A 67,309-nucleotide genomic window follows, 5' to 3' on the forward strand; every position below is an offset into this window, starting at 1 on the left:
CCGAGTCAGTGAGCGTGAGAGGGATCCCGAATGAGTGAGGGTGACAGGGAGCCCGAGTGAGTCAGTGTGAGAGGGATCCTGAGTGATAGTGGGTGAGAGCGAGATCACAATGAGGGAGGGAGGGAGGCAGCCTGAGTGACAGTAGTCGTGAGGGAGCCTGAGAGAGGGAGGGTGAGTGGAAGCATAGGTGAGTGAGTGTGAGAGTGAGTCCGAGTGTGTGAGGATGAGGGGGAACCCCCGTGAGTGAGGGTGAGAGGGAAGTGAGTGTGCAAAGGCGAGAGGGACCTGAGTGAGGGAGGGTGTCAGGGAGTCTAGGTGAGTGAAGATGAGGGGGAGCCTGAGTGAGGGAGGGTGAGAGCGAGGTCACAGGGAGAGTGAGGGAGGGTGAGAGCGAGGTCACAGGGAAGGAGGGTGAGATCGAAGTACAATGAGGGAGGGTGACAGGGAGCCTCAGTAAGACAGGTGGCTATGGAGACTGAGTGAGGGAGAGTGAGAGGGATCTCGAGTGAGTTAGGATGCCAGGGAGCCGAAATGTGTCAGGGTGACAGGGAGCCTGAGTGATGTAGGGAGAGAGCGAGATCACAATGAGGGAGGAGAGGGAGCCCAAGTGAGTCAGTGTGAGAGGGAGCCTGAGTGACAGAGGGTGAGAGCGAGATCACAATGAGGGAGGGTGGGAGGCAGCCTGAGTGACAGTAGTCGTGAGGGAGACTGAGAGAGTGAGGGTGAAAGGGAGCATAGGTGAGTAAGTGTGAGACGGAGCCCGAAGGAGTGAGGGTGAGGGAGCTCAAAGGAGTGAGGGTGAGGGAACCCGAGTGAGTGACGGTGAGATGGAGCCTGAGTGAGGGCGAGAGGGACCTGAGTGCAGAAGGGTATGAAGGAGCCTGTGTGAGGGAAGGTTTGAGGGAGACCCAAAGAGGGAGGCTTATAGGGAGGCCAAGTGAGGTAGAGTGATAGGGATCCCTAGTGAGTGAGTGTGACAGGGAGCTTGACTGATGGACGGTGAGAGCTAGGGCACAATGAGGGAGGGTGGCATGGAGCTTGAGTGATAGCATTTCTGAGGGAGCCTGAGTAAGGGAGTGTGTGAAGGAGCCCCAGTGATGCTGAGAGGGAGACGAGTGAGTGAGGGTGAGCGGGATTCCGAGTGAGTGAGAGCGAGATCACAATGAGGGAGGGAGGGAGGCAGCCTCAGTGACAGTAGTTGTGAGGGAGCCTGAGAGAGGGAGGGTGAGTGGTAGCATAGGTGAGTGAGTGTGAGAGTGAACCCGAGTGAGTGAGTGTGAGAGTGAACCCGAGTGAGTGAGGGTGAGAAGGAGCTTGAGTGAGAGAGGATTAGAGGGAGTCTAGGTGAGTGAAGGAGAGGGGGAGCCTGAGTGAGGGAGGGTAAGAGCGAGGTCACAGGAGAGGAGGGTGAGAGCGAGGTACAATGAGGGAGGGTGACAGGGAGCCGGAGTGAGTCAGGTGGCCAGGGAGACTGAGTGAGGGAGAGTGAGAGGGATCTCGAGTGAGTTAGGATGTCAGGGAGCCGAAATGAGTCAGGGTGACAGGGAGTCTGAGTGAGGGAGTGTGAAAGGGAGCCTGAGTGAGGGAGGGTATGAGGGAGCCTGAGTGAGGGAAGGTGTGAGGGAGATCCAGTGAGGGAGGCTTAAAGGGATCCCAAGTGAGGGAGAGTGAGAGGGATCTCGAGTGAGTGAGGGTGACAGCCCGAATGAGTCAGGGTGAGAAAGCAACTGAGTGAGGGAAGGAGAGAGGGAGCTGAGTGAGGGAGGGTTAGAGGGAGCCGCAGTGAGGGAGGGTGAGCGGGAGCCGCAGTGAGGGAGGGTGAGAGAGAGCCTGAGTGAGAGACGTTGCCAGGGAGCTTGAAATAGGGAGAGTATGAGGGAGCCTGAGTGAGGAACTGTGTGAGGGAGCCTGAATGAGGGAAGGTGAGAGGGCCCCTGAGTAATGGAGGGTGAGAGCAAGGTCACAATGAGGGAGAGTGAGAGGGAAGCTAAGTGAGACGGGTTGCCAGGGAGACGGAGTGAGGGCGGGAGAGAGGGAGTCTGAGTGAGGGAGAGAAGGATTCCCACTTAGGGAGTGTGAGAGGGAGACTGAGTAAAGGAGGGTATGAGGGAGCCCCAGTGAGGGAGGATGAGAGGGAGCCCGAGTGAGTGAGTGTGACAGGGAACCCGAATAAGTCACGGTGAGAGGGAGGTTCACAATGAGGTAGGGTGAAAGGTAGCCTGAGTGAGAGAGGTTCACAGGGAGACTGAGTGAGAGTGGTTCCCAGGGAAACTGAGTGAGGGAGGGAGAGAGGGAGCCTGAGTGAGGGAGAGAGGGAAGCTGAGGGAGGGAAGGTTAGAGAGACCTGAGTGAGGGAGGGTTACAGGGAGTCTAGGTGAGTGAATGTGAGGGGGAGCCTGAGTGAGGGTGAGAGCGAGGTCACAGTAAAGGAGGGTGAGAGCGAGATCACAATGAGGGAGGGAGGGAGGCAGCCTGAGTGACAGTAGTTGTGAGGGAGCCTGAGAGAGGGAGGGTGAGTGGTAGCATAGGTGAGTGAGGGTGAGAGGGAACCCGAGTAAGTGACGGTGAGAAGGAGTCTGAGTGAGAGATGGTGAGAGTGAGGTCACAATGAGGGAGTGTGGGAGAGATCCTGAGTGACAGAAGCTGTGAGGGAGCCTGAGAGAGGGAGGATGTGAGGGAGCCCAGGTGAGTGAGTGTGAGACGATGCCTGAGTGAGTGAGGGTGATAGGGAGCCCTAGTGAGAGAGGGTGAGAGCAATGTCACAATGAGGAAGGGTGGGAGGGAGCCTGAGTGACAGAAGTTGTGAGGGAGCCTGAGAGAGGGAAGGTGTAAGGGAGCATAGGTGAGTGAGGGTGAGGGGGAGCCAAAGTGACGGAGGGTGACAGGGAGCCCCAGGGAGGGAGGGTGAGATGGAACTCAAGTGAGTGAGGGTGAGAGGGACCTGAGTGAGGGAGGGTTACAGGCAGTCTAGGTGAGTGAGGTGAGGGGGAGCCTGAGTGAGGGAGGGTGAGAGTGAGGTCACAGGGAAGGAGGGTGAGAGCGAGGTACAATGAGGGAGGGTGACAGGGAGCCTCAGTGAGACAGGTGGCCAGGGAGACTGAGTGAGGGAGAGTGAGAGGGATCTCGAGTGAGTTAGAATGCCAGGGAGCCGAAATGAGTCAGGGTGACAGGGAGTCTGAGTGAGGGAGTGTGAAAGGGAGCCTGAGTGAGGGAGGGTATGAGGGAGCCTGAGTGAGGGAAGGTGTGAGGGAGATCCAGTGAGGGAGGCTTAAAGGGATCCCAAGTGAGGTAGAGTGATAGTGATCCGGTGTGAGTGAGGGTGACAGGGAGCCTGACTGATGGACGGTGAGAGCTAGGGCGCAATGAGGGAGGGTGGGATGGAGCTTCAGTGAGAGAGTTTCTGAGGGAGCCTGGGTGAGGGAGGGTGTGAGGGAGCCCCAGTGAGGCTGAGAGGGAGCCGAGTGAGTGAGGGTGAGCGGGATCCCGAGTGAGTGAGAGCGAGATCACAATGACGGAGGGAAGGAGGCAGCCTGAGTGACAGAAGTTGTGAGGGAGCCTGAGAGAGGGAGGGTGAGTGAGTGTGAGAGTGAGTCCGAGTACGTGAGGGTGAGAGGGAACCCCAGGGAGTGAGGGTGAGAGGGAGCCTGAGTGATGGAGGGTGAGAGCGAGGTCACAATGAGGGAGGGTGAGAGCTAGATCAAAAAGAGGGAGGGTGAAAGGTAGCCTGACTGAGAGAGGTTGCCAGGGAGACTGAGTGAGAGTGGTTGCCAGGGAAACTGAGTGAGGAAGGGAGACAGGGAGCCTGAGTGAGGGAGGGTATGAGGGAGCCTGAGTGAGGGAGCGTGTGAGGGAGTCCCAGTGAGGGTGAGAGGGAGCCGAGTCAGTGAGCGTGAAAGGGATCCCGAATGAGTGAGGGTGACAGGGAGCCCGAGTGAGTCAGTGTGAGAGACAGCCTGAGTGATAGAGGGTGAGAGCGAGATCACAATGAGGGAGGGTGGGAGGCAGCCTGAGTGACAATAGTCGTGAGGGAGCCTGAGAGAGGGAGGGTGAGTGGTAGCATAGGTGAGTGAGTGTGAGAGTGAGTCCGAGTGTAAGGGTGAGAGGGAACCCCAGTGAGTGAGGGTGAGAGGGAACTGAGTGTGCAAAGGCGAGAGGGATCTGAGTGAGGGAGGGTGTCAGGGAGTCTAGGTGAGTGAAAGTGAAGGGGAGCCTGAGTGAGGGAGGGTGAGAGCGAGATCACAATGAGGGAGGGAAGGAGGGAGGCAGCCTGAGTGACAGTAGTTGTGAGGGAGCCTGAGAGAGGGAGGGAGAGTGGTAGCATAGGTGAGTGAGTGTGAGAGGGAACCCGAGTGAGTGAGGGTGAGAGGAAACCCGAGTGAGTGAGGGTGAGAGGGACCTGAGTGAGGGAGGGTTCCAGGGAGTCTAGGTGAGTGAAGGTGAGGGGGAGCCTGAGTGAGGGAGGGTGTGAGGGAGCCCCAGTGAGGGTGAGAGGCAGCCGAGTCAGTGAGCTTGAGAGGGATCCCGAATGAGTGAGGGTGACACAGAGCCCGAGTGAGTCAGTGTGTGTGGGAGGCTGAGTGATGGATGGGGAGAGCGAGATCACAACGAGGGAGGGAGGGAGGCTGCCTGAGTGACAGTAGTTGTGAGGGAGCCTGAGAGAGGGCGGGTGAGTGGTAGCATAGGTGAGTGAGTGTGAGAGTGAGCCCGAGTGAGGGTGAAAGGGAACCCGAGTGAGTGAGGTTGAGAAGGAGTCTGAGTGAGAGATGGTGAGAGTGAGGTCACAATGAGGGAGTGTGGGAGAGATCCTGAGTGACAGAAGCTGTGAGGGAGCCTGAGAGAGGGAGGATGTGAGGGAGTCCAGGTGAGTGAGTGTGAGACGATGCCTGAGTGAGTGAGGGTGATAGGGAGCGCTAGTGAGAGAGGGTGAGAGCGATGTCACAATGAGGGAGGGTGGGAGAGAGCCTGAGTGACAGAAGTTGTGAGGGAGCCTGAGAGAGGGAAGGTGTAAGGGAGCATAGGTGAGTGAGGGTGAGGGGGAGCCAAAGTGACGGAGGGTGACAGGGAGCCCCAGGGAGGGAGGGTGAGATGGAACTCAAGTGAGTGAGGGTGAGAGGGACCTGAGTGAGGGAGAGTTAAAGGAAGTCTAGGTGAGTGAAGGTGAGGGGGAGCCTGAGTGAGGGAGAGTGAGACCGAGGTCACAGGGAAGGTGGGTGAGAGCGAGGTACAATGAGGGAGGGTGACAGGGAGCCTCAGTGAGACAGGTGGCCAGGGAGACTGAGTGAGGGAGAGTGAGGGGGATCTCGAGTGAGTTAGAATGCCAGGGAGCCGAAATGAGTCAGGGTGACAGGGAGTCTGAGTGAGGGAGTGTGAAAGGGAGCCTGAGTGAGGGAGGCTTAAATGGATCCCGAGTGAGTGAGGGAGACAGAGAGCCCGAATGAGTCAGGGTGAGAAAGCAACTGAGTGAGGGAAGGTGAGAGAGAGCTGAGTGAGAGAGGGTTAGAGGGAGCCTAGGTGAGTGAGGGTGAGCGGGAGCGGCAGTGAGGGAGGGAGAGAGCGAGGTCAAAATGACTGAGGGTGAGAGGGAGCCTGAGTGAGAGAGGTTGCCAGGGAGCTTGAAATAGGGAGTGCCTGAATGAGGGAAGGTGAGAGGGCCTCTGAGTGATGGAGGGTGAGAACAAGGTCACAATGAGGGAGAGTGAGAGGGAAGCTAAGTGAGACGGGTTGCCAGGGAGCCGGAGTGAGGGCGGGAGAGAGGGAGTCTGAGTGAGGGAGAGAGGGATTCCCACTTAGGGAGTGTGAGAGGGAGACTGAGTAAAGGAGGGTATGAGGGAGCCCCAGTGAGGGAGGGTGAGAGGGAGCCCGAGTGATGGAGGATGAGAGCGAGGTCACAATGAGGGAGGGTGAAAGGTAGCCTGAGTGAGAGAGGTTTCCAGGGAGACTGAGTGAGAGTGGTTCCCAGGGAAACTAAGTGAGGGAGGAAGAGAGGGAGCCTGAGTGAGGGAGAGAGGGAAACTGAGGGAGGGAAGGTTAGAGAGACCTGAGTGAGGGAGGGTTACAGGGAGTCTAGGTGAGTGAATGTGAGGGGGAGCCTGACTGAGGGTGAGAGCGAGGTCACAGTGAAGGAGGGTGAGAGCGAGGTCACAATGAAGTGGGGGTGACAGGGAGCCTGAATGAGACAGGTTGCCTGGGAGACTGAGTGAGGGAGGGAGAGAGGGAGCCTGAGGGAGGGAGAGAGGGAATCTGAGTGAGGGAGAGTAAAAGGGAGCCTGAGTGAGGGAGGGTATGAGGGAGCCTGAGTGAGGGAAGGTGTGAGGGAGACCCAATGAGGGAGTCTTATAGGGAGTCCAAGTGAGGGAGAGTGACATGGATCTCGAGTGGGTGAGGGTGATAGGGAGCCTGAGTGATGGAGGATGAGAGCTAGGGCACATTGAGGGAGGGTGGGATGGAGCTTGAGTGAGAGAGGTTCTGAGGGAGCCGGTGTGAGGGAGCCCCAGTGAGGCTGAGAGGGAGCCGAGTCAGTGAGCGTGAGAGGGATCCCGAATGAGTGAGGGTGACAGGGAGCCAGAGTGAGTCAGTGTGAGAGGGAGCCTGAGTGATAGAGGGTGAGAGCGAGATCACCATGAGGGAGGGTGGGAGGCAGCCTGAGTGACAGTAGTCGTGAGGGAGCCTGAGAGACTGAGGCTGAGAGGGAGCAAGGTGAGTGAGTATGAGAGGGAGCCCGAAGGCGTGAGGGTGAGGGAACCCCAGTGAGTGACGGTGAGATGGAGCCTGAGAGAGGGCGAGAGGGACCTGAGTGAGGGAGGGTATGAAAGAGCCTGAGTGAGGGAAGGTTTGAGGGAGACCCAATGAGGGAGGCTTATAGGGAGCCCAAGTGAGGTAGAGTGATAATGATCCCGAGTGAGTGAGGGTGAGCGGGATCCCGAGTGAGTGAGAGACAGATCACAATGACGGAGGGAAGGAGGCAGCCTGAGTGACAGTAGTTGTGAGGGAGCCTGAGAGAGGGAGTGTGAGTGAGTGTGAGAGTGATTCCGAGTGCGTGAGGGTGAGAGGGAACCCCAGTGAGTGAGGGTGAGAGGGAACCCCAGTGAGTGAGGGTGAGAGGGAACCCCAGTGAGTGAGGGTGAGAGGGAACCCGAATGAGTCAGGGTGAGAGGGAGCCTGAGTGATGGAGAGTGAGAGCGAGGTCAAAATGAGGGAGGGTGAGAGCGTGGTCACAAAGAGGGAGGGTGAAAGGTAGCCTGAGTGAGACAGGTTGCCAGGGAGACTGAGTGAGAGTGGTTACCAGGGAAACTGAGTGAGGAAGGGAGAGAGGGAACCTGAGTGAGTGAGAGACGGAGTCTGAGTGAGGGAGTGTGAAAGGGAGCCTGAGTGAGGGAGGCTATGAGGGAGCCTGAGTGAGGGAAAGTGTGAGGGAACCCAAGTGAGGGAGAGTGATAGGGATCCCGAGTGAGTGAGGGTGACAGGGAGCCTGAGTGATGGAGGATGAGAGCTAGGGCACAATGAGGGAGGGTGGGATGGAGACTGAGTGAGACATGTTCTGAGGGAGCCTGAGTGTGGGAGGGTGTGAGGGAGCCCCAGTGAGTGTGAGAGGAAGCCGAGTGAGTGAGGGTGAGAGGAATCCCGAGTGCCTGAGGGTGACAGGGAGCCCGAGTGAGTCAGTGTGTGTGGGAGCCTGAATGATGGAGGGTGAGAGCGAGATCACAATGAGGCAGGGAGGGAGGCAGCCTGAGTGACAGTAGTCGTGAGGGAGCCTGAGAGAGGGAGGGTGAGTGAGTGTGAGAGTGAGTCCGAGTGTGTGAGGGTGAGAGGGAACCCCAGTGAGGGAGGGTGAGAGGGAAGTGAGTGTGCAAAGGCGAGAGGGACCTGAGTGAGGGAGGGTGTCAGGGAGTCTAGGTGAGTGAAGGTGAAGGGGAGCCTGAGTGAGGGAGGGTGAGAGCGAGGTCACAGGGAGAGTGAGGGAGGGTGAGAGCGAGGTCACAGGGAAGGAGGGTGAGATCGAAGTACGGGAAGGAGGGTGAGATCGAAGTACAATGAGGGAGGGTGACAGGGAGCCTCAGTAAGACAGGTGGCTATGGAGACTGAGTGAGGGAGAGTGAGAGGGATCTCGAGTGAGTTAGGATGCCAGGGAGCCGAAATGTGTCAGGGTGACAGGGAGCCTGAGTGATGTAGGGAGAGAGCGAGATCACAATGAGGGAGGAGAGGGAGCCCAAGTGAGTCAGTGTGAGAGGGAGCCTGAGTGACAGAGGGTGAGAGCGAGATCACAATGAGGGAGGGTGGGAGGCAGCCTGAGTGACAGTAGTCGTGAGGGAGACTGAGAGAGTGAGGGTGAAAGGGAGCATAGGTGAGTAAGTGTGAGACGGAGCCCGAAGGAGTGAGGGTGAGGGAGCTCAAAGGAGTGAGGGTGAGGGAACCCGAGTGAGTGACGGTGAGATGGAGCCTGAGTGAGGGCGAGAGGGACCTGAGTGCAGAAGGGTATGAAGGAGCCTGTGTGAGGGAAGGTTTGAGGGAGACCCAAAGAGGGAGGCTTATAGGGAGGCCAAGTGAGGTAGAGTGATAGGGATCCCTAGTGAGTGAGTGTGACAGGGAGCTTGACTGATGGACGGTGAGAGCTAGGGCACAATGAGGGAGGGTGGCATGGAGCTTGAGTGATAGCATTTCTGAGGGAGCCTGAGTAAGGGAGTGTGTGAAGGAGCCCCAGTGATGCTGAGAGGGAGACGAGTGAGTGAGGGTGAGCGGGATTCCGAGTGAGTGAGAGCGAGATCACAATGAGGGAGGGAGGGAGGCAGCCTCAGTGACAGTAGTTGTGAGGGAGCCTGAGAGAGGGAGGGTGAGTGGTAGCATAGGTGAGTGAGTGTGAGAGTGAACCCGAGTGAGTGAGTGTGAGAGTGAACCCGAGTGAGTGAGGGTGAGAAGGAGCTTGAGTGAGAGAGGATTAGAGGGAGTCTAGGTGAGTGAAGGAGAGGGGGAGCCTGAGTGAGGGAGGGTAAGAGCGAGGTCACAGGAGAGGAGGGTGAGAGCGAGGTACAATGAGGGAGGGTGACAGGGAGCCGGAGTGAGTCAGGTGGCCAGGGAGACTGAGTGAGGGAGAGTGAGAGGGATCTCGAGTGAGTTAGGATGTCAGGGAGCCGAAATGAGTCAGGGTGACAGGGAGTCTGAGTGAGGGAGTGTGAAAGGGAGCCTGAGTGAGGGAGGGTATGAGGGAGCCTGAGTGAGGGAAGGTGTGAGGGAGATCCAGTGAGGGAGGCTTAAAGGGATCCCAAGTGAGGGAGAGTGAGAGGGATCTCGAGTGAGTGAGGGTGACAGCCCGAATGAGTCAGGGTGAGAAAGCAACTGAGTGAGGGAAGGAGAGAGGGAGCTGAGTGAGGGAGGGTTAGAGGGAGCCTAGGTGAGTGAGGGTGAGCGGGAGCCGCAGTGAGGGAGGGTGAGAGAGAGCCTGAGTGAGAGACGTTGCCAGGGAGCTTGAAATAGGGAGTGTATGAGGGAGCCTGAGTGAGGAACTGTGTGAGGGAGCCTGAATGAGGGAAGGTGAGAGGGCCCCTGAGTAATGGAGGGTGAGAGCAAGGTCACAATGAGGGAGAGTGAGAGGGAAGCTAAGTGAGACGGGTTGCCAGGGAGACGGAGTGAGGGCGGGAGAGAGGGAGTCTGAGTGAGGGAGAGAAGGATTCCCACTTAGGGAGTGTGAGAGGGAGACTGAGTAAAGGAGGGTATGAGGGAGCCCCAGTGAGGGAGGGTGAGAGGGAGCCCGAGTGAGTGAGTGTGACAGGGAACCCGAATAAGTCACGGTGAGAGGGAGGTTCACAATGAGGTAGGGTGAAAGGTAGCCTGAGTGAGAGAGGTTCACAGGGAGACTGAGTGAGAGTGGTTCCCAGGGAAACTGAGTGAGGGAGGGAGAGAGGGAGCCTGAGTGAGGGAGAGAGGGAAGCTGAGGGAGGGAAGGTTAGAGAGACCTGAGTGAGGGAGGGTTACAGGGAGTCTAGGTGAGTGAATGTGAGGGGGAGCCTGAGTGAGGCAGGGTGAGAGCGAGGTCACAGTAAAGGAGGGTGAGAGCGAGATCACAATGAGGGAGGGAGGGAGGCAGCCTGAGTGACAGTAGTTGTGAGGGAGCCTGAGAGAGGGAGGGTGAGTGGTAGCATAGGTGAGTGAGGGTGAGAGGGAACCCGAGTAAGTGACGGTGAGAAGGAGTCTGAGTGAGAGATGGTGAGAGTGAGGTCACAATGAGGGAGTGTGGGAGAGATCCTGAGTGACAGAAGCTGTGAGGGAGCCTGAGAGAGGGAGGATGTGAGGGAGCCCAGGTGAGTGAGTGTGAGACGATGCCTGAGTGAGTGAGGGTGATAGGGAGCCCTAGTGAGAGAGGGTGAGAGCAATGTCACAATGAGGAAGGGTGGGAGGGAGCCTGAGTGACAGAAGTTGTGAGGGAGCCTGAGAGAGGGAAGGTGTAAGGGAGCATAGGTGAGTGAGGGTGAGGGGGAGCCAAAGTGACGGAGGGTGACAGGGAGCCCCAGGGAGGGAGGGTGAGATGGAACTCAAGTGAGTGAGGGTGAGAGGGACCTGAGTGAGAGAGGGTTACAGGCAGTCTAGGTGAGTGAGGTGAGGGGGAGCCTGAGTGAGGGAGGGTGAGAGTGAGGTCACAGGGAAGGAGGGTGAGAGCGAGGTACAATGAGGGAGGGTGACAGGGAGCCTCAGTGAGACAGGTGGCCAGGGAGACTGAGTGAGGGAGAGTGAGAGGGATCTCGAGTGAGTCAGAATGCCAGGGAGCCGAAATGAGTCAGGGTGACAGGGAGTCTGAGTGAGGGAGTGTGAAAGGGAGCCTGAGTGACGGAGGGTATGAGGGAGCCTGAGTGAGGCAAGGTCCAGTGAGGGAGGCTTAAATGGATCCCGAGTGAGTGAGGGAGACAGAGAGCCCGAATGAGTCAGGGTGGGAAGCAACTGAGTGAGGGAAGGTGAGAGAGAGCTGAGTGAGAGAGGGTTAGAGGGAGCCTAGGTGAGTGAGGGTGAGCGGGAGCCGCAGTGAGGGAGGGAGAGAGCGAGGTCAAAATGACTGAGGGTGAGAGGGAGCCTGAGTGAGAGAGGTTGCCAGGGAGCTTGAAATAGGGAGTGTATGAGGGAGACTGAGTGAGAAACTGTGTGAGGGAGCCTGAATGAGGGAAGGTGAGAGGGCCTCTGAGTGATGGAGGGTGAGAGCAAGGTCACAATGAGGGAGAGTGAGAGGGAAGCTAAGTGAGACGGGTTGCCAGGGAGACGGAGTGAGGGCGGGAGAGAGGGAGTCTGAGTGAGGGACAGAGGGATTCCCACTTAGGGAGTGTGAGAGGGAGACTGAGTAAAGGAGGGTATGAGGGAGCCCCAGTGAGGGAGGATGAGAGGGAGCCCGAGTGAGTGAGTGTGACAGGGAACCCGAATAAGTCACGGTGAGAGGGAGGTTCACAATGAGGTAGGGTGAAAGGTAGCCTGAGTGAGAGAGGTTCACAGGGAGACTGAGTGAGAGTGGTTCCCAGGGAAACTGAGTGAGGGAGGGAGAGAGGGAGCCTGAGTGAGGGAGAGAGGGAAGCTGAGGGAGGGAAGGTTAGAGAGACCTGAGTGAGGGAGGGTTACAGGGAGTCTAGGTGAGTGAATGTGAGGGGGAGCCTGAGTGAGGCAGGGTGAGAGCGAGGTCACAGTAAAGGAGGGTGAGAGCGAGATCACAATGAGGGAGGGAGGGAGGCAGCCTGAGTGACAGTAGTTGTGAGGGAGCCTGAGAGAGGGAGGGTGAGTGGTAGCATAGGTGAGTGAGGGTGAGAGGGAACCCGAGTAAGTGACGGTGAGAAGGAGTCTGAGTGAGAGATGGTGAGAGTGAGGTCACAATGAGGGAGTGTGGGAGAGATCCTGAGTGACAGAAGCTGTGAGGGAGCCTGAGAGAGGGAGGATGTGAGGGAGCCCAGGTGAGTGAGTGTGAGACGATGCCTGAGTGAGTGAGGGTGATAGGGAGCCCTAGTGAGAGAGGGTGAGAGCAATGTCACAATGAGGAAGGGTGGGAGGGAGCCTGAGTGACAGAAGTTGTGAGGGAGCCTGAGAGAGGGAAGGTGTAAGGGAGCATAGGTGAGTGAGGGTGAGGGGGAGCCAAAGTGACGGAGGGTGACAGGGAGCCCCAGGGAGGGAGGGTGAGATGGAACTCAAGTGAGTGAGGGTGAGAGGGACCTGAGTGAGGGAGGGTTACAGGCAGTCTAGGTGAGTGAGGTGAGGGGGAGCCTGAGTGAGGGAGGGTGAGAGTGAGGTCACAGGGAAGGAGGGTGAGAGCGAGGTACAATGAGGGAGGGTGACAGGGAGCCTCAGTGAGACAGGTGGCCAGGGAGACTGAGTGAGGGAGAGTGAGAGGGATCTCGAGTGAGTTAGAATGCCAGGGAGCCGAAATGAGTCAGGGTGACAGGGAGTCTGAGTGAGGGAGTGTGAAAGGGAGCCTGAGTGAGGGAGGGTATGAGGGAGCCTGAGTGAGGGAAGGTGTGAGGGAGATCCAGTGAGGGAGGCTTAAAGGGATCCCAAGTGAGGTAGAGTGATAGTGATCCGGTGTGAGTGAGGGTGACAGGGAGCCTGACTGATGGACGGTGAGAGCTAGGGCGCAATGAGGGAGGGTGGGATGGAGCTTCAGTGAGAGAGTTTCTGAGGGAGCCTGGGTGAGGGAGGGTGTGAGGGAGCCCCAGTGAGGCTGAGAGGGAGCCGAGTGAGTGAGGGTGAGCGGGATCCCGAGTGAGTGAGAGCGAGATCACAATGACGGAGGGAAGGAGGCAGCCTGAGTGACAGAAGTTGTGAGGGAGCCTGAGAGAGGGAGGGTGAGTGAGTGTGAGAGTGAGTCCGAGTACGTGAGGGTGAGAGGGAACCCCAGGGAGTGAGGGTGAGAGGGAGCCTGAGTGATGGAGGGTGAGAGCGAGGTCACAATGAGGGAGGGTGAGAGCTAGATCAAAAAGAGGGAGGGTGAAAGGTAGCCTGACTGAGAGAGGTTGCCAGGGAGACTGAGTGAGAGTGGTTGCCAGGGAAACTGAGTGAGGAAGGGAGACAGGGAGCCTGAGTGAGGGAGGGTATGAGGGAGCCTGAGTGAGGGAGCGTGTGAGGGAGTCCCAGTGAGGGTGAGAGGGAGCCGAGTCAGTGAGCGTGAAAGGGATCCCGAATGAGTGAGGGTGACAGGGAGCCCGAGTGAGTCAGTGTGAGAGACAGCCTGAGTGATAGAGGGTGAGAGCGAGATCACAATGAGGGAGGGTGGGAGGCAGCCTGAGTGACAATAGTCGTGAGGGAGCCTGAGAGAGGGAGGGTGAGTGGTAGCATAGGTGAGTGAGTGTGAGAGTGAGTCCGAGTGTAAGGGTGAGAGGGAACCCCAGTGAGTGAGGGTGAGAGGGAACTGAGTGTGCAAAGGCGAGAGGGATCTGAGTGAGGGAGGGTGTCAGGGAGTCTAGGTGAGTGAAAGTGAAGGGGAGCCTGAGTGAGGGAGGGTGAGAGCGAGATCACAATGAGGGAGGGAAGGAGGGAGGCAGCCTGAGTGACAGTAGTTGTGAGGGAGCCTGAGAGAGGGAGGGAGAGTGGTAGCATAGGTGAGTGAGTGTGAGAGGGAACCCGAGTGAGTGAGGGTGAGAGGAAACCCGAGTGAGTGAGGGTGAGAGGGACCTGAGTGAGGGAGGGTTCCAGGGAGTCTAGGTGAGTGAAGGTGAGGGGGAGCCTGAGTGAGGGAGGGTGTGAGGGAGCCCCAGTGAGGGTGAGAGGCAGCCGAGTCAGTGAGCTTGAGAGGGATCCCGAATGAGTGAGGGTGACACAGAGCCCGAGTGAGTCAGTGTGTGTGGGAGGCTGAGTGATGGATGGGGAGAGCGAGATCACAACGAGGGAGGGAGGGAGGCTGCCTGAGTGACAGTAGTTGTGAGGGAGCCTGAGAGAGGGCGGGTGAGTGGTAGCATAGGTGAGTGAGTGTGAGAGTGAGCCCGAGTGAGGGTGAAAGGGAACCCGAGTGAGTGAGGTTGAGAAGGAGTCTGAGTGAGAGATGGTGAGAGTGAGGTCACAATGAGGGAGTGTGGGAGAGATCCTGAGTGACAGAAGCTGTGAGGGAGCCTGAGAGAGGGAGGATGTGAGGGAGTCCAGGTGAGTGAGTGTGAGACGATGCCTGAGTGAGTGAGGGTGATAGGGAGCGCTAGTGAGAGAGGGTGAGAGCGATGTCACAATGAGGGAGGGTGGGAGAGAGCCTGAGTGACAGAAGTTGTGAGGGAGCCTGAGAGAGGGAAGGTGTAAGGGAGCATAGGTGAGTGAGGGTGAGGGGGAGCCAAAGTGACGGAGGGTGACAGGGAGCCCCAGGGAGGGAGGGTGAGATGGAACTCAAGTGAGTGAGGGTGAGAGGGACCTGAGTGAGGGAGAGTTAAAGGAAGTCTAGGTGAGTGAAGGTGAGGGGGAGCCTGAGTGAGGGAGAGTGAGACCGAGGTCACAGGGAAGGTGGGTGAGAGCGAGGTACAATGAGGGAGGGTGACAGGGAGCCTCAGTGAGACAGGTGGCCAGGGAGACTGAGTGAGGGAGAGTGAGGGGGATCTCGAGTGAGTTAGAATGCCAGGGAGCCGAAATGAGTCAGGGTGACAGGGAGTCTGAGTGAGGGAGTGTGAAAGGGAGCCTGAGTGAGGGAGGCTTAAATGGATCCCGAGTGAGTGAGGGAGACAGAGAGCCCGAATGAGTCAGGGTGAGAAAGCAACTGAGTGAGGGAAGGTGAGAGAGAGCTGAGTGAGAGAGGGTTAGAGGGAGCCTAGGTGAGTGAGGGTGAGCGGGAGCGGCAGTGAGGGAGGGAGAGAGCGAGGTCAAAATGACTGAGGGTGAGAGGGAGCCTGAGTGAGAGAGGTTGCCAGGGAGCTTGAAATAGGGAGTGCCTGAATGAGGGAAGGTGAGAGGGCCTCTGAGTGATGGAGGGTGAGAACAAGGTCACAATGAGGGAGAGTGAGAGGGAAGCTAAGTGAGACGGGTTGCCAGGGAGCCGGAGTGAGGGCGGGAGAGAGGGAGTCTGAGTGAGGGAGAGAGGGATTCCCACTTAGGGAGTGTGAGAGGGAGACTGAGTAAAGGAGGGTATGAGGGAGCCCCAGTGAGGGAGGGTGAGAGGGAGCCCGAGTGATGGAGGATGAGAGCGAGGTCACAATGAGGGAGGGTGAAAGGTAGCCTGAGTGAGAGAGGTTTCCAGGGAGACTGAGTGAGAGTGGTTCCCAGGGAAACTAAGTGAGGGAGGAAGAGAGGGAGCCTGAGTGAGGGAGAGAGGGAAACTGAGGGAGGGAAGGTTAGAGAGACCTGAGTGAGGGAGGGTTACAGGGAGTCTAGGTGAGTGAATGTGAGGGGGAGCCTGACTGAGGGTGAGAGCGAGGTCACAGTGAAGGAGGGTGAGAGCGAGGTCACAATGAAGTGGGGGTGACAGGGAGCCTGAATGAGACAGGTTGCCTGGGAGACTGAGTGAGGGAGGGAGAGAGGGAGCCTGAGGGAGGGAGAGAGGGAATCTGAGTGAGGGAGAGTAAAAGGGAGCCTGAGTGAGGGAGGGTATGAGGGAGCCTGAGTGAGGGAAGGTGTGAGGGAGACCCAATGAGGGAGTCTTATAGGGAGTCCAAGTGAGGGAGAGTGACATGGATCTCGAGTGGGTGAGGGTGATAGGGAGCCTGAGTGATGGAGGATGAGAGCTAGGGCACATTGAGGGAGGGTGGGATGGAGCTTGAGTGAGAGAGGTTCTGAGGGAGCCGGTGTGAGGGAGCCCCAGTGAGGCTGAGAGGGAGCCGAGTCAGTGAGCGTGAGAGGGATCCCGAATGAGTGAGGGTGACAGGGAGCCAGAGTGAGTCAGTGTGAGAGGGAGCCTGAGTGATAGAGGGTGAGAGCGAGATCACCATGAGGGAGGGTGGGAGGCAGCCTGAGTGACAGTAGTCGTGAGGGAGCCTGAGAGACTGAGGCTGAGAGGGAGCAAGGTGAGTGAGTATGAGAGGGAGCCCGAAGGCGTGAGGGTGAGGGAACCCCAGTGAGTGACGGTGAGATGGAGCCTGAGAGAGGGCGAGAGGGACCTGAGTGAGGGAGGGTATGAAAGAGCCTGAGTGAGGGAAGGTTTGAGGGAGACCCAATGAGGGAGGCTTATAGGGAGCCCAAGTGAGGTAGAGTGATAATGATCCCGAGTGAGTGAGGGTGAGCGGGATCCCGAGTGAGTGAGAGACAGATCACAATGACGGAGGGAAGGAGGCAGCCTGAGTGACAGTAGTTGTGAGGGAGCCTGAGAGAGGGAGTGTGAGTGAGTGTGAGAGTGATTCCGAGTGCGTGAGGGTGAGAGGGAACCCCAGTGAGTGAGGGTGAGAGGGAACCCCAGTGAGTGAGGGTGAGAGGGAACCCCAGTGAGTGAGGGTGAGAGGGAACCCGAATGAGTCAGGGTGAGAGGGAGCCTGAGTGATGGAGAGTGAGAGCGAGGTCAAAATGAGGGAGGGTGAGAGCGTGGTCACAAAGAGGGAGGGTGAAAGGTAGCCTGAGTGAGACAGGTTGCCAGGGAGACTGAGTGAGAGTGGTTACCAGGGAAACTGAGTGAGGAAGGGAGAGAGGGAACCTGAGTGAGTGAGAGACGGAGTCTGAGTGAGGGAGTGTGAAAGGGAGCCTGAGTGAGGGAGGCTATGAGGGAGCCTGAGTGAGGGAAAGTGTGAGGGAACCCAAGTGAGGGAGAGTGATAGGGATCCCGAGTGAGTGAGGGTGACAGGGAGCCTGAGTGATGGAGGATGAGAGCTAGGGCACAATGAGGGAGGGTGGGATGGAGACTGAGTGAGACATGTTCTGAGGGAGCCTGAGTGTGGGAGGGTGTGAGGGAGCCCCAGTGAGTGTGAGAGGAAGCCGAGTGAGTGCGGGTGAGAGGAATCCCGAGTGCCTGAGGGTGACAGGGAGCCCGAGTGAGTCAGTGTGTGTGGGAGCCTGAATGATGGAGGGTGAGAGCGAGATCACAATGAGGCAGGGAGGGAGGCAGCCTGAGTGACAGTAGTCGTGAGGGAGCCTGAGAGAGGGAGGGTGAGTGAGTGTGAGAGTGAGTCCGAGTGTGTGAGGGTGAGAGGGAACCCCAGTGAGGGAGGGTGAGAGGGAAGTGAGTGTGCAAAGGCGAGAGGGACCTGAGTGAGGGAGGGTGTCAGGGAGTCTAGGTGAGTGAAGGTGAAGGGGAGCCTGAGTGAGGGAGGGTGAGAGCGAGGTCACAGGGAGAGTGAGGGAGGGTGAGAGCGAGGTCACAGGGAAGGAGGGTGAGATCGAAGTACGGGAAGGAGGGTGAGATCGAAGTACAATGAGGGAGGGTGACAGGGAGCCTCAGTAAGACAGGTGGCTATGGAGACTGAGTGAGGGAGAGTGAGAGGGATCTCGAGTGAGTTAGGATGCCAGGGAGCCGAAATGTGTCAGGGTGACAGGGAGCCTGAGTGATGTAGGGAGAGAGCGAGATCACAATGAGGGAGGAGAGGGAGCCCAAGTGAGTCAGTGTGAGAGGGAGCCTGAGTGACAGAGAGTGAGAGCGAGATCACAATGAGGGAGGGTGGGAGGCAGCCTGAGTGACAGTAGTCGTGAGGGAGACTGAGAGAGTGAGGGTGAAAGGGAGCATAGGTGAGTAAGTGTGAGACGGAGCCCGAAGGAGTGAGGGTGAGGGAGCTCAAAGGAGTGAGGGTGAGGGAACCCGAGTGAGTGACGGTGAGATGGAGCCTGAGTGAGGGCGAGAGGGACCTGAGTGCAGAAGGGTATGAAGGAGCCTGTGTGAGGGAAGGTTTGAGGGAGACCCAAAGAGGGAGGCTTATAGGGAGGCCAAGTGAGGTAGAGTGATAGGGATCCCTAGTGAGTGAGTGTGACAGGGAGCTTGACTGATGGACGGTGAGAGCTAGGGCACAATGAGGGAGGGTGGCATGGAGCTTGAGTGATAGCATTTCTGAGGGAGCCTGAGTAAGGGAGTGTGTGAAGGAGCCCCAGTGATGCTGAGAGGGAGACGAGTGAGTGAGGGTGAGCGGGATTCCGAGTGAGTGAGAGCGAGATCACAATGAGGGAGGGAGGGAGGCAGCCTCAGTGACAGTAGTTGTGAGGGAGCCTGAGAGAGGGAGGGTGAGTGGTAGCATAGGTGAGTGAGTGTGAGAGTGAACCCGAGTGAGTGAGTGTGAGAGTGAACCCGAGTGAGTGAGGGTGAGAAGGAGCTTGAGTGAGAGAGGATTAGAGGGAGTCTAGGTGAGTGAAGGAGAGGGGGAGCCTGAGTGAGGGAGGGTAAGAGCGAGGTCACAGGAGAGGAGGGTGAGAGCGAGGTACAATGAGGGAGGGTGACAGGGAGCCGGAGTGAGTCAGGTGGCCAGGGAGACTGAGTGAGGGAGAGTGAGAGGGATCTCGAGTGAGTTAGGATGTCAGGGAGCCGAAATGAGTCAGGGTGACAGGGAGTCTGAGTGAGGGAGTGTGAAAGGGAGCCTGAGTGAGGGAGGGTATGAGGGAGCCTGAGTGAGGGAAGGTGTGAGGGAGATCCAGTGAGGGAGGCTTAAAGGGATCCCAAGTGAGGGAGAGTGAGAGGGATCTCGAGTGAGTGAGGGTGACAGCCCGAATGAGTCAGGGTGAGAAAGCAACTGAGTGAGGGAAGGAGAGAGGGAGCTGAGTGAGGGAGGGTTAGAGGGAGCCTAGGTGAGTGAGGGTGAGCGGGAGCCGCAGTGAGGGAGGGTGAGAGAGAGCCTGAGTGAGAGACGTTGCCAGGGAGCTTGAAATAGGGAGTGTATGAGGGAGCCTGAGTGAGGAACTGTGTGAGGGAGCCTGAATGAGGGAAGGTGAGAGGGCCCCTGAGTAATGGAGGGTGAGAGCAAGGTCACAATGAGGGAGAGTGAGAGGGAAGCTAAGTGAGACGGGTTGCCAGGGAGACGGAGTGAGGGCGGGAGAGAGGGAGTCTGAGTGAGGGAGAGAAGGATTCCCACTTAGGGAGTGTGAGAGGGAGACTGAGTAAAGGAGGGTATGAGGGAGCCCCAGTGAGGGAGGGTGAGAGGGAGCCCGAGTGAGTGAGTGTGACAGGGAACCCGAATAAGTCACGGTGAGAGGGAGGTTCACAATGAGGTAGGGTGAAAGGTAGCCTGAGTGAGAGAGGTTCACAGGGAGACTGAGTGAGAGTGGTTCCCAGGGAAACTGAGTGAGGGAGGGAGAGAGGGAGCCTGAGTGAGGGAGAGAGGGAAGCTGAGGGAGGGAAGGTTAGAGAGACCTGAGTGAGGGAGGGTTACAGGGAGTCTAGGTGAGTGAATGTGAGGGGGAGCCTGAGTGAGGCAGGGTGAGAGCGAGGTCACAGTAAAGGAGGGTGAGAGCGAGATCACAATGAGGGAGGGAGGGAGGCAGCCTGAGTGACAGTAGTTGTGAGGGAGCCTGAGAGAGGGAGGGTGAGTGGTAGCATAGGTGAGTGAGGGTGAGAGGGAACCCGAGTAAGTGACGGTGAGAAGGAGTCTGAGTGAGAGATGGTGAGAGTGAGGTCACAATGAGGGAGTGTGGGAGAGATCCTGAGTGACAGAAGCTGTGAGGGAGCCTGAGAGAGGGAGGATGTGAGGGAGCCCAGGTGAGTGAGTGTGAGACGATGCCTGAGTGAGTGAGGGTGATAGGGAGCCCTAGTGAGAGAGGGTGAGAGCAATGTCACAATGAGGAAGGGTGGGAGGGAGCCTGAGTGACAGAAGTTGTGAGGGAGCCTGAGAGAGGGAAGGTGTAAGGGAGCATAGGTGAGTGAGGGTGAGGGGGAGCCAAAGTGACGGAGGGTGACAGGGAGCCCCAGGGAGGGAGGGTGAGATGGAACTCAAGTGAGTGAGGGTGAGAGGGACCTGAGTGAGAGAGGGTTACAGGCAGTCTAGGTGAGTGAGGTGAGGGGGAGCCTGAGTGAGGGAGGGTGAGAGTGAGGTCACAGGGAAGGAGGGTGAGAGCGAGGTACAATGAGGGAGGGTGACAGGGAGCCTCAGTGAGACAGGTGGCCAGGGAGACTGAGTGAGGGAGAGTGAGAGGGATCTCGAGTGAGTCAGAATGCCAGGGAGCCGAAATGAGTCAGGGTGACAGGGAGTCTGAGTGAGGGAGTGTGAAAGGGAGCCTGAGTGACGGAGGGTATGAGGGAGCCTGAGTGAGGCAAGGTCCAGTGAGGGAGGCTTAAATGGATCCCGAGTGAGTGAGGGAGACAGAGAGCCCGAATGAGTCAGGGTGGGAAGCAACTGAGTGAGGGAAGGTGAGAGAGAGCTGAGTGAGAGAGGGTTAGAGGGAGCCTAGGTGAGTGAGGGTGAGCGGGAGCCGCAGTGAGGGAGGGAGAGAGCGAGGTCAAAATGACTGAGGGTGAGAGGGAGCCTGAGTGAGAGAGGTTGCCAGGGAGCTTGAAATAGGGAGTGTATGAGGGAGACTGAGTGAGAAACTGTGTGAGGGAGCCTGAATGAGGGAAGGTGAGAGGGCCTCTGAGTGATGGAGGGTGAGAGCAAGGTCACAATGAGGGAGAGTGAGAGGGAAGCTAAGTGAGACGGGTTGCCAGGGAGACGGAGTGAGGGCGGGAGAGAGGGAGTCTGAGTGAGGGACAGAGGGATTCCCACTTAGGGAGTGTGAGAGGGAGACTGAGTAAAGGAGGGTATGAGGGAGCCCCAGTGAGGGAGGGTGAGAGGGAGCCCGAGTGAGTGAGTGTGACAGGGAACCCGAATAAGTCACGGTGAGAGGGAGGTTCACAATGAGGTAGGGTGAAAGGTAGCCTGAGTGAGAGAGGTTCACAGGGAGACTGAGTGAGAGTGGTTCCCAGGGAAACTGAGTGAGGGAGGGAGAGAGGGAGCCTGAGTGAGGGAGAGAGGGAAGCTGAGGGAGGGAAGGTTAGAGAGACCTGAGTGAGGGAGGGTTACAGGGAGTCTAGGTGAGTGAATGTGAGGGGGAGCCTGAGTGAGGCAGGGTGAGAGCGAGGTCACAGTAAAGGAGGGTGAGAGCGAGATCACAATGAGGGAGGGAGGGAGGCAGCCTGAGTGACAGTAGTTGTGAGGGAGCCTGAGAGAGGGAGGGTGAGTGGTAGCATAGGTGAGTGAGGGTGAGAGGGAACCCGAGTAAGTGACGGTGAGAAGGAGTCTGAGTGAGAGATGGTGAGAGTGAGGTCACAATGAGGGAGTGTGGGAGAGATCCTGAGTGACAGAAGCTGTGAGGGAGCCTGAGAGAGGGAGGATGTGAGGGAGCCCAGGTGAGTGAGTGTGAGACGATGCCTGAGTGAGTGAGGGTGATAGGGAGCCCTAGTGAGAGAGGGTGAGAGCAATGTCACAATGAGGAAGGGTGGGAGGGAGCCTGAGTGACAGAAGTTGTGAGGGAGCCTGAGAGAGGGAAGGTGTAAGGGAGCATAGGTGAGTGAGGGTGAGGGGGAGCCAAAGTGACGGAGGGTGACAGGGAGCCCCAGGGAGGGAGGGTGAGATGGAACTCAAGTGAGTGAGGGTGAGAGGGACCTGAGTGAGGGAGGGTTACAGGCAGTCTAGGTGAGTGAGGTGAGGGGGAGCCTGAGTGAGGGAGGGTGAGAGTGAGGTCACAGGGAAGGAGGGTGAGAGCGAGGTACAATGAGGGAGGGTGACAGGGAGCCTCAGTGAGACAGGTGGCCAGGGAGACTGAGTGAGGGAGAGTGAGAGGGATCTCGAGTGAGTTAGAATGCCAGGGAGCCGAAATGAGTCAGGGTGACAGGGAGTCTGAGTGAGGGAGTGTGAAAGGGAGCCTGAGTGAGGGAGGGTATGAGGGAGCCTGAGTGAGGGAAGGTGTGAGGGAGATCCAGTGAGGGAGGCTTAAAGGGATCCCAAGTGAGGTAGAGTGATAGTGATCCGGTGTGAGTGAGGGTGACAGGGAGCCTGACTGATGGACGGTGAGAGCTAGGGCGCAATGAGGGAGGGTGGGATGGAGCTTCAGTGAGAGAGTTTCTGAGGGAGCCTGGGTGAGGGAGGGTGTGAGGGAGCCCCAGTGAGGCTGAGAGGGAGCCGAGTGAGTGAGGGTGAGCGGGATCCCGAGTGAGTGAGAGCGAGATCACAATGACGGAGGGAAGGAGGCAGCCTGAGTGACAGAAGTTGTGAGGGAGCCTGAGAGAGGGAGGGTGAGTGAGTGTGAGAGTGAGTCCGAGTACGTGAGGGTGAGAGGGAACCCCAGGGAGTGAGGGTGAGAGGGAGCCTGAGTGATGGAGGGTGAGAGCGAGGTCACAATGAGGGAGGGTGAGAGCTAGATCAAAAAGAGGGAGGGTGAAAGGTAGCCTGACTGAGAGAGGTTGCCAGGGAGACTGAGTGAGAGTGGTTGCCAGGGAAACTGAGTGAGGAAGGGAGACAGGGAGCCTGAGTGAGGGAGGGTATGAGGGAGCCTGAGTGAGGGAGCGTGTGAGGGAGTCCCAGTGAGGGTGAGAGGGAGCCGAGTCAGTGAGTGTGAAAGGGATCCCGAATGAGTGAGGGTGACAGGGAGCCCGAGTGAGTCAGTGTGAGAGACAGCCTGAGTGATAGAGGGTGAGAGCGAGATCACAATGAGGGAGGGTGGGAGGCAGCCTGAGTGACAATAGTCGTGAGGGAGCCTGAGAGAGGGAGGGTGAGTGGTAGCATAGGTGAGTGAGTGTGAGAGTGAGTCCGAGTGTAAGGGTGAGAGGGAACCCCAGTGAGTGAGGGTGAGAGGGAACTGAGTGTGCAAAGGCGAGAGGGATCTGAGTGAGGGAGGGTGTCAGGGAGTCTAGGTGAGTGAAAGTGAAGGGGAGCCTGAGTGAGGGAGGGTGAGAGCGAGATCACAATGAGGGAGGGAAGGAGGGAGGCAGCCTGAGTGACAGTAGTTGTGAGGGAGCCTGAGAGAGGGAGGGAGAGTGGTAGCATAGGTGAGTGAGTGTGAGAGGGAACCCGAGTGAGTGAGGGTGAGAGGAAACCCGAGTGAGTGAGGGTGAGAGGGACCTGAGTGAGGGAGGGTTCCAGGGAGTCTAGGTGAGTGAAGGTGAGGGGGAGCCTGAGTGAGGGAGGGTGTGAGGGAGCCCCAGTGAGGGTGAGAGGCAGCCGAGTCAGTGAGCTTGAGAGGGATCCCGAATGAGTGAGGGTGACACAGAGCCCGAGTGAGTCAGTGTGTGTGGGAGGCTGAGTGATGGATGGGGAGAGCGAGATCACAACGAGGGAGGGAGGGAGGCTGCCTGAGTGACAGTAGTTGTGAGGGAGCCTGAGAGAGGGCGGGTGAGTGGTAGCATAGGTGAGTGAGTGTGAGAGTGAGCCCGAGTGAGGGTGAAAGGGAACCCGAGTGAGTGAGGTTGAGAAGGAGTCTGAGTGAGAGATGGTGAGAGTGAGGTCACAATGAGGGAGTGTGGGAGAGATCCTGAGTGACAGAAGCTGTGAGGGAGCCTGAGAGAGGGAGGATGTGAGGGAGTCCAGGTGAGTGAGTGTGAGACGATGCCTGAGTGAGTGAGGGTGATAGGGAGCGCTAGTGAGAGAGGGTGAGAGCGATGTCACAATGAGGGAGGGTGGGAGAGAGCCTGAGTGACAGAAGTTGTGAGGGAGCCTGAGAGAGGGAAGGTGTAAGGGAGCATAGGTGAGTGAGGGTGAGGGGGAGCCAAAGTGACGGAGGGTGACAGGGAGCCCCAGGGAGGGAGGGTGAGATGGAACTCAAGTGAGTGAGGGTGAGAGGGACCTGAGTGAGGGAGAGTTAAAGGAAGTCTAGGTGAGTGAAGGTGAGGGGGAGCCTGAGTGAGGGAGAGTGAGACCGAGGTCACAGGGAAGGTGGGTGAGAGCGAGGTACAATGAGGGAGGGTGACAGGGAGCCTCAGTGAGACAGGTGGCCAGGGAGACTGAGTGAGGGAGAGTGAGGGGGATCTCGAGTGAGTTAGAATGCCAGGGAGCCGAAATGAGTCAGGGTGACAGGGAGTCTGAGTGAGGGAGTGTGAAAGGGAGCCTGAGTGAGGGAGGCTTAAATGGATCCCGAGTGAGTGAGGGAGACAGAGAGCCCGAATGAGTCAGGGTGAGAAAGCAACTGAGTGAGGGAAGGTGAGAGAGAGCTGAGTGAGAGAGGGTTAGAGGGAGCCTAGGTGAGTGAGGGTGAGCGGGAGCGGCAGTGAGGGAGGGAGAGAGCGAGGTCAAAATGACTGAGGGTGAGAGGGAGCCTGAGTGAGAGAGGTTGCCAGGGAGCTTGAAATAGGGAGTGCCTGAATGAGGGAAGGTGAGAGGGCCTCTGAGTGATGGAGGGTGAGAACAAGGTCACAATGAGGGAGAGTGAGAGGGAAGCTAAGTGAGACGGGTTGCCAGGGAGCCGGAGTGAGGGCGGGAGAGAGGGAGTCTGAGTGAGGGAGAGAGGGATTCCCACTTAGGGAGTGTGAGAGGGAGACTGAGTAAAGGAGGGTATGAGGGAGCCCCAGTGAGGGAGGGTGAGAGGGAGCCCGAGTGATGGAGGATGAGAGCGAGGTCACAATGAGGGAGGGTGAAAGGTAGCCTGAGTGAGAGAGGTTTCCAGGGAGACTGAGTGAGAGTGGTTCCCAGGGAAACTAAGTGAGGGAGGAAGAGAGGGAGCCTGAGTGAGGGAGAGAGGGAAACTGAGGGAGGGAAGGTTAGAGAGACCTGAGTGAGGGAGGGTTACAGGGAGTCTAGGTGAGTGAATGTGAGGGGGAGCCTGACTGAGGGTGAGAGCGAGGTCACAGTGAAGGAGGGTGAGAGCGAGGTCACAATGAAGTGGGGGTGACAGGGAGCCTGAATGAGACAGGTTGCCTGGGAGACTGAGTGAGGGAGGGAGAGAGGGAGCCTGAGGGAGGGAGAGAGGGAATCTGAGTGAGGGAGAGTAAAAGGGAGCCTGAGTGAGGGAGGGTATGAGGGAGCCTGAGTGAGGGAAGGTGTGAGGGAGACCCAATGAGGGAGTCTTATAGGGAGTCCAAGTGAGGGAGAGTGACATGGATCTCGAGTGGGTGAGGGTGATAGGGAGCCTGAGTGATGGAGGATGAGAGCTAGGGCACATTGAGGGAGGGTGGGATGGAGCTTGAGTGAGAGAGGTTCTGAGGGAGCCGGTGTGAGGGAGCCCCAGTGAGGCTGAGAGGGAGCCGAGTCAGTGAGCGTGAGAGGGATCCCGAATGAGTGAGGGTGACAGGGAGCCAGAGTGAGTCAGTGTGAGAGGGAGCCTGAGTGATAGAGGGTGAGAGCGAGATCACCATGAGGGAGGGTGGGAGGCAGCCTGAGTGACAGTAGTCGTGAGGGAGCCTGAGAGACTGAGGCTGAGAGGGAGCAAGGTGAGTGAGTATGAGAGGGAGCCCGAAGGCGTGAGGGTGAGGGAACCCCAGTGAGTGACGGTGAGATGGAGCCTGAGAGAGGGCGAGAGGGACCTGAGTGAGGGAGGGTATGAAAGAGCCTGAGTGAGGGAAGGTTTGAGGGAGACCCAATGAGGGAGGCTTATAGGGAGCCCAAGTGAGGTAGAGTGATAATGATCCCGAGTGAGTGAGGGTGAGCGGGATCCCGAGTGAGTGAGAGACAGATCACAATGACGGAGGGAAGGAGGCAGCCTGAGTGACAGTAGTTGTGAGGGAGCCTGAGAGAGGGAGTGTGAGTGAGTGTGAGAGTGATTCCGAGTGCGTGAGGGTGAGAGGGAACCCCAGTGAGTGAGGGTGAGAGGGAACCCCAGTGAGTGAGGGTGAGAGGGAACCCCAGTGAGTGAGGGTGAGAGGGAACCCGAATGAGTCAGGGTGAGAGGGAGCCTGAGTGATGGAGAGTGAGAGCGAGGTCAAAATGAGGGAGGGTGAGAGCGTGGTCACAAAGAGGGAGGGTGAAAGGTAGCCTGAGTGAGACAGGTTGCCAGGGAGACTGAGTGAGAGTGGTTACCAGGGAAACTGAGTGAGGAAGGGAGAGAGGGAACCTGAGTGAGTGAGAGACGGAGTCTGAGTGAGGGAGTGTGAAAGGGAGCCTGAGTGAGGGAGGCTATGAGGGAGCCTGAGTGAGGGAAAGTGTGAGGGAACCCAAGTGAGGGAGAGTGATAGGGATCCCGAGTGAGTGAGGGTGACAGGGAGCCTGAGTGATGGAGGATGAGAGCTAGGGCACAATGAGGGAGGGTGGGATGGAGACTGAGTGAGACATGTTCTGAGGGAGCCTGAGTGTGGGAGGGTGTGAGGGAGCCCCAGTGAGTGTGAGAGGAAGCCGAGTGAGTGAGGGTGAGAGGAATCCCGAGTGCCTGAGGGTGACAGGGAGCCCGAGTGAGTCAGTGTGTGTGGGAGCCTGAATGATGGAGGGTGAGAGCGAGATCACAATGAGGCAGGGAGGGAGGCAGCCTGAGTGACAGTAGTCGTGAGGGAGCCTGAGAGAGGGAGGGTGAGTGAGTGTGAGAGTGAGTCCGAGTGTGTGAGGGTGAGAGGGAACCCCAGTGAGGGAGGGTGAGAGGGAAGTGAGTGTGCAAAGGCGAGAGGGACCTGAGTGAGGGAGGGTGTCAGGGAGTCTAGGTGAGTGAAGGTGAAGGGGAGCCTGAGTGAGGGAGGGTGAGAGCGAGGTCACAGTAAAGGAGGGTGAGAGCGAGATCACAATGAGGGAGGGAGGGAGGCAGCCTGAGTGACAGTAGTTGTGAGGGAGCCTGAGAGAGGGAGGGTGAGCGGTAGAATAGGTGAGTGAGTGTGAGAGGGAACCCGAGTGAGTGAGGGTGAGAGGGAACCCGAGTGAGTGAGCGTGAGAGGGACCTGAGTGAGGGAGGGTTACAGGGAGTCTAGGTGAGTGAAGGTGAGGGAGGGTGTGAGGGAGCCCCAGTGAGGGTGAGAGGCAGCCGAGTCAGTGAGCGAGAGAGGGATCCCGAATGACTGAGGGTGACACAGAGCCCGAGTGAGTCAGTGTGTGTGGGAGCCTGAGTGATGGAGGGGGAGAGCGAGATCACAATGAGGGAGGGAGGGAGCCTGCCTGAGTGACAGTAGTTGTGAGGGAGCCTGAGAGAGGGCTGTTGAGTGGTAGCATAGGTGAGTGAGTGTGAGAGTGAGCCCGAGTGAGTGAGGGTGAGAGGGAACCCGAGTGAGTGAGGGTGAGAGGGAGCCTGAGTGAGGGATGGTGAGAGTGAGGTCCCAATGAGGGAGGGTGGGAGAGATCCTGAGTGACAGAAGCTGTGAGGGAGCCTGAGAGAGGGAGGGTGTGAGGGAGTCCAGGTGACTGAATGTGAGACGATGCCTGAGTGAGTGAGGGTGAGAGGGAGCCCAAGAGAGAGAGGGTGAGAGCGATGTCACAATGAGGGAGGGTGGGAGGGACCCTGAGTGACAGAGGTTGCCAGGGAGCTTGAAATGCGGAGTGTATGAGGGAGCCTGAGTGAGGAACTGTGTGAGGGAGCCTAAATGAGGGAAGGTGAGAGGGCCCCTGAGTGATGGACGGTGAGAGCAAGGGCGGGAGAGAGGGAGTCTGAGTGAGGGAGAGAGGGATTCCCACTTAGGGAGTGTGAGAGGGAGACTGAGTAAGGGAGGGTATGAGGGAGCCCCAGTGATGGAGGATGAGAGCGAGGTCACAATGAGGGATGGTGAAAGGTAGCCTGAGTGAGAGAGGTTTCCAGGGAGACTGAGTGAGAGTGGTTCCCAGGGAAACTAAGTGAGAGAGGGAGAGAGGGAGCCTGAGTGAGGGAGAGAGGGAAACTGTGGGAGGGAAGGTTAGGGAGACCTGAGTGAGGGAGGGTTACAGGGAGTCTAGGTGAGTGAATGTGAGGGGGAGCCTGACTGAGGGTGAGAGCGAGGTCACAATGAAGTGGGGGTGACAGGGAGCCTGAGTGAGACAGGTTGCCTGGGAGACTGAGTGAGGGAGGGAGAGAGGGAGCCTGAGGGAGGGAGAGAGGGAGTCTGAGTGAGGGAGTGTGAAAGGGAGCCTGAGTGAGGGAGGGTATGATGGAGCCTGAGTGAGTGAGCCCCAGTGAGGGTGAGAGGGAGCCGAGTCAGTGAGCGTGAGAGGGATCCCGAATGAGTGAGGGTGACAGGGAGCCCGAGTGAGTCAGTGTGAGAGGGATCCTGAGTGATAGTGGGTGAGAGCGAGATCACAATGAGGGAGGGAGGGAGGCAGCCTGAGTGACAGTAGTCGTGAGGGAGCCTGAGAGAGGGAGGGTGAGTGGAAGCATAGGTGAGTGAGTGTGAGAGTGAGTCCGAGTGTGTGAGGATGAGGGGGAACCCCCGTGAGTGAGGGTGAGAGGGAAGTGAGTGTGCAAAGGCGAGAGAGAGCCCGAGTGAGTGAGTGTGACAGGGAACCCGAATAAGTCACGGTGAGAGGGAGCCTGAGTGACAGGGGATGAGAGCGAGGTCACAATGAGGGAGGGTGAAAGGTAGCCTGAGTGAGAGAGGTTCCCAAGGAGACTGAGTGAGAGTGGTTCCCAAGGAAACTGAGTGAGGGAGGGAGAGAGGGAGCCTGAGTGAGGGAGAGAGGCAAACTGGGGGAGGGAAGGTTAGAGAGACCTGAGTGAGGGAGGGTTACAGGGAGTCTAGGTGAGTGAATGTGAGGGGGAGCCTGATGGAGGGTGAGAGCGAGGTCACAGTGAAGGAGGGTGAGAGCGAGGTCACAATGAAGTGGGGGTGACAGGGAGTCTGAATGAGACAGGTTGCCTGGGAGACTGAGTGAGGGAGGGAGAGAGGGAGCCAGAGGGAGGGAGAGAGGGAGTCTGAGTGAGGGAGAGTGAAAGGGAGCCTGAGTGAGGGAGGGCACAATGAGGGAGGGTGGGATGGAGCTTGAGTGAGAGAGGTTCTGAGGGAGCCTGAGTGAGGGAGGGTGTGAGGGAGCCCCAGTGAGACTGAGAGGGACCTGAGTCAGTGAGCGTGAGAGGGATCCCGAATGAGTGAGGGTGACAGGGAGCCGGAGTGAGTCAGTGTGAGAGGGAGCCTGAGTGATAGAGGGTGAGAGGGAGATCACAATGAGGGAGGGTGGGAGGCAGCCTGAGTGACAGTAGTCGTGAGGGAGCCTGAGAGACTGAGACTGAGAGGGAGCATAGGTGAGTGAGTATGAGAGGGAGCCCGAAGGCGTGCGTGTGAGGGAACCCCAGTGAGTGACGGTGAGATGGAGCCTGAGGGAGGGCGAGAGGGAACTGAGTGTGCGAAGGCGAGAGGGACCTGAGTGAGGGAGGGTATGAAGGAGCCTGAGTGAGGGAAGGTTTGAGGGAGACCCAATGAGGGAGGCTTATAGGGAGCCCAAGTGAGGTAGAGTGATAGTGATCCGGTGTGAGTGAGGGTGACAGGGAGCCTGACTGATGGACGGTGAGAGCTAGGGCGCAATGAGGGAGGGTGGGATGGAGCTTCAGTGAGAGAGTTTCTGAGGGAGCCTGGGTGAGGGAGGGTGTGAGGGAGCCCCAGTGAGGCTGAGAGGGAGCCGAGTGAGTGAGGGTGAGCGGGATCCCGAGTGAGTGAGAGCGAGATCACAATGACGGAGGGAAGGAGGCAGCCTGAGTGACAGAAGTTGTGAGGGAGCCTGAGAGAGGGAGGGTGAGTGAGTGTGAGAGTGAGTCCGAGTACGTGAGGGTGAGAGGGAACCCCAGGGAGTGAGGGTGAGAGGGAACCCGAATGAGTCAGGGTGAGAGGGAGCCTGAGTGATGGAGGGTGAGAGCGAGGTCACAATGAGGGAGGGTGAGAGCTAGATCAAAAAGAGGGAGGGTGAAAGGTAGCCTGACTGAGAGAGGTTGCCAGGGAGACTGAGTGAGAGTGGTTGCCAGGGAAACTGAGTGAGGAAGGGAGACAGGGAGCCTGAGTCAGTAAGAGACGGAGTCTGAGTGAGGGAGTGTGAAAGGGAGCCTGAGTGAGGGAGGGTATGAGGGAGCCTGAGTGAGGGAGGGTGTGAGGGAGCCCCAGTGAGGGTGAGAGGGAGCCGAGTCAGTGAGCGTGAGAGGGATCGCGAATGAGTGAGGGTGACAGGGAGCCCGAGTGAGTCAGTGTGAGGGTATGAGGGAGCCTGAGTGAGGGAGGGTGTGAGGGAGCCCCAGTGAGGGTGAGAGGGAGCCGAGTCAGTGAGCGTGAGAGGGATCCCGAATGAGTGAGGGTGACAGGGAGCCCGAGTGAGTCAGTGTGAGAGACAGCCTGAGTGATAGAGGGTGAGAGCGAGATCACAATGAGGGAGGGTGGGAGGCAGCCTGAGTGACAATAGTCGTGAGGGAGCCTGAGAGAGGGAGGGTGAGTGGTAGCATAGGTGAGTGAGTGTGAGAGTGAGTCCGAGTGTAAGGGTGAGAGGGAACCCCAGTGAGTGAGGGTGAGAGGGAACTGAGTGTGCAAAGGCGAGAGGGATCTGAGTGAGGGAGGGTGTCAGGGAGTCTAGGTGAGTGAAAGTGAAGGGGAGCCTGAGTGAGGGAGGGTGAGAGCGAGGTCACAGTAAAGGAGGGTGAGAGCGAGATCACAATGAGGGAGGGAGGGAGGGAGGCAGCCTGAGTGACAGTAGTTGTGAGGGAGCCTGAGAGAGGAAGGGAGAGTGGTAGCATAGGTGAGTGAGTGTGAGAGGAAACCCGAGTGAGGGAGGGTGAGAGGGACCTGAGTGAGGGAGGGTTCCAGGGAGTCTAGGTGAGTGAAGGTGAGGGGGAGCCTGAGTGAGGGAGGGTGTGAGGGAGCCCCAGTGAGGGTGAGAGGCAGCCGAGTCAGTGAGCTTGAGAGGGATCCCGAATGAGTGAGGGTGACACAGAGCCCGAGTGAGTCAGTGTGTGTGGGAGGCTGAGTGATGGATGGGGAGAGCGAGATCACAATGAGGGAGGGAGGGAGGCTGCCTGAGTGACAGTAGTTGTGAGGGAGCCTGAGAGAGGGCGGGTGAGTGGTAGCATAGGTGAGTGAGTGTGAGAGTGAGCCCGAGTGAGGGTGAAAGGGAACCCAAGTGAGTGAGGTTGAGAAGGAGTCTGAGTGAGAGATGGTGAGAGTGAGGTCACAATGAGGGAGTGTGGGAGAGATCCTGAGTGACAGAAGCTGTGAGTGAGCCTGAGAGAGGGAGGATGTGAGGGAGTCCAGGTGAGTGAGTGTGAGACGATGCCTGAGTGAGTGAGGGTGATAGGGAGCGCTAGTGAGAGAGGGTGAGAGCGATGTCACAATGAGGGAGGGTGGGAGAGAGCCTGAGTGACAGAAGTTGTGAGGGAGCCTGAGAGAGGGAAGGTGTAAGGGAGCATAGGTGAGTGAGGGTGAGGGGGAGCCAAAGTGACGGAGGGTGACAGGGAGCCCCAGGGAGGGAGGGTGAGATGGAACTCAAGTGAGTGAGGGTGAGAGGGACCTGAGTGAGGGAGAGTTAAAGGAAGTCTAGGTGAGTGAAGGTGAGGGGGAGCCTGAGTGAGGGAGAGTGAGACCGAGGTCACAGGGAAGGTGGGTGAGAGCGAGGTACAATGAGGGAGGGTGACAGGGAACCTCAGTGACACAGGTGGCCAGGGAGACTGAGTGAGAGAGAGTGAGGGGGATCTCGAGTGAGTTAGAATGCCAGGGAACCGAAATGAGTCAGGGTGACAGGGAGTCTGAGTGAGGGAGTGTGAAAGGGAGCCTGAGTGAGGGAGGCTTAAATGGATCCCGAGTGAGTGAGGGAGACAGAGAGCCCGAATGAGTCAGGGTGAGAAAGCAACTGAGTGAGGGAAGGTGAGAGAGAGCTGAGTGAGAGAGGGTTAGAGGGAGCCTAGGTGAGTGAGGGTGAGCGGGAGCGGCAGTGAGGGAGGGAGAGAGCGAGGTCAAAATGACTGAGGGTGAGAGGGAGCCTGAGTGAGAGAGGTTGCCAGGGAGCTTGAAATAGGGAGTGCCTGAATGAGGGAAGGTGAGAGGGCCTCTGAGTGATGGAGGGTGAGAGCAAGGTCACAATGAGGGAGAGTGAGAGGGAAGCTAAGTGAGACGGGTTGCCAGGGAGCCGGAGTGAGGGCGGGAGAGAGGGAGTCTGAGTGAGGGAGAGAGGGATTCCCACTTAGGGAGTGTGAGAGGGAGACTGAGTAAAGGAGGGTATGAGGGAGCCCCAGTGAGGGAGGGTGAGAGGGAGCCCGAGTGATGGAGGATGAGAGCGAGGTCACAATGAGGGAGGGTGAAAGGTAGCCTGAGTGAGAGAGGTTTCCAGGGAGACTGAGTGAGAGTGGTTCCCAGGGAAACTAAGTGAGGGAGGAAGAGAGGGAGCCTGAGTGAGGGAGAGAGGGAAACTGAGGGAGGGAAGGTTAGAGAGACCTGAGTGAGGGAGGGTTACAGGGAGTCTAGGTGAGTGAATGTGAGGGGGAGCCTGACTGAGGGTGAGAGCGAGGTCACAGTGAAGGAGGGTGAGAGCGAGGTCACAATGAAGTGGGGGTGACAGGGAGCCTGAATGAGACAGGTTGCCTGGGAGACTGAGTGAGGGAGGGAGAGAGGGAGCCTGAGGGAGGGAGAGAGGGAATCTGAGTGAGGGAGAGTAAAAGGGAGCCTGAGTGAGGGAGGGTATGAGGGAGCCTGAGTGAGGGAAGGTGTGAGGGAGACCCAATGAGGGAGTCTTATAGGGAGTCCAAGTGAGGGAGAGTGACATGGATCTCGAGTGGGTGAGGGTGATAGGGAGCCTGAGTGATGGAGGATGAGAGCTAGGGCACATTGAGGGAGGGTGGGATGGAGCTTGAGTGAGAGAGGTTCTGAGGGAGCCGGTGTGAGGGAGCCCCAGTGAGGCTGAGAGGGAGCCGAGTCAGTGAGCGTGAGAGGGATCCCGAATGAGTGAGGGTGACAGGGAGCCAGAGTGAGTCAGTGTGAGAGGGAGCCTGAGTGATAGAGGGTGAGAGCGAGATCACCATGAGGGAGGGTGGGAGGCAGCCTGAGTGACAGTAGTCGTGAGGGAGCCTGAGAGACTGAGGCTGAGAGGGAGCAAGGTGAGTGAGTATGAGAGGGAGCCCGAAGGCGTGAGGGTGAGGGAACCCCAGTGAGTGACGGTGAGATGGAGCCTGAGAGAGGGCGAGAGGGACCTGAGTGAGGGAGGGTATGAAAGAGCCTGAGTGAGGGAAGGTTTGAGGGAGACCCAATGAGGGAGGCTTATAGGGAGCCCAAGTGAGGTAGAGTGATAATGATCCCGAGTGAGTGAGGGTGAGCGGGATCCCGAGTGAGTGAGAGACAGATCACAATGACGGAGGGAAGGAGGCAGCCTGAGTGACAGTAGTTGTGAGGGAGCCTGAGAGAGGGAGGGTGAGTGAGTGTGAGAGTGATTCCGAGTGCGTGAGGGTGAGAGGGAACCCCAGTGAGTGAGGGTGAGAGGGAACCCCAGTGAGTGAGGGTGAGAGGGAACCCCAGTGAGTGAGGGTGAGAGGGAACCCCAGTGAGTGAGGGTGAGAGGGAACCCGAATGAGTCAGGGTGAGAGGGAGCCTGAGTGATGGAGAGTGAGAGCGAGGTCAAAATGAGGGAGGGTGAGAGCGTGGTCACAAAGAGGGAGGGTGAAAGGTAGCCTGAGTGAGACAGGTTGCCAGGGAGACTGAGTGAGAGTGGTTACCAGGGAAACTGAGTGAGGAAGGGAGAGAGGGAACCTGAGTGAGTGAGAGACGGAGTCTGAGTGAGGGAGTGTGAAAGGGAGCCTGAGTGAGGGAGGCTATGAGGGAGCCTGAGTGAGGGAAAGTGTGAGGGAACCCAAGTGAGGGAGAGTGATAGGGATCCCGAGTGAGTGAGGGTGACAGGGAGCCTGAGTGATGGAGGATGAGAGCTAGGGCACAATGAGGGAGGGTGGGATGGAGACTGAGTGAGACATGTTCTGAGGGAGCCTGAGTGTGGGAGGGTGTGAGGGAGCCCCAGTGAGTGTGAGAGGAAGCCGAGTGAGTGAGGGTGAGAGGAATCCCGAGTGCCTGAGGGTGACAGGGAGCCCGAGTGAGTCAGTGTGTGTGGGAGCCTGAATGATGCAGGGTGAGAGCGAGATCACAATGAGGCAGGGAGGGAGGCAGCCTGAGTGACAGTAGTCGTGAGGGAGCCTGAGAGAGGGAGGGTGAGTGAGTGTGAGAGTGAGTCCGAGTGTGTGAGGGTGAGAGGGAACCCCAGTGAGGGAGGGTGAGAGGGAAGTGAGTGTGCAAAGGCGAGAGGGACCTGAGTGAGGGAGGGTGTCAGGGAGTCTAGGTGAGTGAAGGTGAAGGGGAGCCTGAGTGAGGGAGGGTGAGAGCGAGGTCACAGTAAAGGAGGGTGAGAGCGAGATCACAATGAGGGAGGGAGGGAGGCAGCCTGAGTGACAGTAGTTGTGAGGGAGCCTGAGAGAGGGAGGGTGAGCGGTAGAATAGGTGAGTGAGTGTGAGAGGGAACCCGAGTGAGTGAGGGTGAGAGTGAACCCGAGTGAGTGAGGGTGAGAAGGAGCTTGAGTGAGAGAGGATTAGAGGGAGTCTAGGTGAGTGAAGGAGAGGGGGAGCCTGAGTGAGGGAGGGTAAGAGCGAGGTCACAGGAGAGGAGGGTGAGAGCGAGGTACAATGAGGGAGGGTGACAGGGAGCCGGAGTGAGTCAGGTGGCCAGGGAGACTGAGTGAGGGAGAGTGAGAGGGATCTCGAGTGAGTTAGGATGTCAGGGAGCCGAAATGAGTCAGGGTGACAGGGAGTCTGAGTGAGTGAGCGTGAGAGGGACCTGAGTGAGGGAGGGTTACAGGGAGTCTAGGTGAGTGAAGGTGAGGGAGGGTGTGAGGGAGCCCCAGTGAGGGTGAGAGGCAGCCGAGTCAGTGAGCGAGAGAGGGATCCCGAATGACTGAGGGTGACACAGAGCCCGAGTGAGTCAGTGTGTGTGGGAGCCTGAGTGATGGAGGGGGAGAGCGAGATCACAATGAGGGAGGGAGGGAGCCTGCCTGAGTGACAGTAGTTGTGAGGGAGCCTGAGAGAGGGCTGTTGAGTGGTAGCATAGGTGAGTGAGTGTGAGAGTGAGCCCGAGTGAGTGAGGGTGAGAGGGAACCCGAGTGAGTGAGGGTGAGAGGGAGCCTGAGTGAGGGATGGTGAGAGTGAGGTCCCAATGAGGGAGGGTGGGAGAGATCCTGAGTGACAGAAGCTGTGAGGGAGCCTGAGAGAGGGAGGGTGTGAGGGAGTCCAGGTGACTGAATGTGAGACGATGCCTGAGTGAGTGAGGGTGAGAGGGAGCCCAAGAGAGAGAGGGTGAGAGCGATGTCACAATGAGGGAGGGTGGGAGGGACCCTGAGTGACAGAGGTTGCCAGGGAGCTTGAAATGCGGAGTGTATGAGGGAGCCTGAGTGAGGAACTGTGTGAGGGAGCCTAAATGAGGGAAGGTGAGAGGGCCCCTGAGTGATGGACGGTGAGAGCAAGGGCGGGAGAGAGGGAGTCTGAGTGAGGGAGAGAGGGATTCCCACTTAGGGAGTGTGAGAGGGAGACTGAGTAAGGGAGGGTATGAGGGAGCCCCAGTGATGGAGGATGAGAGCGAGGTCACAATGAGGGAGGGTGAAAGGTAGCCTGAGTGAGAGAGGTTTCCAGGGAGACTGAGTGAGAGTGGTTCCCAGGGAAACTAAGTGAGAGAGGGAGAGAGGGAGCCTGAGTGAGGGAGAGAGGGAAACTGTGGGAGGGAAGGTTAGGGAGACCTGAGTGAGGGAGGGTTACAGGGAGTCTAGGTGAGTGAATGTGAGGGGGAGCCTGACTGAGGGTGAGAGCGAGGTCACAGTGAAGGAGGGTGAGAGCGAGGTCACAATGAAGTGGGGGTGACAGGGAGCCTGAGTGAGACAGGTTGCCTGGGAGACTGAGTGAGGGAGGGAGAGAGGGAGCCTGAGGGAGGGAGAGAGGGAGTCTGAGTGAGGGAGTGTGAAAGGGAGCCTGAGTGAGGGAGGGTATGATGGAGCCTGAGTGAGTGAGCCCCAGTGAGGGTGAGAGGGAGCCGAGTCAGTGAGCGTGAGAGGGATCCCGAATGAGTGAGGGTGACAGGGAGCCCGAGTGAGTCAGTGTGAGAGGGATCCTGAGTGATAGTGGGTGAGAGCGAGATCACAATGAGGGAGGGAGGGAGGCAGCCTGAGTGACAGTAGTCGTGAGGGAGCCTGAGAGAGGGAGGGTGAGTGGAAGCATAGGTGAGTGAGTGTGAGAGTGAGTCCGAGTGTGTGAGGATGAGGGGGAACCCCCGTGAGTGAGAGTGAGAGGGAAGTGAGTGTGCAAAGGCGAGAGGGACCTGAGTGAGGGAGGGTGTCAGGGAGTCTAGGTGAGTGAAGATGAGGGGGAGCCTGAGTGAGGGAGGGTGAGAGCGAGGTCACAGGGAGAGTGAGGGAGGGTGAGAGCGAGGTCACAGGGAAGGAGGGTGAGATCGAAGTACGGGAAGGAGGGTGAGATCGAAGTACAATGAGGGAGGGTGACAGGGAGCCTCAGTAAGACAGGTGGCTATGGAGACTGAGTGAGGGAGAGTGAGAGGGATCTCGAGTGAGTTAGGATGCCAGGGAGCCGAAATGTGTCAGGGTGACAGGGAGCCTGAGTGATGTAGGGAGAGAGCGAGATCACAATGAGGGAGGAGAGGGAGCCCAAGTGAGTCAGTGTGAGAGGGAGCCTGAGTGACAGAGGGTGAGAGCGAGATCACAATGAGGGAGGGTGGGAGGCAGCCTGAGTGACAGTAGTCGTGAGGGATACTGAGAGAGTGAGGGTGAAAGAGAGCATAGGTGAGTAAGTGTGAGACGGAGCCCGAAGGAGTGAGGGTGAGGGAGCTCAAAGGAGTGAGGGTGAGGGAACCCGAGTGAGTGACGGTGAGATGGAGCCTGAGTGAGGGCGAGAGGGACCTGAGTGCAGAAGGGTATGAAGGAGCCTGTGTGAGGGAAGGTTTGAGGGAGACCCAAAGAGGGAGGCTTATAGGGAGGCCAAGTGAGGTAGAGTGATAGGGATCCCTAGTGAGTGAGTGTGACAGGGAGCTTGACTGATGGACGGTGAGAGCTAGGGCACAATGAGGGAGGGTGGCATGGAGCTTGAGTGATAGCATTTCTGAGGGAGCCTGAGTAAGGGAGTGTGTGAAGGAGCCCCAGTGATGCTGAGAGGGAGACGAGTGAGTGAGGGTGAGCGGGATTCCGAGTGAGTGAGAGCGAGATCACAATGAGGGAGGGAGGGAGGCAGCCTCAGTGACAGTAGTTGTGAGGGAGCCTGAGAGAGGGAGGGTGAGTGGTAGCATAGGTGAGTGAGTGTGAGAGTGAACCCGAGTGAGTGAGTGTGAGAGTGAACCCGAGTGAGTGAGGGTGAGAAGGAGCTTGAGTGAGAGAGGATTAGAGGGAGTCTAGGTGAGTGAAGGAGAGGGGGAGCCTGAGTGAGGGAGGGTAAGAGCGAGGTCACAGGAGAGGAGGGTGAGAGCGAGGTACAATGAGGGAGGGTGACAGGGAGCCTCAGTGAGACAGGTGGCCAGGGAGACTGAGTGAGGGAGAGTGAGAGGGATCTCGAGTGAGTTAGGATGTCAGGGAGCCGAAATGAGTCAGGGTGACAGGGAGTCTGAGTGAGGGAGTGTGAAAGGGAGCCTGAGTGAGGGAGGGTATGAGGGAGCCTGAGTGAGGGAAGGTGTGAGGGAGATCCAAGTGAGGGAGAGTGAGAGGGATCTCGAGTGAGTGAGGGTGACAGCCCGAATGAGTCAGGGTGAGAAAGCAACTGAGTGAGGGAAGGAGAGAGGGAGCTGAGTGAGGGAGGGTTAGAGGGAGCCTAGGTGAGTGAGGGTGAGCGGGAGCCGCAGTGAGGGAGGGTGAGAGAGAGCCTGAGTGAGAGACGTTGCCAGGGAGCTTGAAATAGGGAGTGTATGAGGGAGCCTGAGTGAGGAACTGTGTGAGGGAGCCTGAATGAGGGAAGGTGAGAGGGCCCCTGAGTAATGGAGGGTGAGAGCAAGGTCACAATGAGGGAGAGTGAGAGGGAAGCTAAGTGAGACGGGTTGCCAGGGAGACGGAGTGAGGGCGGGAGAGAGGGAGTCTGAGTGAGGGAGAGAAGGATTCCCACTTAGGGAGTGTGAGAGGGAGACTGAGTAAAGGAGGGTATGAGGGAGCCCCAGTGAGGGAGGGTGAGAGGGAGCCCGAGTGAGTGAGTGTGACAGGGAACCCGAATAAGTCACGGTGAGAGGGAGGTTCACAATGAGGTAGGGTGAAAGGTAGCCTGAGTGAGAGAGGTTCACAGGGAGACTGAGTGAGAGTGGTTCCCAGGGAAACTGAGTGAGGGAGGGAGAGAGGGAGCCTGAGTGAGGGAGAGAGGGAAGCTGAGGGAGGGAAGGTTAGAGAGACCTGAGTGAGGGAGGGTTACAGGGAGTCTAGGTGAGTGAATGTGAGGGGGAGCCTGAGTGAGGCAGGGTGAGAGCGAGGTCACAGTAAAGGAGGGTGAGAGCGAGATCACAATGAGGGAGGGAGGGAGGCAGCCTGAGTGACAGTAGTTGTGAGGGAGCCTGAGAGAGGGAGGGTGAGTGGTAGCATAGGTGAGTGAGGGTGAGAGGGAACCCGAGTAAGTGACGGTGAGAAGGAGTCTGAGTGAGAGATGGTGAGAGTGAGGTCACAATGAGGGAGTGTGGGAGAGATCCTGAGTGACAGAAGCTGTGAGGGAGCCTGAGAGAGGGAGGATGTGAGGGAGCCCAGGTGAGTGAGTGTGAGACGATGCCTGAGTGAGTGAGGGTGATAGGGAGCCCTAGTGAGAGAGGGTGAGAGCAATGTCACAATGAGGAAGGGTGGGAGGGAGCCTGAGTGACAGAAGTTGTGAGGGAGCCTGAGAGAGGGAAGGTGTAAGGGAGCATAGGTGAGTGAGGGTGAGGGGGAGCCAAAGTGACGGAGGGTGACAGGGAGCCCCAGGGAGGGAGGGTGAGATGGAACTCAAGTGAGTGAGGGTGAGAGGGACCTGAGTGAGGGAGGGTTACAGGCAGTCTAGGTGAGTGAGGTGAGGGGGAGCCTGAGTGAGGGAGGGTGAGAGTGAGGTCACAGGGAAGGAGGGTGAGAGCGAGGTACAATGAGGGAGGGTGACAGGGAGCCTCAGTGAGACAGGTGGCCAGGGAGACTGAGTGAGGGAGAGTGAGAGGGATCTCGAGTGAGTTAGAATGCCAGGGAGCCGAAATGAGTCAGGGTGACAGGGAGTCTGAGTGAGGGAGTGTGAAAGGGAGCCTGAGTGAGGGAGGGTATGAGGGAGCCTGAGTGAGGGAAGGTGTGAGGGAGATCCAGTGAGGGAGGCTTAAAGGGATCCCAAGTGAGGTAGAGTGATAGTGATCCGGTGTGAGTGAGGGTGACAGGGAGCCTGACTGATGGACGGTGAGAGCTAGGGCGCAATGAGGGAGGGTGGGATGGAGCTTCAGTGAGAGAGTTTCTGAGGGAGCCTGGGTGAGGGAGGGTGTGAGGGAGCCCCAGTGAGGCTGAGAGGGAGCCGAGTGAGTGAGGGTGAGCGGGATCCCGAGTGAGTGAGAGCGAGATCACAATGACGGAGGGAAGGAGGCAGCCTGAGTGACAGAAGTTGTGAGGGAGCCTGAGAGAGGGAGGGTGAGTGAGTGTGAGAGTGAGTCCGAGTACGTGAGGGTGAGAGGGAACCCCAGGGAGTGAGGGTGAGAGGGAGCCTGAGTGATGGAGGGTGAGAGCGAGGTCACAATGAGGGAGGGTGAGAGCTAGATCAAAAAGAGGGAGGGTGAAAGGTAGCCTGACTGAGAGAGGTTGCCAGGGAGACTGAGTGAGAGTGGTTGCCAGGGAAACTGAGTGAGGAAGGGAGACAGGGAGCCTGAGTGAGGGAGGGTATGAGGGAGCCTGAGTGAGGGAGCGTGTGAGGGAGTCCCAGTGAGGGTGAGAGGGAGCCGAGTCAGTGAGTGTGAAAGGGATCCCGAATGAGTGAGGGTGACAGGGAGCCCGAGTGAGTCAGTGTGAGAGACAGCCTGAGTGATAGAGGGTGAGAGCGAGATCACAATGAGGGAGGGTGGGAGGCAGCCTGAGTGACAATAGTCGTGAGGGAGCCTGAGAGAGGGAGGGTGAGTGGTAGCATAGGTGAGTGAGTGTGAGAGTGAGTCCGAGTGTAAGGGTGAGAGGGAACCCCAGTGAGTGAGGGTGAGAGGGAACTGAGTGTGCAAAGGCGAGAGGGATCTGAGTGAGGGAGGGTGTCAGGGAGTCTAGGTGAGTGAAAGTGAAGGGGAGCCTGAGTGAGGGAGGGTGAGAGCGAGATCACAATGAGGGAGGGAAGGAGGGAGGCAGCCTGAGTGACAGTAGTTGTGAGGGAGCCTGAGAGAGGGAGGGAGAGTGGTAGCATAGGTGAGTGAGTGTGAGAGGGAACCCGAGTGAGTGAGGGTGAGAGGAAACCCGAGTGAGTGAGGGTGAGAGGGACCTGAGTGAGGGAGGGTTCCAGGGAGTCTAGGTGAGTGAAGGTGAGGGGGAGCCTGAGTGAGGGAGGGTGTGAGGGAGCCCCAGTGAGGGTGAGAGGCAGCCGAGTCAGTGAGCTTGAGAGGGATCCCGAATGAGTGAGGGTGACACAGAGCCCGAGTGAGTCAGTGTGTGTGGGAGGCTGAGTGATGGATGGGGAGAGCGAGATCACAACGAGGGAGGGAGGGAGGCTGCCTGAGTGACAGTAGTTGTGAGGGAGCCTGAGAGAGGGCGGGTGAGTGGTAGCATAGGTGAGTGAGTGTGAGAGTGAGCCCGAGTGAGGGTGAAAGGGAACCCGAGTGAGTGAGGTTGAGAAGGAGTCTGAGTGAGAGATGGTGAGAGTGAGGTCACAATGAGGGAGTGTGGGAGAGATCCTGAGTGACAGAAGCTGTGAGGGAGCCTGAGAGAGGGAGGATGTGAGGGAGTCCAGGTGAGTGAGTGTGAGACGATGCCTGAGTGAGTGAGGGTGATAGGGAGCGCTAGTGAGAGAGGGTGAGAGCGATGTCACAATGAGGGAGGGTGGGAGAGAGCCTGAGTGACAGAAGTTGTGAGGGAGCCTGAGAGAGGGAAGGTGTAAGGGAGCATAGGTGAGTGAGGGTGAGGGGGAGCCAAAGTGACGGAGGGTGACAGGGAGCCCCAGGGAGGGAGGGTGAGATGGAACTCAAGTGAGTGAGGGTGAGAGGGACCTGAGTGAGGGAGAGTTAAAGGAAGTCTAGGTGAGTGAAGGTGAGGGGGAGCCTGAGTGAGGGAGAGTGAGACCGAGGTCACAGGGAAGGTGGGTGAGAGCGAGGTACAATGAGGGAGGGTGACAGGGAGCCTCAGTGAGACAGGTGGCCAGGGAGACTGAGTGAGGGAGAGTGAGGGGGATCTCGAGTGAGTTAGAATGCCAGGGAGCCGAAATGAGTCAGGGTGACAGGGAGTCTGAGTGAGGGAGTGTGAAAGGGAGCCTGAGTGAGGGAGGCTTAAATGGATCCCGAGTGAGTGAGGGAGACAGAGAGCCCGAATGAGTCAGGGTGAGAAAGCAACTGAGTGAGGGAAGGTGAGAGAGAGCTGAGTGAGAGAGGGTTAGAGGGAGCCTAGGTGAGTGAGGGTGAGCGGGAGCGGCAGTGAGGGAGGGAGAGAGCGAGGTCAAAATGACTGAGGGTGAGAGGGAGCCTGAGTGAGAGAGGTTGCCAGGGAGCTTGAAATAGGGAGTGCCTGAATGAGGGAAGGTGAGAGGGCCTCTGAGTGATGGAGGGTGAGAACAAGGTCACAATGAGGGAGAGTGAGAGGGAAGCTAAGTGAGACGGGTTGCCAGGGAGCCGGAGTGAGGGCGGGAGAGAGGGAGTCTGAGTGAGGGAGAGAGGGATTCCCACTTAGGGAGTGTGAGAGGGAGACTGAGTAAAGGAGGGTATGAGGGAGCCCCAGTGAGGGAGGGTGAGAGGGAGCCCGAGTGATGGAGGATGAGAGCGAGGTCACAATGAGGGAGGGTGAAAGGTAGCCTGAGTGAGAGAGGTTTCCAGGGAGACTGAGTGAGAGTGGTTCCCAGGGAAACTAAGTGAGGGAGGAAGAGAGGGAGCCTGAGTGAGGGAGAGAGGGAAACTGAGGGAGGGAAGGTTAGAGAGACCTGAGTGAGGGAGGGTTACAGGGAGTCTAGGTGAGTGAATGTGAGGGGGAGCCTGACTGAGGGTGAGAGCGAGGTCACAGTGAAGGAGGGTGAGAGCGAGGTCACAATGAAGTGGGGGTGACAGGGAGCCTGAATGAGACAGGTTGCCTGGGAGACTGAGTGAGGGAGGGAGAGAGGGAGCCTGAGGGAGGGAGAGAGGGAATCTGAGTGAGGGAGAGTAAAAGGGAGCCTGAGTGAGGGAGGGTATGAGGGAGCCTGAGTGAGGGAAGGTGTGAGGGAGACCCAATGAGGGAGTCTTATAGGGAGTCCAAGTGAGGGAGAGTGACATGGATCTCGAGTGGGTGAGGGTGATAGGGAGCCTGAGTGATGGAGGATGAGAGCTAGGGCACATTGAGGGAGGGTGGGATGGAGCTTGAGTGAGAGAGGTTCTGAGGGAGCCGGTGTGAGGGAGCCCCAGTGAGGCTGAGAGGGAGCCGAGTCAGTGAGCGTGAGAGGGATCCCGAATGAGTGAGGGTGACAGGGAGCCAGAGTGAGTCAGTGTGAGAGGGAGCCTGAGTGATAGAGGGTGAGAGCGAGATCACCATGAGGGAGGGTGGGAGGCAGCCTGAGTGACAGTAGTCGTGAGGGAGCCTGAGAGACTGAGGCTGAGAGGGAGCAAGGTGAGTGAGTATGAGAGGGAGCCCGAAGGCGTGAGGGTGAGGGAACCCCAGTGAGTGACGGTGAGATGGAGCCTGAGAGAGGGCGAGAGGGACCTGAGTGAGGGAGGGTATGAAAGAGCCTGAGTGAGGGAAGGTTTGAGGGAGACCCAATGAGGGAGGCTTATAGGGAGCCCAAGTGAGGTAGAGTGATAATGATCCCGAGTGAGTGAGGGTGAGCGGGATCCCGAGTGAGTGAGAGACAGATCACAATGACGGAGGGAAGGAGGCAGCCTGAGTGACAGTAGTTGTGAGGGAGCCTGAGAGAGGGAGTGTGAGTGAGTGTGAGAGTGATTCCGAGTGCGTGAGGGTGAGAGGGAACCCCAGTGAGTGAGGGTGAGAGGGAACCCCAGTGAGTGAGGGTGAGAGGGAACCCCAGTGAGTGAGGGTGAGAGGGAACCCGAATGAGTCAGGGTGAGAGGGAGCCTGAGTGATGGAGAGTGAGAGCGAGGTCAAAATGAGGGAGGGTGAGAGCGTGGTCACAAAGAGGGAGGGTGAAAGGTAGCCTGAGTGAGACAGGTTGCCAGGGAGACTGAGTGAGAGTGGTTACCAGGGAAACTGAGTGAGGAAGGGAGAGAGGGAACCTGAGTGAGTGAGAGACGGAGTCTGAGTGAGGGAGTGTGAAAGGGAGCCTGAGTGAGGGAGGCTATGAGGGAGCCTGAGTGAGGGAAAGTGTGAGGGAACCCAAGTGAGGGAGAGTGATAGGGATCCCGAGTGAGTGAGGGTGACAGGGAGCCTGAGTGATGGAGGATGAGAGCTAGGGCACAATGAGGGAGGGTGGGATGGAGACTGAGTGAGACATGTTCTGAGGGAGCCTGAGTGTGGGAGGGTGTGAGGGAGCCCCAGTGAGTGTGAGAGGAAGCCGAGTGAGTGAGGGTGAGAGGAATCCCGAGTGCCTGAGGGTGACAGGGAGCCCGAGTGAGTCAGTGTGTGTGGGAGCCTGAATGATGGAGGGTGAGAGCGAGATCACAATGAGGCAGGGAGGGAGGCAGCCTGAGTGACAGTAGTCGTGAGGGAGCCTGAGAGAGGGAGGGTGAGTGAGTGTGAGAGTGAGTCCGAGTGTGTGAGGGTGAGAGGGAACCCCAGTGAGGGAGGGTGAGAGGGAAGTGAGTGTGCAAAGGCGAGAGGGACCTGAGTGAGGGAGGGTGTCAGGGAGTCTAGGTGAGTGAAGGTGAAGGGGAGCCTGAGTGAGGGAGGGTGAGAGCGAGGTCACAGTAAAGGAGGGTGAGAGCGAGATCACAATGAGGGAGGGAGGGAGGCAGCCTGAGTGACAGTAGTTGTGAGGGAGCCTGAGAGAGGGAGGGTGAGCGGTAGAATAGGTGAGTGAGTGTGAGAGGGAACCCGAGTGAGTGAGGGTGAGAGGGAACCCGAGTGAGTGAGCGTGAGAGGGACCTGAGTGAGGGAGGGTTACAGGGAGTCTAGGTGAGTGAAGGTGAGGGAGGGTGTGAGGGAGCCCCAGTGAGGGTGAGAGGCAGCCGAGTCAGTGAGCGAGAGAGGGATCCCGAATGACTGAGGGTGACACAGAGCCCGAGTGAGTCAGTGTGTGTGGGAGCCTGAGTGATGGAGGGGGAGAGCGAGATCACAATGAGGGAGGGAGGGAGCCTGCCTGAGTGACAGTAGTTGTGAGGGAGCCTGAGAGAGGGCTGTTGAGTGGTAGCATAGGTGAGTGAGTGTGAGAGTGAGCCCGAGTGAGTGAGGGTGAGAGGGAACCCGAGTGAGTGAGGGTGAGAGGGAGCCTGAGTGAGGGATGGTGAGAGTGAGGTCCCAATGAGGGAGGGTGGGAGAGATCCTGAGTGACAGAAGCTGTGAGGGAGCCTGAGAGAGGGAGGGTGTGAGGGAGTCCAGGTGACTGAATGTGAGACGATGCCTGAGTGAGTGAGGGTGAGAGGGAGCCCAAGAGAGAGAGGGTGAGAGCGATGTCACAATGAGGGAGGGTGGGAGGGACCCTGAGTGACAGAGGTTGCCAGGGAGCTTGAAATGCGGAGTGTATGAGGGAGCCTGAGTGAGGAACTGTGTGAGGGAGCCTAAATGAGGGAAGGTGAGAGGGCCCCTGAGTGATGGACGGTGAGAGCAAGGGCGGGAGAGAGGGAGTCTGAGTGAGGGAGAGAGGGATTCCCACTTAGGGAGTGTGAGAGGGAGACTGAGTAAGGGAGGGTATGAGGGAGCCCCAGTGATGGAGGATGAGAGCGAGGTCACAATGAGGGATGGTGAAAGGTAGCCTGAGTGAGAGAGGTTTCCAGGGAGACTGAGTGAGAGTGGTTCCCAGGGAAACTAAGTGAGAGAGGGAGAGAGGGAGCCTGAGTGAGGGAGAGAGGGAAACTGTGGGAGGGAAGGTTAGGGAGACCTGAGTGAGGGAGGGTTACAGGGAGTCTAGGTGAGTGAATGTGAGGGGGAGCCTGACTGAGGGTGAGAGCGAGGTCACAATGAAGTGGGGGTGACAGGGAGCCTGAGTGAGACAGGTTGCCTGGGAGACTGAGTGAGGGAGGGAGAGAGGGAGCCTGAGGGAGGGAGAGAGGGAGTCTGAGTGAGGGAGTGTGAAAGGGAGCCTGAGTGAGGGAGGGTATGATGGAGCCTGAGTGAGTGAGCCCCAGTGAGGGTGAGAGGGAGCCGAGTCAGTGAGCGTGAGAGGGATCCCGAATGAGTGAGGGTGACAGGGAGCCCGAGTGAGTCAGTGTGAGAGGGATCCTGAGTGATAGTGGGTGAGAGCGAGATCACAATGAGGGAGGGAGGGAGGCAGCCTGAGTGACAGTAGTCGTGAGGGAGCCTGAGAGAGGGAGGGTGAGTGGAAGCATAGGTGAGTGAGTGTGAGAGTGAGTCCGAGTGTGTGAGGATGAGGGGGAACCCCCGTGAGTGAGGGTGAGAGGGAAGTGAGTGTGCAAAGGCGAGAGGGACCTGAGTGAGGGAGGGTGTCAGGGAGTCTAGGTGAGTGAAGATGAGGGGGAGCCTGAGTGAGGGAGGGTGAGAGCGAGGTCACAGGGAGAGTGAGGGAGGGTGAGAGCGAGGTCACAGGGAAGGAGGGTGAGATCGAAGTACGGGAAGGAGGGTGAGATCGAAGTACAATGAGGGAGGGTGACAGGGAGCCTCAGTAAGACAGGTGGCTATGGAGACTGAGTGAGGGAGAGTGAGAGGGATCTCGAGTGAGTTAGGATGCCAGGGAGCCGAAATGTGTCAGGGTGACAGGGAGCCTGAGTGATGTAGGGAGAGAGCGAGATCACAATGAGGGAGGAGAGGGAGCCCAAGTGAGTCAGTGTGAGAGGGAGCCTGAGTGACAGAGGGTGAGAGCGAGATCACAATGAGGGAGGGTGGGAGGCAGCCTGAGTGACAGTAGTCGTGAGGGATACTGAGAGAGTGAGGGTGAAAGAGAGCATAGGTGAGTAAGTGTGAGACGGAGCCCGAAGGAGTGAGGGTGAGGGAGCTCAAAGGAGTGAGGGTGAGGGAACCCGAGTGAGTGACGGTGAGATGGAGCCTGAGTGAGGGCGAGAGGGACCTGAGTGCAGAAGGGTATGAAGGAGCCTGTGTGAGGGAAGGTTTGAGGGAGACCCAAAGAGGGAGGCTTATAGGGAGGCCAAGTGAGGTAGAGTGATAGGGATCCCTAGTGAGTGAGTGTGACAGGGAGCTTGACTGATGGACGGTGAGAGCTAGGGCACAATGAGGGAGGGTGGCATGGAGCTTGAGTGATAGCATTTCTGAGGGAGCCTGAGTAAGGGAGTGTGTGAAGGAGCCCCAGTGATGCTGAGAGGGAGACGAGTGAGTGAGGGTGAGCGGGATTCCGAGTGAGTGAGAGCGAGATCACAATGAGGGAGGGAGGGAGGCAGCCTCAGTGACAGTAGTTGTGAGGGAGCCTGAGAGAGGGAGGGTGAGTGGTAGCATAGGTGAGTGAGTGTGAGAGTGAACCCGAGTGAGTGAGTGTGAGAGTGAACCCGAGTGAGTGAGGGTGAGAAGGAGCTTGAGTGAGAGAGGATTAGAGGGAGTCTAGGTGAGTGAAGGAGAGGGGGAGCCTGAGTGAGGGAGGGTAAGAGCGAGGTCACAGGAGAGGAGGGTGAGAGCGAGGTACAATGAGGGAGGGTGACAGGGAGCCGGAGTGAGTCAGGTGGCCAGGGAGACTGAGTGAGGGAGAGTGAGAGGGATCTCGAGTGAGTTAGGATGTCAGGGAGCCGAAATGAGTCAGGGTGACAGGGAGTCTGAGTGAGGGAGTGTGAAAGGGAGCCTGAGTGAGGGAGGGTATGAGGGAGCCTGAGTGAGGGAAGGTGTGAGGGAGATCCAGTGAGGGAGAGTGAGAGGGATCTCGAGTGAGTGAGGGTGACAGCCCGAATGAGTCAGGGTGAGAAAGCAACTGAGTGAGGGAAGGAGAGAGGGAGCTGAGTGAGGGAGGGTTAGAGGGAGCCTAGGTGAGTGAGGGTGAGCGGGAGCCGCAGTGAGGGAGGGTGAGAGAGAGCCTGAGTGAGAGACGTTGCCAGGGAGCTTGAAATAGGGAGTGTATGAGGGAGCCTGAGTGAGGAACTGTGTGAGGGAGCCTGAATGAGGGAAGGTGAGAGGGCCCCTGAGTAATGGAGGGTGAGAGCAAGGTCACAATGAGGGAGAGTGAGAGGGAAGCTAAGTGAGACGGGTTGCCAGGGAGACGGAGTGAGGGCGGGAGAGAGGGAGTCTGAGTGAGGGAGAGAAGGATTCCCACTTAGGGAGTGTGAGAGGGAGACTGAGTAAAGGAGGGTATGAGGGAGCCCCAGTGAGGGAGGGTGAGAGGGAGCCCGAGTGAGTGAGTGTGACAGGGAACCCGAATAAGTCACGGTGAGAGGGAGGTTCACAATGAGGTAGGGTGAAAGGTAGCCTGAGTGAGAGAGGTTCACAGGGAGACTGAGTGAGAGTGGTTCCCAGGGAAACTGAGTGAGGGAGGGAGAGAGGGAGCCTGAGTGAGGGAGAGAGGGAAGCTGAGGGAGGGAAGGTTAGAGAGACCTGAGTGAGGGAGGGTTACAGGGAGTCTAGGTGAGTGAATGTGAGGGGGAGCCTGAGTGAGGCAGGGTGAGAGCGAGGTCACAGTAAAGGAGGGTGAGAGCGAGATCACAATGAGGGAGGGAGGGAGGCAGCCTGAGTGACAGTAGTTGTGAGGGAGCCTGAGAGAGGGAGGGTGAGTGGTAGCATAGGTGAGTGAGGGTGAGAGGGAACCCGAGTAAGTGACGGTGAGAAGGAGTCTGAGTGAGAGATGGTGAGAGTGAGGTCACAATGAGGGAGTGTGGGAGAGATCCTGAGTGACAGAAGCTGTGAGGGAGCCTGAGAGAGGGAGGATGTGAGGGAGCCCAGGTGAGTGAGTGTGAGACGATGCCTGAGTGAGTGAGGGTGATAGGGAGCCCTAGTGAGAGAGGGTGAGAGCAATGTCACAATGAGGAAGGGTGGGAGGGAGCCTGAGTGACAGAAGTTGTGAGGGAGCCTGAGAGAGGGAAGGTGTAAGGGAGCATAGGTGAGTGAGGGTGAGGGGGAGCCAAAGTGACGGAGGGTGACAGGGAGCCCCAGGGAGGGAGGGTGAGATGGAACTCAAGTGAGTGAGGGTGAGAGGGACCTGAGTGAGAGAGGGTTACAGGCAGTCTAGGTGAGTGAGGTGAGGGGGAGCCTGAGTGAGGGAGGGTGAGAGTGAGGTCACAGGGAAGGAGGGTGAGAGCGAGGTACAATGAGGGAGGGTGACAGGGAGCCTCAGTGAGACAGGTGGCCAGGGAGACTGAGTGAGGGAGAGTGAGAGGGATCTCGAGTGAGTCAGAATGCCAGGGAGCCGAAATGAGTCAGGGTGACAGGGAGTCTGAGTGAGGGAGTGTGAAAGGGAGCCTGAGTGACGGAGGGTATGAGGGAGCCTGAGTGAGGCAAGGTCCAGTGAGGGAGGCTTAAATGGATCCCGAGTGAGTGAGGGAGACAGAGAGCCCGAATGAGTCAGGGTGGGAAGCAACTGAGTGAGGGAAGGTGAGAGAGAGCTGAGTGAGAGAGGGTTAGAGGGAGCCTAGGTGAGTGAGGGTGAGCGGGAGCCGCAGTGAGGGAGGGAGAGAGCGAGGTCAAAATGACTGAGGGTGAGAGGGAGCCTGAGTGAGAGAGGTTGCCAGGGAGCTTGAAATAGGGAGTGTATGAGGGAGACTGAGTGAGGAACTGTGTGAGGGAGCCTGAATGAGGGAAGGTGAGAGGGCCTCTGAGTGATGGAGGGTGAGAGCAAGGTCACAATGAGGGAGAGTGAGAGGGAAGCTAAGTGAGACGGGTTGCCAGGGAGACGGAGTGAGGGCGGGAGAGAGGGAGTCTGAGTGAGGGACAGAGGGATTCCCACTTAGGGAGTGTGAGAGGGAGACTGAGTAAAGGAGGGTATGAGGGAGCCCCAGTGAGGGAGGGTGAGAGGGAGCCCGAGTGAGTGAGTGTGACAGGGAACCCGAATAAGTCACGGTGAGAGGGAGGTTCACAATGAGGTAGGGTGAAAGGTAGCCTGAGTGAGAGAGGTTCACAGGGAGACTGAGTGAGAGTGGTTCCCAGGGAAACTGAGTGAGGGAGGGAGAGAGGGAGCCTGAGTGAGGGAGAGAGGGAAGCTGAGGGAGGGAAGGTTAGAGAGACCTGAGTGAGGGAGGGTTACAGGGAGTCTAGGTGAGTGAATGTGAGGGGGAGCCTGAGTGAGGCAGGGTGAGAGCGAGGTCACAGTAAAGGAGGGTGAGAGCGAGATCACAATGAGGGAGGGAGGGAGGCAGCCTGAGTGACAGTAGTTGTGAGGGAGCCTGAGAGAGGGAGGGTGAGTGGTAGCATAGGTGAGTGAGGGTGAGAGGGAACCCGAGTAAGTGACGGTGAGAAGGAGTCTGAGTGAGAGATGGTGAGAGTGAGGTCACAATGAGGGAGTGTGGGAGAGATCCTGAGTGACAGAAGCTGTGAGGGAGCCTGAGAGAGGGAGGATGTGAGGGAGCCCAGGTGAGTGAGTGTGAGACGATGCCTGAGTGAGTGAGGGTGATAGGGAGCCCTAGTGAGAGAGGGTGAGAGCAATGTCACAATGAGGAAGGGTGGGAGGGAGCCTGAGTGACAGAAGTTGTGAGGGAGCCTGAGAGAGGGAAGGTGTAAGGGAGCATAGGTGAGTGAGGGTGAGGGGGAGCCAAAGTGACGGAGGGTGACAGGGAGCCCCAGGGAGGGAGGGTGAGATGGAACTCAAGTGAGTGAGGGTGAGAGGGACCTGAGTGAGGGAGAGTTAAAGGAAGTCTAGGTGAGTGAAGGTGAGGGGGAGCCTGAGTGAGGGAGAGTGAGACCGAGGTCACAGGGAAGGTGGGTGAGAGCGAGGTACAATGAGGGAGGGTGACAGGGAACCTCAGTGACACAGGTGGCCAGAGAGACTGAGTGAGAGAGAGTGAGGGGGATCTCGAGTGAGTTAGAATGCCAGGGAACCGAAATGAGTCAGGGTGACAGGGAGTCTGAGTGAGGGAGTGTGAAAGGGAGCCTGAGTGAGGGAGGCTTAAATGGATCCCGAGTGAGTGAGGGAGACAGAGAGCCCGAATGAGTCAGGGTGAGAAAGCAACTGAGTGAGGGAAGGTGAGAGAGAGCTGAGTGAGAGAGGGTTAGAGGGAGCCTAGGTGAGTGAGGGTGAGCGGGAGCCGCAGTGAGGGAGGGAGAGAGCGAGGTCAAAATGACTGAGGGTGAGAGGGAGCCTGAGTGAAAGAGGTTGCCAGGGAGCTTGAAATAGGGAGTGCCTGAATGAGGGAAGGTGAGAGGGCCTCTGAGTGATGGAGGGTGAGAGCAAGGTCACAATGAGGGAGAGTGAGAGGGAAGCTAAGTGAGACGGGTTGCCAGGGAGCCGGAGTGAGGGCGGGAGAGAGGGAGTCTGAGTGAAGGAGAGAGGGATTCCCACTTAGGGAGTGTGAGAGGGAGACTGAGTAAAGGAGGGTATGAGGGAGCCCCAGTGAGGGAGGGTGAGAGGGAGCCCGAGTGAGTGAGTGTGACAGGGAACCCGAATAAGTCACGGTGAGAGGGAGCCTGAGTGACAGGGGATGAGAGCGAGGTCACAATGAGGGAGGGTGAAAGGTAGCCTGAGTGAGAGAGGTTTCCAGGGAGACTGAGTGAGAGTGGTTCCCAGGGAAACTAAGTGAGGGAGGAAGAGAGGGAGCCTGAGTGAGGGAGAGAGGGAAACTGAGGGAGGGAAGGTTAGAGAGACCTGAGTGAGGGAGGGTTACAGGGAGTCTAGGTGAGTGAATGTGAGGGGGAGCCTGACTGAGGGTGAGAGCGAGGTCACAGTGAAGGAGGGTGAGAGCGAGGTCACAATGAAGTGGGGGTGACAGGGAGCCTGAATGAGACAGGTTGCCTGGGAGACTGAGTGAGGGAGGGAGAGAGGGAGCCTGAGTGAGGGAAGGTGTGAGGGAGACCCAATGAGGGAGTCTTATAGGGAGTCCAAGTGAGGGAGAGTGACATGGATCTCGAGTGGGTGAGGGTGATAGGGAGCCTGAGTGATGGAGGATGAGAGCTAGGGCACATTGAGGGAGGGTGGGATGGAGCTTGAGTGAGAGAGGTTCTGAGGGAGCCGGTGTGAGGGAGCCCCAGTGAGGCTGAGAGGGAGCCAAGTCAGTGAGCGTGAGAGGGATCCCGAATGAGTGAGGGTGACAGGGAGCCAGAGTGAGTCAGTGGTCAGTGTGAGAGGGAGCCTGAGTGATAGAGGGTGAGAGCGAGATCACCATGAGGGAGGGTGGGAGGCAGCCTGAGTGACAGTAGTCGTGAGGGAGCCTGAGAGACTGAGGCTGAGAGGGAGCAAGGTGAGTGAGTATGAGAGGGAGCCCGAAGGCGTGAGGGTGAGGGAACCCCAGTGAGTGACGGTGAGATGGAGCCGGAGAGAGGGCGAGAGGGACCTGAGTGAGGGAGGGTATGAAGGAGCCTGAGTGAGGGAAGGTTTGAGGGAGACCCAATGAGGGAGGCTTATAGGGAGCCCAAGTGAGGTAGAGTGATAATGATCCCGAGTGAGTGAGGGTGAGCGGGATCCCGAGTGAGTGAGATAGAGAGATCACAATGACGGAGGGAAGGAGGCAGCCTGAGTGACAGTAGTTGTGAGGGAGCCTGAGAGAGGGAGGGTGAGTGAGTGTGAGAGTGATTCCGAGTGCGTGAGGGTGAGAGGGAACCCCAGTGAGTGAGGGTGAGAGGGAACCCCAGTGAGTGAGGGTGAGAGGGAACCCGAAGGGTGAGAGGGAACCCGAATGAGTCAGGGTGAGAGGGAGCCTGAGTGATGGAGAGTGAGAGCGAGGTCAAAATGAGGGAGGGTGAGAGCGTGGTCACAAAGAGGGAGGGTGAAAGGTAGCCTGAGTGAGACAGGTTGCCAGGGAGACTGAGTGAGAGTGGTTACCAGGGAAACTGAGTGAGGAAGGGAGAGAGGGAACCTGAGTGAGTGAGAGACGGAGTCTGAGTGAGGGAGTGTGAAAGGGAGCCTGAGTGAGGGAGGCTATGAGGGAGCCTGAGTGAGGGAAAGTGTGAGGGAACCCAAGTGAGGGAGAGTGATAGGGATCCCGAGTGAGTGAGGGTGACAGGGAGCCTGAGTGATGGAGGATGAGAGCTAGGGCACAATGAGGGAGGGTGGGATGGAGACTGAGTGAGACATGTTCTGAGGGAGCCTGAGTGTGGGAGGGTGTGAGGGAGCCCCAGTGAGTGTGAGAGGAAGCCGAGTGAGTGAGGGTGAGAGGAATCCCGAGTGCCTGAGGGTGACAGGGAGCCCGAGTGAGTCAGTGTGTGTGGGAGCCTGAATGATGCAGGGTGAGAGCGAGATCACAATGAGGCAGGGAGGGAGGCAGCCTGAGTGACAGTAGTCGTGAGGGAGCCTGAGAGAGGGAGGGTGAGTGAGTGTGAGAGTGAGTCCGAGTGTGTGAGGGTGAGAGGGAACCCCAGTGAGGGAGGGTGAGAGGGAAGTGAGTGTGCAAAGGCGAGAGGGACCTGAGTGAGGGAGGGTGTCAGGGAGTCTAGGTGAGTGAAGGTGAAGGGGAGCCTGAGTGAGGGAGGGTGAGAGCAAGGTCACAGTAAAGGAGGGTGAGAGCGAGATCACAATGAGGGAGGGAGGGAGGCAGCCTGAGTGACAGTAGTTGTGAGGGAGCCTGAGAGAGGGAGGGTGAGCGGTAGAATAGGTGAGTGAGTGTGAGAGGGAACCCGAGTGAGTGAGGGTGAGAGGGAACCCGAGTGAATGAGCGTGAGAGGGACCTGAGTGAGGGAGGGTTACAGGGAGTCTAGGTGAGTGAAGGTGAGGGAGGGTGTGAGGGAGCCCCAGTGAGGGTGAGAGGCAGCCGAGTCAGTGAGCGTGAGAGGGATCCCGAATGAGTGAGGGTGACAGGGAGCCCGAGTGAGTCAGTGTGAGAGGGATCCTGAGTGATAGTGGGTGAGAGCGAGATCACAATGAGGGAGGGAGGGAGGCAGCCTGAGTGACAGTAGTCGTGAGGGAGCCTGAGAGAGGGAGGGTGAGTGGAAGCATAGGTGAGTGAGTGTGAGAGTGAGTCCGAGTGTGTGAGGATGAGGGGGAACCCCCGTGAGTGAGGGTGAGAGGGAAGTGAGTGTGCAAAGGCGAGAGGGACCTGAGTGAGGGAGGGTGTCAGGGAGTCTAGGTGAGTGAAGATGAGGGGGAGCCTGAGTGAGGGAGGGTGAGAGCGAGGTCACAGGGAGAGTGAGGGAGGGTGAGAGCGAGGTCACAGGGAAGGAGGGTGAGATCGAAGTACGGGAAGGAGGGTGAGATCGAAGTACAATGAGGGAGGGTGACAGGGAGCCTCGGTAAGACAGGTGGCTATGGAGACTGAGTGAGGGAGAGTGAGAGGGATCTCGAGTGAGTTAGGATGCCAGGGAGCCGAAATGTGTCAGGGTGACAGGGAGCCTGAGTGATGTAGGGAGAGAGCGAGATCACAATGAGGGAGGAGAGGGAGCCCAAGTGAGTCAGTGTGAGAGGGAGCCTGAGTGACAGAGGGTGAGAGCGAGATCACAATGAGGGAGGGTGGGAGGCAGCCTGAGTGACAGTAGTCGTGAGGGAGACTGAGAGAGTGAGGGTGAAAGGGAGCATAGGTGAGTAAGTGTGAGACGGAGCCCGAAGGAGTGAGGGTGAGGGAGCTCAAAGGAGTGAGGGTGAGGGAACCCGAGTGAGTGACGGTGAGATGGAGCCTGAGTGAGGGCGAGAGGGACCTGAGTGCAGAAGGGTATGAAGGAGCCTGTGTGAGGGAAGGTTTGAAGGAGACCCAAAGAGGGAGGCTTATAGGGAGGCCAAGTGAGGTAGAGTGATAGGGATCCCTAGTGAGTGAGTGTGACAGGGAGCTTGACTGATGGACGGTGAGAGCTAGGGCACAATGAGGGAGGGTGGCATGGAGCTTGAGTGATAGCATTTCTGAGGGAGCCTGAGTAAGGGAGTGTGTGAAGGAGCCCCAGTGATGCTGAGAGGGAGACGAGTGAGTGAGGGTGAGCGGGATTCCGAGTGAGTGAGAGCGAGATCACAATGAGGGAGGGAGGGAGGCAGCCTCAGTGACAGTAGTTGTGAGGGAGCCTGAGAGAGGGAGGGTGAGTGGTAGCATAGGTGAGTGAGTGTGAGAGTGAACCCGAGTGAGTGAGTGTGAGAGTGAACCCGAGTGAGTGAGGGTGAGAAGGAGCTTGAGTGAGAGAGGATTAGAGGGAGTCTAGGTGAGTGAAGGAGAGGGGGAGCCTGAGTGAGGGAGGGTAAGAGCGAGGTCACAGGAGAGGAGGGTGAGAGCGAGGTACAATGAGGGAGGGTGACAGGGAGCCTCAGTGAGACAGGTGGCCAGGGAGACTGAGTAAGGGAGAGTGAGAGGGATCTCGAGTGAGTTAGGATGTCAGGGAGCCGAAATGAGTCAGGGTGACAGGGAGTCTGAGTGAGGGAGTGTGAAAGGGAGCCTGAGTGAGGGAGGGTATGAGGGAGCCTGAGTGAGGGAAGGTGTGAGGGAGATCCAGTGAGGGAGGCTTAAAGGGATCCCAAGTGAGGGAGAGTGAGAGGGATCTCGAGTGAGTGAGGGTGACAGCCCGAATGAGTCAGGGTGAGAAAGCAACTGAGTGAGGGAAGGAGAGAGGGAGCTGAGTGAGGGAGGGTTAGAGGGAGCCTAGGTGAGTGAGGGTGAGCGGGAGCCGCAGTGAGGGAGGGAGAGAGAGAGGTCAAAATGACTGAGGGTGAGAGAGAGCCTGAGTGAGAGACGTTGCCAGGGAGCTTGAAATAGGGAGTGTATGAGGGAGCCTGAGTGAGGAACTGTGTGAGGGAGCCTGAATGAGGGAAGGTGAGAGGGCCCCTGAGTAATGGAGGGTGAGAGCAAGGTTACAATGAGGGAGAGTGAGAGGGAAGCTAAGTGAGACGGGTTGCCAGGGAGACGGAGTGAGGGCGGGAGAGAGGGAGTCTGAGTGAGGGAGAGAAGGATTCCCACTTAGGGAGTGTGAGAGGGAGACTGAGTAAAGGAGGGTATGAGGGAGCCCCAGTGAGGGAGGGTGAGAGGGAGCCCGAGTGAGTGAGTGTGACAGGGAACCCGAATAAGTCACGGTGAGAGGGAGGTTCACAATGAGGTAGGGTGAAAGGTAGCCTGAGTGAGAGAGGTTCACAGGGAGACTGAGTGAGAGTGGTTCCCAGGGAAACTGAGTGAGGGAGGGAGAGAGGGAGCCTGAGTGAGGGAGAGAGGGAAGCTGAGGGAGGGAAGGTTAGAGAGACCTGAGTGAGGGAGGGTTACAGGGAGTCTAGGTGAGTGAATGTGAGGGGGAGCCTGAGTGAGGCAGGGTGAGAGCGAGGTCACAGTAAAGGAGGGTGAGAGCGAGATCACAATGAGGGAGGGAGGGAGGCAGCCTGAGTGACAGTAGTTGTGAGGGAGCCTGAGAGAGGGAGGGTGAGTGGTAGCATAGGTGAGTGAGGGTGAGAGGGAACCCGAGTAAGTGACGGTGAGAAGGAGTCTGAGTGAGAGATGGTGAGAGTGAGGTCACAATGAGGGAGTGTGGGAGAGATCCTGAGTGACAGAAGCTGTGAGGGAGCCTGAGAGAGGGAGGATGTGAGGGAGCCCAGGTGAGTGAGTGTGAGACGATGCCTGAGTGAGTGAGGGTGATAGGGAGCCCTAGTGAGAGAGGGTGAGAGCAATGTCACAATGAGGAAGGGTGGGAGGGAGCCTGAGTGACAGAAGTTGTGAGGGAGCCTGAGAGAGGGAAGGTGTAAGGGAGCATAGGTGAGTGAGGGTGAGGGGGAGCCAAAGTGACGGAGGGTGACAGGGAGCCCCAGGGAGGGAGGGTGAGATGGAACTCAAGTGAGTGAGGGTGAGAGGGACCTGAGTGAGGGAGGGTTACAGGCAGTCTAGGTGAGTGAGGTGAGGGGGAGCCTGAGTGAGGGAGGGTGAGAGTGAGGTCACAGGGAAGGAGGGTGAGAGCGAGGTACAATGAGGGAGGGTGACAGGGAGCCTCAGTGAGACAGGTGGCCAGGGAGACTGAGTGAGGGAGAGTGAGAGGGATCTCGAGTGAGTTAGAATGCCAGGGAGCCGAAATGAGTCAGGGTGACAGGGAGTCTGAGTGAGGGAGTGTGAAAGGGAGCCTGAGTGACGGAGGGTATGAGGGAGCCTGAGTGAGGCAAGGTCCAGTGAGGGAGGCTTAAATGGATCCCGAGTGAGTGAGGGAGACAGAGAGCCCGAATGAGTCAGGGTGAGAAAGCAACTGAGTGAGGGAAGGTGAGAGAGAGCTGAGTGAGAGAGGGTTAGAGGGAGCCTAGGTGAGTGAGGGTGAGCGGGAGCCGCAGTGAGGGAGGGAGAGAGCGAGGTCAAAATGACTGAGGGTGAGAGGGAGCCTGAGTGAGAGAGGTTGCCAGGGAGCTTGAAATAGGGAGTGTATGAGGGAGACTGAGTGAGGAACTGTGTGAGGGAGCCTGAATGAGGGAAGGTGAGAGGGCCTCTGAGTGATGGAGGGTGAGAGCAAGGTCACAATGAGGGAGAGTGAGAGGGAAGCTAAGTGAGACGGGTTGCCAGGGAGACGGAGTGAGGGCGGGAGAGAGGGAGTCTGAGTGAGGGACAGAGGGATTCCCACTTAGGGAGTGTGAGAGGGAGACTGAGTAAAGGAGGGTATGAGGGAGCCCCAGTGAGGGAGGGTGAGAGGGAGCCCGAGTGAGTGAGTGTGACAGGGAACCCGAATAAGTCACGGTGAGAGGGAGCCTGAGTGACAGGGGATGAGAGCGAGGTCACAATGAGGGAGGGTGAAAGGTAGCCTGAGTGAGAGAGGTTCCCAAGGAGACTGAGTGAGAGAGGTTCCCAAGGAGACTGAGTGAGAGTGGTTCCCAAGGAAACTGAGTGAGGGAGGGAGAGAGGGAGCCTGAGTGAGGGAGAGAGGCAAACTGGGGGAGGGAAGGTTAGAGAGACCTGAGTGAGGGAGGGTTACAGGGAGTCTAGGTGAGTGAATGTGAGGGGGAGCCTGATGGAGGGTGAGAGCGAGGTCACAGTGAAGGAGGGTGAGAGCGAGGTCACAATGAAGTGGGGGTGACAGGGAGTCTGAATGAGACAGGTTGCCTGGGAGACTGAGTGAGGGAGGGAGAGAGGGAGCCAGAGGGAGGGAGAGAGGGAGTCTGAGTGAGGGAGAGTGAAAGGGAGCCTGAGTGAGGGAGGGCACAATGAGGGAGGGTGGGATGGAGCTTGAGTGAGAGAGGTTCTGAGGGAGCCTGAGTGAGGGAGGGTGTGAGGGAGCCCCAGTGAGACTGAGAGGGACCTGAGTCAGTGAGCGTGAGAGGGATCCCGAATGAGTGAGGGTGACAGGGAGCCGGAGTGAGTCAGTGTGAGAGGGAGCCTGAGTGATAGAGGGTGAGAGGGAGATCACAATGAGGGAGGGTGGGAGGCAGCCTGAGTGACAGTAGTCGTGAGGGAGCCTGAGAGACTGAGACTGAGAGGGAGCATAGGTGAGTGAGTATGAGAGGGAGCCCGAAGGCGTGCGTGTGAGGGAACCCCAGTGAGTGACGGTGAGATGGAGCCTGAGGGAGGGCGAGAGGGAACTGAGTGTGCGAAGGCGAGAGGGACCTGAGTGAGGGAGGGTATGAAGGAGCCTGAGTGAGGGAAGGTTTGAGGGAGACCCAATGAGGGAGGCTTATAGGGAGCCCAAGTGAGGTAGAGTGATAGTGATCCGGTGTGAGTGAGGGTGACAGGGAGCCTGACTGATGGACGGTGAGAGCTAGGGCGCAATGAGGGAGGGTGGGATGGAGCTTCAGTGAGAGAGTTTCTGAGGGAGCCTGGGTGAGGGAGGGTGTGAGGGAGCCCCAGTGAGGCTGAGAGGGAGCCGAGTGAGTGAGGGTGAGCGGGATCCCGAGTGAGTGAGAGCGAGATCACAATGACGGAGGGAAGGAGGCAGCCTGAGTGACAGAAGTTGTGAGGGAGCCTGAGAGAGGGAGGGTGAGTGAGTGTGAGAGTGAGTCCGAGTACGTGAGGGTGAGAGGGAACCCCAGGGAGTGAGGGTGAGAGGGAGCCTGAGTGATGGAGGGTGAGAGCGAGGTCACAATGAGGGAGGGTGAGAGCTAGATCAAAAAGAGGGAGGGTGAAAGGTAGCCTGACTGAGAGAGGTTGCCAGGGAGACTGAGTGAGAGTGGTTGCCAGGGAAACTGAGTGAGGAAGGGAGACAGGGAGCCTGAGTGAGGGAGGGTATGAGGGAGCCTGAGTGAGGGAGCGTGTGAGGGAGTCCCAGTGAGGGTGAGAGGGAGCCGAGTCAGTGAGCGTGAAAGGGATCCCGAATGAGTGAGGGTGACAGGGAGCCCGAGTGAGTCAGTGTGAGAGACAGCCTGAGTGATAGAGGGTGAGAGCGAGATCACAATGAGGGAGGGTGGGAGGCAGCCTGAGTGACAATAGTCGTGAGGGAGCCTGAGAGAGGGAGGGTGAGTGGTAGCATAGGTGAGTGAGTGTGAGAGTGAGTCCGAGTGTAAGGGTGAGAGGGAACCCCAGTGAGTGAGGGTGAGAGGGAACTGAGTGTGCAAAGGCGAGAGGGATCTGAGTGAGGGAGGGTGTCAGGGAGTCTAGGTGAGTGAAAGTGAAGGGGAGCCTGAGTGAGGGAGGGTGAGAGCGAGATCACAATGAGGGAGGGAAGGAGGGAGGCAGCCTGAGTGACAGTAGTTGTGAGGGAGCCTGAGAGAGGGAGGGAGAGTGGTAGCATAGGTGAGTGAGTGTGAGAGGGAACCCGAGTGAGTGAGGGTGAGAGGAAACCCGAGTGAGTGAGGGTGAGAGGGACCTGAGTGAGGGAGGGTTCCAGGGAGTCTAGGTGAGTGAAGGTGAGGGGGAGCCTGAGTGAGGGAGGGTGTGAGGGAGCCCCAGTGAGGGTGAGAGGCAGCCGAGTCAGTGAGCTTGAGAGGGATCCCGAATGAGTGAGGGTGACACAGAGCCCGAGTGAGTCAGTGTGTGTGGGAGGCTGAGTGATGGATGGGGAGAGCGAGATCACAACGAGGGAGGGAGGGAGGCTGCCTGAGTGACAGTAGTTGTGAGGGAGCCTGAGAGAGGGCGGGTGAGTGGTAGCATAGGTGAGTGAGTGTGAGAGTGAGCCCGAGTGAGGGTGAAAGGGAACCCGAGTGAGTGAGGTTGAGAAGGAGTCTGAGTGAGAGATGGTGAGAGTGAGGTCACAATGAGGGAGTGTGGGAGAGATCCTGAGTGACAGAAGCTGTGAGGGAGCCTGAGAGAGGGAGGATGTGAGGGAGTCCAGGTGAGTGAGTGTGAGACGATGCCTGAGTGAGTGAGGGTGATAGGGAGCGCTAGTGAGAGAGGGTGAGAGCGATGTCACAATGAGGGAGGGTGGGAGAGAGCCTGAGTGACAGAAGTTGTGAGGGAGCCTGAGAGAGGGAAGGTGTAAGGGAGCATAGGTGAGTGAGGGTGAGGGGGAGCCAAAGTGACGGAGGGTGACAGGGAGCCCCAGGGAGGGAGGGTGAGATGGAACTCAAGTGAGTGAGGGTGAGAGGGACCTGAGTGAGGGAGAGTTAAAGGAAGTCTAGGTGAGTGAAGGTGAGGGGGAGCCTGAGTGAGGGAGAGTGAGACCGAGGTCACAGGGAAGGTGGGTGAGAGCGAGGTACAATGAGGGAGGGTGACAGGGAGCCTCAGTGAGACAGGTGGCTGAGTGAGGGAGTGTGAAAGGGAGCCTGAGTGAGGGAGGCTTAAATGGATCCCGAGTGAGTGAGGGAGACAGAGAGCCCGAATGAGTCAGGGTGAGAAAGCAACTGAGTGAGGGAAGGTGAGAGAGAGCTGAGTGAGAGAGGGTTAGAGGGAGCCTAGGTGAGTGAGGGTGAGCGGGAGCGGCAGTGAGGGAGGGAGAGAGCGAGGTCAAAATGACTGAGGGTGAGAGGGAGCCTGAGTGAGAGAGGTTGCCAGGGAGCTTGAAATAGGGAGTGCCTGAATGAGGGAAGGTGAGAGGGCCTCTGAGTGATGGAGGGTGAGAACAAGGTCACAATGAGGGAGAGTGAGAGGGAAGCTAAGTGAGACGGGTTGCCAGGGAGCCGGAGTGAGGGCGGGAGAGAGGGAGTCTGAGTGAGGGAGAGAGGGATTCCCACTTAGGGAGTGTGAGAGGGAGACTGAGTAAAGGAGGGTATGAGGGAGCCCCAGTGAGGGAGGGTGAGAGGGAGCCCGAGTGATGGAGGATGAGAGCGAGGTCACAATGAGGGAGGGTGAAAGGTAGCCTGAGTGAGAGAGGTTTCCAGGGAGACTGAGTGAGAGTGGTTCCCAGGGAAACTAAGTGAGGGAGGAAGAGAGGGAGCCTGAGTGAGGGAGAGAGGGAAACTGAGGGAGGGAAGGTTAGAGAGACCTGAGTGAGGGAGGGTTACAGGGAGTCTAGGTGAGTGAATGTGAGGGGGAGCCTGACTGAGGGTGAGAGCGAGGTCACAGTGAAGGAGGGTGAGAGCGAGGTCACAATGAAGTGGGGGTGACAGGGAGCCTGAATGAGACAGGTTGCCTGGGAGACTGAGTGAGGGAGGGAGAGAGGGAGCCTGAGGGAGGGAGAGAGGGAATCTGAGTGAGGGAGAGTAAAAGGGAGCCTGAGTGAGGGAGGGTATGAGGGAGCCTGAGTGAGGGAAGGTGTGAGGGAGACCCAATGAGGGAGTCTTATAGGGAGTCCAAGTGAGGGAGAGTGACATGGATCTCGAGTGGGTGAGGGTGATAGGGAGCCTGAGTGATGGAGGATGAGAGCTAGGGCACATTGAGGGAGGGTGGGATGGAGCTTGAGTGAGAGAGGTTCTGAGGGAGCCGGTGTGAGGGAGCCCCAGTGAGGCTGAGAGGGAGCCGAGTCAGTGAGCGTGAGAGGGATCCCGAATGAGTGAGGGTGACAGGGAGCCAGAGTGAGTCAGTGTGAGAGGGAGCCTGAGTGATAGAGGGTGAGAGCGAGATCACCATGAGGGAGGGTGGGAGGCAGCCTGAGTGACAGTAGTCGTGAGGGAGCCTGAGAGACTGAGGCTGAGAGGGAGCAAGGTGAGTGAGTATGAGAGGGAGCCCGAAGGCGTGAGGGTGAGGGAACCCCAGTGAGTGACGGTGAGATGGAGCCTGAGAGAGGGCGAGAGGGACCTGAGTGAGGGAGGGTATGAAAGAGCCTGAGTGAGGGAAGGTTTGAGGGAGACCCAATGAGGGAGGCTTATAGGGAGCCCAAGTGAGGTAGAGTGATAATGATCCCGAGTGAGTGAGGGTGAGCGGGATCCCGAGTGAGTGAGAGAGAGAGATCACAATGACGGAGGGAAGGAGGCAGCCTGAGTGACAGTAGTTGTGAGCGAGCCTGAGAGAGGGAGGGTGAGTGAGTGTGAGAGTGATTCCGAGTGCGTGAGGGTGAGAGGGAACCCCAGTGAGTGAGGGTGAGAGGGAACCCCAGTGAGTGAGGGTGAGAGGGAACCCCAGTGAGTGAGGGTGAGAGGGAACCCGAATGAGTCAGGGTGAGAGGGAGCCTGAGTGATGGAGAGTGAGAGCGAGGTCAAAATGAGGGAGGGTGAGAGCGTGGTCACAAAGAGGGAGGGTGAAAGGTAGCCTGAGTGAGACAGGTTGCCAGGGAGACTGAGTGAGAGTGGTTACCAGGGAAACTGAGTGAGGAAGGGAGAGAGGGAACCTGAGTGAGTGAGAGACGGAGTCTGAGTGAGGGAGTGTGAAAGGGAGCCTGAGTGAGGGAGGCTATGAGGGAGCCTGAGTGAGGGAAAGTGTGAGGGAACCCAAGTGAGGGAGAGTGATAGGGATCCCGAGTGAGTGAGGGTGACAGGGAGCCTGAGTGATGGAGGATGAGAGCTAGGGCACAATGAGGGAGGGTGGGATGGAGACTGAGTGAGACATGTTCTGAGGGAGCCTGAGTGTGGGAGGGTGTGAGGGAGCCCCAGTGAGTGTGAGAGGAAGCCGAGTGAGTGAGGGTGAGAGGAATCCCGAGTGCCTGAGGGTGACAGGGAGCCCGAGTGAGTCAGTGTGTGTGGGAGCCTGAATGATGGAGGGTGAGAGCGAGATCACAATGAGGCAGGGAGGGAGGCAGCCTGAGTGACAGTAGTCGTGAGGGAGCCTGAGAGAGGGAGGGTGAGTGAGTGTGAGAGTGAGTCCGAGTGTGTGAGGGTGAGAGGGAACCCCAGTGAGGGAGGGTGAGAGGGAAGTGAGTGTGCAAAGGCGAGAGGGACCTGAGTGAGGGAGGGTGTCAGGGAGTCTAGGTGAGTGAAGGTGAAGGGGAGCCTGAGTGAGGGAGGGTGAGAGCGAGGTCACAGGGAGAGTGAGGGAGGGTGAGAGCGAGGTCACAGGGAAGGAGGGTGAGATCGAAGTACGGGAAGGAGGGTGAGATCGAAGTACAATGAGGGAGGGTGACAGGGAGCCTCAGTAAGACAGGTGGCTATGGAGACTGAGTGAGGGAGAGTGAGAGGGATCTCGAGTGAGTTAGGATGCCAGGGAGCCGAAATGTGTCAGGGTGACAGGGAGCCTGAGTGATGTAGGGAGAGAGCGAGATCACAATGAGGGAGGAGAGGGAGCCCAAGTGAGTCAGTGTGAGAGGGAGCCTGAGTGACAGAGGGTGAGAGCGAGATCACAATGAGGGAGGGTGGGAGGCAGCCTGAGTGACAGTAGTCGTGAGGGAGACTGAGAGAGTGAGGGTGAAAGGGAGCATAGGTGAGTAAGTGTGAGACGGAGCCCGAAGGAGTGAGGGTGAGGGAGCTCAAAGGAGTGAGGGTGAGGGAACCCGAGTGAGTGACGGTGAGATGGAGCCTGAGTGAGGGCGAGAGGGACCTGAGTGCAGAAGGGTATGAAGGAGCCTGTGTGAGGGAAGGTTTGAGGGAGACCCAAAGAGGGAGGCTTATAGGGAGGCCAAGTGAGGTAGAGTGATAGGGATCCCTAGTGAGTGAGTGTGACAGGGAGCTTGACTGATGGACGGTGAGAGCTAGGGCACAATGAGGGAGGGTGGCATGGAGCTTGAGTGATAGCATTTCTGAGGGAGCCTGAGTAAGGGAGTGTGTGAAGGAGCCCCAGTGATGCTGAGAGGGAGACGAGTGAGTGAGGGTGAGCGGGATTCCGAGTGAGTGAGAGCGAGATCACAATGAGGGAGGGAGGGAGGCAGCCTCAGTGACAGTAGTTGTGAGGGAGCCTGAGAGAGGGAGGGTGAGTGGTAGCATAGGTGAGTGAGTGTGAGAGTGAACCCGAGTGAGTGAGTGTGAGAGTGAACCCGAGTGAGTGAGGGTGAGAAGGAGCTTGAGTGAGAGAGGATTAGAGGGAGTCTAGGTGAGTGAAGGAGAGGGGGAGCCTGAGTGAGGGAGGGTAAGAGCGAGGTCACAGGAGAGGAGGGTGAGAGCGAGGTACAATGAGGGAGGGTGACAGGGAGCCGGAGTGAGTCAGGTGGCCAGGGAGACTGAGTGAGGGAGAGTGAGAGGGATCTCGAGTGAGTTAGGATGTCAGGGAGCCGAAATGAGTCAGGGTGACAGGGAGTCTGAGTGAGGGAGTGTGAAAGGGAGCCTGAGTGAGGGAGGGTATGAGGGAGCCTGAGTGAGGGAAGGTGTGAGGGAGATCCAGTGAGGGAGGCTTAAAGGGATCCCAAGTGAGGGAGAGTGAGAGGGATCTCGAGTGAGTGAGGGTGACAGCCCGAATGAGTCAGGGTGAGAAAGCAACTGAGTGAGGGAAGGAGAGAGGGAGCTGAGTGAGGGAGGGTTAGAGGGAGCCTAGGTGAGTGAGGGTGAGCGGGAGCCGCAGTGAGGGAGGGTGAGAGAGAGCCTGAGTGAGAGACGTTGCCAGGGAGCTTGAAATAGGGAGTGTATGAGGGAGCCTGAGTGAGGAACTGTGTGAGGGAGCCTGAATGAGGGAAGGTGAGAGGGCCCCTGAGTAATGGAGGGTGAGAGCAAGGTCACAATGAGGGAGAGTGAGAGGGAAGCTAAGTGAGACGGGTTGCCAGGGAGACGGAGTGAGGGCGGGAGAGAGGGAGTCTGAGTGAGGGAGAGAAGGATTCCCACTTAGGGAGTGTGAGAGGGAGACTGAGTAAAGGAGGGTATGAGGGAGCCCCAGTGAGGGAGGGTGAGAGGGAGCCCGAGTGAGTGAGTGTGACAGGGAACCCGAATAAGTCACGGTGAGAGGGAGGTTCACAATGAGGTAGGGTGAAAGGTAGCCTGAGTGAGAGAGGTTCACAGGGAGACTGAGTGAGAGTGGTTCCCAGGGAAACTGAGTGAGGGAGGGAGAGAGGGAGCCTGAGTGAGGGAGAGAGGGAAGCTGAGGGAGGGAAGGTTAGAGAGACCTGAGTGAGGGAGGGTTACAGGGAGTCTAGGTGAGTGAATGTGAGGGGGAGCCTGAGTGAGGCAGGGTGAGAGCGAGGTCACAGTAAAGGAGGGTGAGAGCGAGATCACAATGAGGGAGGGAGGGAGGCAGCCTGAGTGACAGTAGTTGTGAGGGAGCCTGAGAGAGGGAGGGTGAGTGGTAGCATAGGTGAGTGAGGGTGAGAGGGAACCCGAGTAAGTGACGGTGAGAAGGAGTCTGAGTGAGAGATGGTGAGAGTGAGGTCACAATGAGGGAGTGTGGGAGAGATCCTGAGTGACAGAAGCTGTGAGGGAGCCTGAGAGAGGGAGGATGTGAGGGAGCCCAGGTGAGTGAGTGTGAGACGATGCCTGAGTGAGTGAGGGTGATAGGGAGCCCTAGTGAGAGAGGGTGAGAGCAATGTCACAATGAGGAAGGGTGGGAGGGAGCCTGAGTGACAGAAGTTGTGAGGGAGCCTGAGAGAGGGAAGGTGTAAGGGAGCATAGGTGAGTGAGGGTGAGGGGGAGCCAAAGTGACGGAGGGTGACAGGGAGCCCCAGGGAGGGAGGGTGAGATGGAACTCAAGTGAGTGAGGGTGAGAGGGACCTGAGTGAGAGAGGGTTACAGGCAGTCTAGGTGAGTGAGGTGAGGGGGAGCCTGAGTGAGGGAGGGTGAGAGTGAGGTCACAGGGAAGGAGGGTGAGAGCGAGGTACAATGAGGGAGGGTGACAGGGAGCCTCAGTGAGACAGGTGGCCAGGGAGACTGAGTGAGGGAGAGTGAGAGGGATCTCGAGTGAGTCAGAATGCCAGGGAGCCGAAATGAGTCAGGGTGACAGGGAGTCTGAGTGAGGGAGTGTGAAAGGGAGCCTGAGTGACGGAGGGTATGAGGGAGCCTGAGTGAGGCAAGGTCCAGTGAGGGAGGCTTAAATGGATCCCGAGTGAGTGAGGGAGACAGAGAGCCCGAATGAGTCAGGGTGAGAAAGCAACTGAGTGAGGGAAGGTGAGAGAGAGCTGAGTGAGAGAGGGTTAGAGGGAGCCTAGGTGAGTGAGGGTGAGCGGGAGCCGCAGTGAGGGAGGGAGAGAGCGAGGTCAAAATGACTGAGGGTGAGAGGGAGCCTGAGTGAGAGAGGTTGCCAGGGAGCTTGAAATAGGGAGTGTATGAGGGAGACTGAGTGAGGAACTGTGTGAGGGAGCCTGAATGAGGGAAGGTGAGAGGGCCTCTGAGTGATGGAGGGTGAGAGCAAGGTCACAATGAGGGAGAGTGAGAGGGAAGCTAAGTGAGACGGGTTGCCAGGGAGACGGAGTGAGGGCGGGAGAGAGGGAGTCTGAGTGAGGGACAGAGGGATTCCCACTTAGGGAGTGTGAGAGGGAGACTGAGTAAAGGAGGGTATGAGGGAGCCCCAGTGAGGGAGGGTGAGAGGGAGCCCGAGTGAGTGAGTGTGACAGGGAACCCGAATAAGTCACGGTGAGAGGGAGCCTGAGTGACAGGGGATGAGAGCGAGGTCACAATGAGGGAGGGTGAAAGGTAGCCTGAGTGAGAGAGGTTCCCAAGGAGACTGAGTGAGAGTGGTTCCCAAGGAAACTGAGTGAGGGAGGGAGAGAGGGAGCCTGAGTGAGGGAGAGAGGCAAACTGGGGGAGGGAAGGTTAGAGAGACCTGAGTGAGGGAGGGTTACAGGGAGTCTAGGTGAGTGAATGTGAGGGGGAGCCTGATGGAGGGTGAGAGCGAGGTCACAGTGAAGGAGGGTGAGAGCGAGGTCACAATGAAGTGGGGGTGACAGGGAGTCTGAATGAGACAGGTTGCCTGGGAGACTGAGTGAGGGAGGGAGAGAGGGAGCCAGAGGGAGGGAGAGAGGGAGTCTGAGTGAGGGAGAGTGAAAGGGAGCCTGAGTGAGGGAGGGCACAATGAGGGAGGGTGGGATGGAGCTTGAGTGAGAGAGGTTCTGAGGGAGCCTGAGTGAGGGAGGGTGTGAGGGAGCCCCAGTGAGACTGAGAGGGACCTGAGTCAGTGAGCGTGAGAGGGATCCCGAATGAGTGAGGGTGACAGGGAGCCGGAGTGAGTCAGTGTGAGAGGGAGCCTGAGTGATAGAGGGTGAGAGGGAGATCACAATGAGGGAGGGTGGGAGGCAGCCTGAGTGACAGTAGTCGTGAGGGAGCCTGAGAGACTGAGACTGAGAGGGAGCATAGGTGAGTGAGTATGAGAGGGAGCCCGAAGGCGTGCGTGTGAGGGAACCCCAGTGAGTGACGGTGAGATGGAGCCTGAGGGAGGGCGAGAGGGAACTGAGTGTGCGAAGGCGAGAGGGACCTGAGTGAGGGAGGGTATGAAGGAGCCTGAGTGAGGGAAGGTTTGAGGGAGACCCAATGAGGGAGGCTTATAGGGAGCCCAAGTGAGGTAGAGTGATAGTGATCCGGTGTGAGTGAGGGTGACAGGGAGCCTGACTGATGGACGGTGAGAGCTAGGGCGCAATGAGGGAGGGTGGGATGGAGCTTCAGTGAGAGAGTTTCTGAGGGAGCCTGGGTGAGGGAGGGTGTGAGGGAGCCCCAGTGAGGCTGAGAGGGAGCCGAGTGAGTGAGGGTGAGCGGGATCCCGAGTGAGTGAGAGCGAGATCACAATGACGGAGGGAAGGAGGCAGCCTGAGTGACAGAAGTTGTGAGGGAGCCTGAGAGAGGGAGGGTGAGTGAGTGTGAGAGTGAGTCCGAGTACGTGAGGGTGAGAGGGAACCCCAGGGAGTGAGGGTGAGAGGGAACCCGAATGAGTCAGGGTGAGAGGGAGCCTGAGTGATGGAGGGTGAGAGCGAGGTCACAATGAGGGAGGGTGAGAGCTAGATCAAAAAGAGGGAGGGTGAAAGGTAGCCTGACTGAGAGAGGTTGCCAGGGAGACTGAGTGAGAGTGGTTGCCAGGGAAACTGAGTGAGGAAGGGAGACAGGGAGCCTGAGTCAGTAAGAGACGGAGTCTGAGTGAGGGAGTGTGAAAGGGAGCCTGAGTGAGGGAGGGTATGAGGGAGCCTGAGTGAGGGAGGGTGTGAGGGAGCCCCAGTGAGGGTGAGAGGGAGCCGAGTCAGTGAGCGTGAGAGGGATCGCGAATGAGTGAGGGTGACAGGGAGCCCGAGTGAGTCAGTGTGAGGGTATGAGGGAGCCTGAGTGAGGGAGGGTGTGAGGGAGCCCCAGTGAGGGTGAGAGGGAGCCGAGTCAGTGAGCGTGAGAGGGATCCCGAATGAGTGAGGGTGACAGGGAGCCCGAGTGAGTCAGTGTGAGAGACAGCCTGAGTGATAGAGGGTGAGAGCGAGATCACAATGAGGGAGGGTGGGAGGCAGCCTGAGTGACAATAGTCGTGAG

Source organism: Balaenoptera acutorostrata, chromosome 16 (assembly GCF_949987535.1).
Source record: "Balaenoptera acutorostrata chromosome 16, mBalAcu1.1, whole genome shotgun sequence".
Taxonomy (NCBI): domain Eukaryota; kingdom Metazoa; phylum Chordata; class Mammalia; order Artiodactyla; family Balaenopteridae; genus Balaenoptera; species Balaenoptera acutorostrata.